Here is a 72,089-nt window from a genome sequence, read left to right on the forward strand (position 1 = left end):
TCTAGTCTCTTTGGCATTGGTATTAAAACCCATACTGACATCAGTGCAAGCTGAATTTAGATGAGTATCAGTGATCATTTTGGAACAAAGAGACAAAATGCACAACACCAAGTCACTGGGATGAGATGGTATTCACCCCAGCATCCCAGGGAAACGTGGAGACAAAGCAGCTGAGCTATTAGCTGTGGTGTAGAGCCTCTTTTGCAGAACTCCTTGATTTCTGCAGTTAGTTAGGAAGTAAATACATCTGTACCAAGCAGATCTGTCAAAAGAGTAAAGAGTAGAATTCTTGGAAAGGTTTAATTTTATGTATGGAGGAAGAGCTGCATGATTTTTGTAGTGGAAAGCTATGCCTTTGGTCTTCTTTGCATGTAGCTGCAGCAGACCTGGTCGATACCATCCACATGAATTTCTGTCTTGGCATAGTTTAGAACCGAACAGGAATAGAATATTTCCGTTGGAAGGGGCCTACAAGGATCATCTAGTCCAGCTGCCTGGCCACTTTAGGGCTGACCAAAAGTTAAAGCACTGTCCAAATGCCTCATAAACACTGACAGGCACGGGGCATCAGCCTCTTCTCTAGGAAGCCTGTTGCAGTGTTTGACCATGCTATCTGAAAAGGAATGCTTCCTAATGCCCAGTCTAAACCTCCCCTGGCACAGCTTTGAACTGTTCCCACATGTCCTATCACTGGGTGACAGGGAGAAGTGATCAGCAGCACCTCTCTTTGTTGAATTCCCCCAACAAAGGTCCCTTTAGGAAACTAGGCAGCCAAGGAAAAGAGGGAAGAGTAAATAGCTGTTTAGAAGATACGTAACAGAGGGTAAAATTAGTCATTTCTCCCAGGGGAGGGAGGTCCAGAATGCTTTGTGCTGAGACCTGTGCATTTCAACATAGGGATTTATGAATTCATTTATGAATAATGCTCTTTAAAAGTGGGTGAATATAGACTATTGAGAAACTTGTACTGATGATACTAAATTCTTCAGAGTAGTAAAGCTGAGAGCTGATCATGCAGAACTGCAGAAAGATATTGCATGGCTGAGGGACTGGGCAGTAAAATAGGAAAAAAGGAAATTCAGTCTAAAATGGTGCCTATTGGAAATCAGCAATCCTGACTTCATACATAAGAATGATGGACTGAGCTGGCCATTAGCACTCGCGAGTCTGCAGAGGTTCCTGACTACATGGAAAGCACCTCAGGCTCATCAAGTCCCTGAGCTGCTAATTGGTGGAGGCTGGAGGAGTATTCAGGGTAAGTAGCTTATATGCCTCCCCATTACACTCTGCTTTATATGTCTGCTTCTGGCTGCTGTTGAAGGCAGGATCCTAGCATTGCTAGACCGTCAGTCAGAGACAGGACTGCTGTATTCTTACTTTCTTATGCTTTCAGGATTCTCTCTCTTTATAGAGAGAGAATATAGTTTACTGTCTGAGCCACTGAGAAATTCTTCTCACTATGGGCAAAATGTTCACAGGAGCAGAAAAAAATAACTTCAAATGTACTGGCTAAATCCAAAACATTTAATGAGTTTTCTTTGTGTGTGTTTAGAGAAAAAGAGCAATGAGATGTATTGAACCTGTGATACTTAGAAAAGTACCACTGTTCCAAACATGTTAATGCATCCTTGGGTCAAGATACATGAAACTGAATTACGGGTTTATTATAATCTGGTTGTGGAAACAAAAAGATTTATCTTTAATTACTTTATTGGATTGTCCAACAAAATGCTTGCTTATATTTTTCTCTTCTATAATTCTAGAGTTATAGTCATGTAAAAATATATATTTGGACTTACTGGTTTTGGAGGAAACTTATTTTAAGGGAAATTACCATTTTGTATCACAGCGTCAATAAAAGGAAATGTTTTTAAACTGTTCTTATTTCTCATTTTGAAAGAACAGTTAAAATAGAAAAAAGAAATTTTAGAACCGTCATACTGCTTAAGACCCAGGAATTTCTGTATATGCAAATGAGAACATCCATATGCAAATGTCACCAGAAAATGCCTTGACAAAGTCTGCCAAAAATTTATGTGCATTTAAATCCTTGTACAGAGAGAATCATGCAGTCATAGAATTATGTAGGCTGCAAGGGACTTTCTGGAGACTGTCTGATCTACCCCACATCTGCTCAAAAAGGGCCATATTAAAAAGTAAGACTAGGTTGCTCATGGCCTTGTCCAGATGAGTTTTGAATATCTTGAAGGCTGGGGTTCCCATGAGCTTTTTGGGCACGGTTCCAGTGTCTGACCACTCTCATGGAGAAGTGTTCTTCAAATATGTCTATTTGCTGTAACTTGTGCCCATTGCCTCTTGTCCTTTTGCTGTGGACCCTTGAGAAAAAACTGGTTTTGTCTTCTTTGTTACCACCAGCTGTGGACAATGAGTACATGCCCTCTGAGCCTTCCCTTCCCAGCCTGAACAGCCCCAGCTCCCCTATCCTCCCCTCAACCATCCTGTGCTGTGACACCCTGACCATCATGGTGGCCCTCCATTGGGCTTGATCCAGTGTGTTAGGCTATTTCTTCTACCCCAAAATACAGCACTCCCCACCACCCCACCTACAAAGCCCCTGGGCATGAAAATCTCAGGATAAGCTGAAACAGGTGTTTGACATCAAATTTACTGAGTACCAATCTACAACAGCAAGCCCTGAGATGTTTGACATGTCTGCCTTGACATGTGCAACTTTTAGTGCTTATGTACCAGCTGGAAGATGGTCACAGATCATATTTATAAATAGAGTTTAAACATAAGAAGATGTGAATATTATGGAAAGAGTATCTGGTCACCTAAAGGTCATAGTCATAAAGTGTGCATGGATGTGGCATATTTTCAAACCAGTTTGGTGTCCACGAGACCACCTTTTCAGAACTGCCTGTGGTAATTAAGTGTTGCAGCAAGGAGTTGGCTTCTAAGCCCTTTCAAAAAACCAGTCCTCTTTCACACCCTGCGTTGGAAGACAGTCTGATTTTAGCCCCAAAATCTAAAAACTAATGAGGGCTTTCTTTGAACATTTTTTTCCCCAAATCGCTTTTATTGCGCTTTTCCTGTGTGATAAAATTGTTTGAAAAATCAGCCTTGGGCTTACTGAGGTGCTGCCTAATGCAGAGAGTATCCTACTGAAGCCATCCACTTCAGGTTGGGAATGTGTTTTTACTGTGGGAAGAACTGGTCTTCATCCTTCATATTTAATGAGACTAGGGACGTGTGCAGAAGAGACAGCCCTTTGTTTTTAAAATATTTGGACGTCTTGTCCCTTGATACAGCCATTTCCTTAGTCTTACCAGGATATTCCCTTCCAGAAGTAAATTATGGCATATTTTTGCAGAAATATTGAAGCAAGATTTCTTGTTTTAAAAGTCATTTAATTTGTCAACTTTATTGCAGAATGGGGAAATGGTGCTGAGTGCAGCTGTCACCCTCAGTGCTTGGCCTTGGCAGGTTTTCCAGCAAGAATGAATCTTACAGCTTGTCTACCCTCCAGCCCTTAGTTAGCTGGAACTGCTTTTTACCATTATAGCTGCTCAGCTGCAATTAAGAGGGCATCTGAGTATTTGGGAATTCCTTGGACCATTAGTCTGAGCAACTCTAATTACGCTAGGAAAGTGTTTTTTTTTTTTTTATTCTGTCCTTTTAATTACCTAGAAGCAGTTTATTTGGGAGGAAACTATCTGCATTGTTGTGAAATTTTCTATTCTATAAACCCAGTATTTCAGCAACACAGCTGTAGCTTTTACCTAGAACTGTGCAAACCCCATCAGTTTTGTTTCAGTGGACTGTTTGTGAGAATTTCCACCATTTCATGCAACTCTTAATGTTCCTCTGTTGTTAGTGTTTGTTTTTTTTTTCTTCATTTAAATTTGCCACAAAATACCCATATTTACATCAAAATACAGGCAGACAAACACACACCCACAAAGCCAAGGATTCCTGTGGCCCAGCTCTATGTACTTGAAACTTCTTGCTTTTGTTCATTTGCATCCAGCCTGTTGTTGGCCACAGACTCCACCTCTCCTTACCAATCCAAGGCTACACAAATTAAAAAGAAATTCCTGCTGTTCAGAAAAGACTATCTTGCTTTTGATTTTTATTACATGGTGTTTGTATTCTTCCAAGCTGTTTCTGTCCAAAGGCAAGACTTCTGCTTTCATTCTGATGACTGTAAAGAGTTTCTAAGCCTCCAAAAGACTGCTTAGAGGAGCCTTCCCATTGACATCAAATAGCTTTACATCCAGGGAGGCTCATTCTGAAAACATGGAAAACAACTCTGGGTTTTTCAAACTCTATATTGTAATATTGATGTTTACAACTTCTCCTTCCAAACTGTATTCCCTCAGTTGAATTTCATTACTAGATTATTCAGCTATTATCTATCTCTCTCTCTATATATATAGATATACTATCTATTAAAAAAAATCATGCTCTAGAATCACATGTGGGAGCATTTTGTCTCAATATACTTAACAGCTGTAAATATTGTTAATAAAATTTCTTGTAGATAATCATGAAGAGACCGTTTAGCATGCATTTGTCTTGAATACTGTTAAGTTCTGAGTCTTAAAATCACAGGTTTCTATTAGAAGTCATTAGCATCTTTGTAGAATGGCTTTTTCTGACGGTAGAATTTCCTGCAAGTCCTGAGTAATTTGTGCCCATTTTGGTGATAATGGAATTTGAAAAAGCAGTTCATTCTGTGCCTTTTCAGTGTACAGGTGTGAGCCAGAAGTCACCCGGACAAAGTGCTAAATAAGCAGTATTACGAAACAGAAGAAAGAAAACTTGGACAGCAAATGCAGCAGGCTCTGCTTATCGGCCGGACCGCAGCAGGGCAGTCTGCATCCGCAGCTGCTGCCCAGTCACTGAGTAACCACACCAGGAGAGCGCACCGGGGCTGCCAAAAGGAAGGGCCAGACATGCTTTCTTGCTGTACCCAGGGCAGCTTTTCTTAAGTCCTGTTCTTGGTCTGTTCTCCTCGATGAGTGCAACCGCCGTGGCAGTGCACAAGTGGAGGTGAGGGTTTCTAGCTTGAAACTGGAATGCGGTGATTTAAGAAGGATCTTTCTGGGTTGTTCTCAGGTGACTGCAGAGTCAACAGCTTTTTTGGTCAACAGAACAATCCTACAAAAGGATAGTTCTACTCTCCCAGCTCCAGAATGAATGTCTGAAATGGTTCTATAATTCACTGGGTTCCCCGTGTCTGGATAGTCAGCTATAGCTGACGACATGGTCTGTGCAGCAGCAAGAACAACGGGGAATACAAGAACTCTACCTTTACTATATGGACAGCTCTAGCACTTAGTAGTGATAGAAGATGTGAAAGGCAGGCAGAAGTTTATCTGTAGTAGTAAATTATCAGCAGTAGTAAATTTGCCCGTACAATCCTGACGTGGGTGTCACAGGAAACTCATGTCATGGACACATCACAGGTAGAAGACATGGGAGTTGGCTCTCCTTTCTACCTGATAGGCAAGTCAGAAGATAGACAGAAATCTGGCATATCACATCTCAGTGACAGGTCAGCTGGACTTGTTCCCCAAAATAAAAAGCCTGCATTGCTTAGTTTTTGAAGTGTGAAAAAAAAAAGTCCTGTGTCACGGTCATGTTGGCAAAGAATACCTGAAATGCACCTTCTTTCCTGGGTCAGGGAGCTCATGTCTACCTGGAAATCCATGAAACTGTACCATAACCAGAAGATGATCCAGATACATCCATGGTCCAAGCAGTGGCATCTCATGGGCTGTGTCAGTATGTGACCACTTTACACCCCTGACAGTACAATCACCCTAACCTGTGCGGTGCATGCTGCTGCTCAGTCCTTTAACCACTGCTCAAAGCACTGAGCATCAAACTTCAAATAAAGCCAGGTCTTAGAAAATAAATATGATTTTTTTCCAGATAATTATTATTGCTAAATCTAAATCTTTGCAAAGCTAGATGTGTAATCTAAAACAGGCATTTGGGGAGCCACATCATGTATTTCCATCATCTGTTTCAGGACAAAATGCGTTGCCCTCTGAGTGTGCCCATCTATCTCAGTTGACTACACAGGGATAAAACCCGCTGAGTTTAGACTAGACTTTTAGACAGCTTTGTGTGATGGATCTTGCCCTTAGTGTACTGGCTCTCAGTTTGAAGAAAATGGTGATACAGCAGGCAGGAGCTGGAAGACGTATCTACTGAGCTCATCCACAGCCCAACACATAAAAATAATTATCCTTACGACCTTTTCCTTTTTGAGAAGGATCACTCTTGCAGAGAGCTAACTCTCCCCAGTTGCTGAATGCTTTCAGCAGCAGTTGAAGTTTCTCTGCAGCTGGCGGGGAGTCCACAGCCCTTCCCAGGATTAGGACTTTGGTGATCTCATGCCGCATCTGACAGCTCAAAGCATTTCTTGTAATGAAGGGCCAGGCAAGTCTGGAATTGATGTATGAGCAGACGGAGTGTATAGGCACGCTTCCGAGAGCAAGGCCTGTTGTTATGGCTGTAAACTAGCTGATTAAATGTTAATCCTAACCATGTGGGATATGGCTCACCAGAGGTGTAATTATTTAATCTGTAAACATAATGGCTTTGGATATGTAAAGAACTGGGCATTTAGTTATAGACAGTTTATGCAAACTGCCGTGGCGAATTTACGCTGTGGATGTAGCCTGTGTAACCTCTAAGTCCCAGTACGATGGACTAGATGTTTTCGTCCCTACTAGATGACATATGTGTTCTTAAAATTGAGCAGAGTGAAACGGTAACACACCCCTAGGCAGCTAAATAACATGACCTCTAAATGCCGTATGCAAACTGGGGCCACAATACCAAAAGCCTATTCAGTTAACTACAACCAGTCAAAGAAGGGAAAACTTGTGGTGAAAAGGGGCCCCTTTTTTTTGCGTGAACAGATGAATTTTGCATTTTTCAGAAAGCTCTTTCAATTTCTGCTTACAAATGTAACTTCTTCTGGCCTTTCATAACTATGTTATAAAACTTATAACTTTATTCATTTTCAGAAAGAGCAGGAATCAGCTTATTTTGTGCCTTGTGTTGTAGCTTGCCCTCACACTTCTGGACTTAAAAATATATGGAAGCGGTCTGTCGACAGGAATGAGTTCTCTTCTGCTGTGGTATTTTGGGCAATCTTTTAAAAGTGCCGTCGCTTTCTCTCTCTCTCCCCCTTCTAGATTTAACTTAATTTTGCCTATCTTAGCCAACTTAATGGCACAAATGTTAACCTACAGGCAGTCTTTTTCTATCTGAGTCTGCATTTTTTTTCCTGCATAGGTAAAGGAAGTGCACCCAAAACCATCACAGTTTGAATCCCGAGTATAGAAGAAAAAGTGGATGGGGAAGAGGGCAGCAAACCTCAGAGGCACAAAAGGCTGCTGCAGAAAGCAAGGGAGCAGTCTCTCTTCCAACTGTGTGGGAGACATGACAAGAAGTAAGAGGCTTAGCTTGTAAGAAGATGGGAGGAAAACATTTCTAAACACAAAGTGAAAGACTGGGATGCATTGCCTGAGGATGATATTATTGGAGATCTGTAAGAAGAAATTAGATGGGCACCTGCTAATGAGACAGGTGTGGTTAGCTGGACATCAGAGACTGAGGTCCCTTCCAGCTCAGTTCTTTGGGTTCTGTGATGTAGAGCTTCTTCCTTGCCATAAAGTCATTACTAGGTGGATAGGGCCAAATGAGTGAAACCTGTTGATTGAAGTTTCCTTTGTGGTGCAGTGGCCTGTTAGAGAAGAGGCAATAGAAACTAGGATGACTGAGATATGCTGGGCAGCCTGTCGGTGTTGCGGTAGGATTCTGCTCAGTGTGTGCTCTCAGAGCTCCAGCTGCGGCTTCTCTTGGTCCCTACAGCACCCTCAGCCTGAGGGTTAGGCGATGAAGAATTACATGTTATTGTACAAGTAAGTCCCCATCTATCAAGCAGAGCATTTACTGGCGATCAGCAAGCAGGTCGCAAAAATATTTATTTTTTCTGAGGTGGCCTGCTTCTGCATTTTCTGCAGCTTAGATCTTATATTGCTCAATCAGCAGATCTGATAGGGGAAACCTGCACAATTAAGTTGATTAATTTGCCATGCCACCTGTCTTAAAGTATATAAAGTATACCTGTTCTGCCATGAATGATTACTACAGATGATGAATCAGCAAGGATGAGCCCATGTTTAACACTTTGGTTTGTGATTTTTGTTATAATCTTTGACATGACTGATTATGCTATGGCCTGGAGCAATTTATTGAATTAATGAATTACTTACTAATACATGAGTGTGATTAATTAAGATGCCTGTTTGGATCCTATTCTGTCTAATGAAGCTTGAGCACTGACAGGTGCAGCCTGTGGGCCTGATTCTGTCTTCCAGGAAATGGCGGAGAGATAATCCACACCAGCAAAGGCTGTAGGACTGTGCTGACTGAACTTCCATGGAGAAGGTAGTGGGCATCTCTTAATTCAGCAGCCTGGAAGGTGTACAGCCATGCAGTTCTTAGAAGTGAAAACATGCCTTCCCTTCCTACCATGTTCTCTGCCTTTTCCTCCTTCAGCTCTTTCTTTTTTATGTACTTACTGTGACTTATTGCCACCACCCACAATGGCAAGTTAAGAGTGGTAGGAGCTGGCTTGCCTCTGGAAAACTGGTATGAAATTAGGAGCCACTTTCCTGAACATCGGGTGCAGAAAAGAGAGACCATGTCGTGCATGGATGAGTTGTTATAAATGCTCCGCTCAGGTTTGCCCTTGAATGCGGGTATTTTCAAGATTGATACATTAACATTATGAGTATAAACAGCACCTGATCATCTGTTGGATGGTGGCTCTTTCTGAGGCAAATTTAAGTAGTGACTGGCAGAAACTGAGTATCCAAATATCAAGCCTTCACTTCACCTCTGACAGCAGGTAGGGGAGGAAAGGAAATCTCAGTTGTGTTAAATGTGGTGGTTTTGTCCATAACACTGCTTGCCCTGAGTGTGTAGCAGAAGACCTGGTAGCTGGACAGATAGAGGGGGTGGCAAGGAGGTATGTCCCAGGAGGGTCCCCACGGTGTTCCTCCTTCTCAGCCTGACCTGCGGAGCCCAGGCTTTGCCCCCGTGCGGGTGGCAGGTGGCTGTGAACGAGAAGCCTTCGCCTGGCTGAATTGCTCCCCACATTGTTCGGATGAGCTGTGGAGGACTAAACTGAGAAGGTTGGCAAACTGGGCTGTGTTGGTAGGAAAACTGTAGGCTTGATACCTTCCCTCTCAGAGGAATAATTTAGGCCCATCTTGCTCGAGGTGAATGGTATAAAGCTGTTTGAAGAAGGAACTGAGTGCCTGCGTGCTTTGCTTGCGTGGCTTCTGGTGGGAACTGAAGAGTGAGAAAGGGGGACAAAATGCTCCCTGGCCTAATTTTTATGCTAGTGTGGAGGATGCGTGTATGGAACACTGCTGTTTTGCTGAGGAGCCAAGTTCTGATAATGACTAGAAAGCCACAGAGCTTATTGCTCCGCAGGGCAAGATACCTTTTCCCACAAAATAGACTATTAGGACTTGTGTCACAATAAAATAACTGTCTTTCCTAGGCTGTCATTACAATAGCTTAACTTCAATTTTACTCTTTTTAGAGTCAGCAGGCTCACTCTAGTAGTGCTAACTAGCTGAAGGAGAGGGTGCCAGCAGGGCTGCTGGAGCCAGGCTGGTGGCAAAAAAGCAAGGCATGTGTGGGGCGTAGGAGTTGTTCCAGTGGGCAAGTGGGCTTTGATTTAAATTGAGAAAGCTTCTCTTCTACTAAACATCTTTTCTTAGGGTGCTTCTGGTGATCCATTTCCATGGCAGAGCTGTTTTAAGCCTTCCTGAGGCTCTGGCCTTGGTGCCTCAGTTGTAGCTCCTGTATGCGTAGTGCTTGTCCTGCTGTGCTGGCAGCACAGACTCACAAATACCTGTGTCATGCCTGAGCAGTGGCTCTGACGCGTTTTGGCATTACAGCTTAGACAAAGTGGTTGTGAAGGCCCTTTCGGCCAGGACCTAAGAGCTGAGCATTATTCTCAGCAAATTACACCAGCAGTTTCTGCTCAGAACACATTTGCTCCTACTTTGGCTGAATCTGAGTTCATCTGACCTTTGAAGGAGAAGCGCGGTGAAATGGGATTGGAAATCTTGGGGACAACATGTGGAGTAGCTCAGTGAGGTGCCCTCCAAATAGCCCCCTAGGGCAGCTGGGGTTCACTGAAAATAACGTAAGCCTGAGATGTCTGCGTGACTCATGGTGGCTGTTTGGGTTCCTGCCTGGATATCAGGACCAAAAAATTCAGACTGTGCAGCTGCTAATGAAATGATCTCTTGAGAGCAGCTTTGCATGTGAGGGATGCTTATTTTGTGTGCATAATTTGTAAGGCCATCATTAGCTTTTTTCTTGACCCCTATTCCCAGGACAGTGAAAGACAATTTCACTTGTGAACAGTAAATTTCAAGGTCTATGATTTGAAAAATCTTCTTGAAAGGCTAATGCAAATACTATGCACTGCCTCTGTCTTATTGTATTAGTGCCTTTGAGTATTCTCCTCTTGTACTGGTTCCCTGCAACAGGGGTATCCACAGAAGGACCCCTGTGAGTCTTTGAGTTTCCCTGACTGTGGGAAACAGTAGAAAAAGGTATTTGGAGAAGAAGAGTGGGAATAATTGTTTTTTTCTATTGGTGCAATGTATTGAACAACAGAATTTTTTCGCTCTTATCCCTGTGAAATAGTTATTCTGTAAATTTTTGAGCTGAACAAAAGATTCAGCTAGTTGGAGAAAGCAAACTCAAAGGGCATAATTTGGAGTAAAATGAACAGAAAATGATAACCAGAGGTATGCAGTGGAGTAGGATGGCAGACAGCTGCATGAAGCATGTGGCCATCTGTGTTTGTAGGGGCTTATGTGTCCCCTGAAATGGATATGTGGCTAAGTGTAATCAGTTAGTCTGTGTGGGCGACCAGATTTTGCCAAGCTCAAACACAGATGAAATCTGTGGGTTGGAGTTTGGGAAACAAAGTATATGGGAGAGAAAATGGAGAAGGAGAAAAGGAAATAATATCTGGGGACAAATAGTTTTCTAAACTTTATTTATACTTGAAAGACCTGTCCATGAAGCATGACTGCACCTGGGTTTTGAAGGCTGCATTGGCTAGAGGGAGACATTTGGGGGTTTTTGGTAGGAAGCTGTTGGACAAGGAGTATGGAGTTGGTCTAAGTGAAGACTGGGGTTTCTGGATCACGTTTCTGAAGAACATTTGTGGTAGGATCTAGGCTGCACTAGGACAGTTTCAAAATAGCCTGAGCACCAGAAATGCTGAGAAATGAATGCTTCAGAAACTAGGTGCTTCTAAAATGTGTGAAGTTCCGTCATGCTATTAGCTGCTCAGAGTACATGACATCCTTGTTGGGTCTGTTGCTCTCACCCAACATCTGCCTGAGACTCTAGTTACAGCTTCCCTGCCTGGGCTCTGGGGCTTCCAAGTCCATGGCAAAAAGCCTGAAACACTGACCTGGCTTATTGCTCCAGAGCTGGAGAGCCTGGAAAGCAACACATCTTCTCTACTGGTGCTGTCCACCTCTGGGGTTTGTCGAAAGCCCTTCAGTGGGAACCCTGATGTGGATTTGCCAAAAGGTCATCAGCCTAAGATACTGCAGCTATGAGACTTTGGCCCAGTGGAATGGCATTTACCTTTTAAAACCTCTCTAGAGCACAGTCCACGTAAGTGCCATGTTACCAGGTTCTGAAGGGCATTCAGTGCTAGATGCCATTGTGAAGCCTGAGTGCCACAGAAGAAGTGTATGAGACAAAACCTTTTGATTCCTTGGTCATAGAGAAATTCTGAAGTGCACAAATAAGGAGATACAAATAATGATTTCTGGTGCTGTCATTCTGCCGCATTTCTCATACATTAGGCACAGATTCAAAGCGTGCATAGTGCTGCAGTTTGCACTAGTACTTGTTGGCTTCTTGTCCCACTGAAATAGCTGATAAACTGCAGAAAAGCCACAGAAACATGTGCCTTGACCTACCTTAGCTAAGTCTAAAAAAATGGCAAGAGAGGGAGGGAGAGCTGAGACCTCTCCGACGGTGTCAGCTATGTTCCGCGCCCTCTGCTTTCCTGGGGCTTTCCTCAGCACAGTGCCTTTTCCCAAACTCTGAAGTGCTGCTATGCTTTAAAAGCCCGACAGAGCCAGAGGCATTCCCCACCCCCCCTTGCATTTACTGATTTTGCTTGACATGCTGATGTTGCTTTGCAGAAGGAAGTCCTCCATTGCAGCCTGCATCAGAAGCGGGAGTGAGAGCCAGTGTCAACCGCAGCAACTGGACCAAGCACTTGAGAATCAAATTCACTTTGCTTTCATGAGTGACCCTCCTGTGTGGGCAAATGGGATGTATTACTCCCGATGGTCGTGGGTTACATGGACCAGAGTAATGGCATGGAGAAACTGTGAAACAGCTTTCTGTATGATCAAATACTATTAAAGATCAGAAAACCCAATGGAAACCAGGACATTTGGGCTTACAGTCAGATTTCTCCTTTCAACCGCGCCTGTCCCCTGTGGTGTTCAGAAGCCTAGTAGATCTCTGAGCAGCATAACATTTCCTCCCCTCTCCTCCTTTTACTCTGGTTGTATGATGTGTAACGGGGTGGGTTGCAGGTGTATTTTCGTTCAAGCTCTGCTATTGCCCTGCCCCAGCAGGGAGGGTCAATCATGGATCTCCTCACTGCCTGAGAGGACACTTCCCTGCAGGCCAGGGTGGGACACCTGGCTGAGGTAGTGAACAATGTCCATTTGTCATCTGCACCGTGACATTTATTCACAGAGCTTAGGATACTTGACCGAGAGAAATCCAAGCCCATATCTGCCAACCCCATCAGTCTTGCACAGGGGTGTGAACCTCCGTGTCCTCTCAGAGATTCATGGGAACTCTGTTTTGTGAGAAAAGAGCATCTCATCACAGCGCCTGATTGTGCTGCATAATTACAATATCCTATGCTGCAGGGAAATCCCTTCGTCCTAAATCTCTGCAAAATGACTGAAGGAACTAAAAGGGCTGTATTGCAATCAGCTGGGGATCACTGCTGTCTGAGAGCTCTGTAGCATCTGCTCTGATTTTTTGTAGCACCCTTGATCTCTGCAGGTAAGCATGGAAAGGGAGTAACAGACCTGGAGGAGAGGAAACAACCTTGGCAGAAGAGGTAGCTTTCTACAATGACAGGTACAACCCAGACGTGAAGAGTTAGGAGGAGGAGGAGGAGGGAGCTGAGACCTCTCTCCCCTCCCTAGTCAGGCTGTGTTTCAGGGGTGGGATGTACCATCAGCCAAGGCATGGTACAAATCCGGCTACATTGCTGGAAAATATGCTGCAGAATAACACACAGCATCCTTGAGTGCTGATTGCCCATGCTGCTTAAATACCAGCACGTTCCCTGACTGGTTTGGCCTGCGCCAGTTAGTGCTCTCTGAGATGCTGCCCAGTCAGTTTGTGAGACAGCTGGTAGCAGTGGCCGTGTCCAAAAAGCAGCAGGGTTGTGATTGCACCCAGTTTGTCCTCTCTGCACTTTAAGCAGCCCTCCACTGCTATTCCAGCAGGCTTTGCACCCTCAGATGCACAGCTATACCCTCACACCATCCCCCAGGCATGCAGTGAGTACTTTTGGCTTCATGGCATAGGAGAGGCACTCTGATTTCACACCAGATTGCACACCCACAGGTTATACACCAGTCCCTCTGTGTTCCCAGTGCACTGCTCTGTCTTTAATTCTTCTCATCCCAGTAAATCTGAATCTCCTTTGTTTCCAGAGTCATGGTGGTCCAGTTCAGTTGTTTGCTCTCTTACAGATCTATATTTAAAGACTGGAACAAGTGGAGAAGATTTGAGATGATGGATGGGAGTCCTCTCATACTTAAGTCTTTTCATCCTAGAGAGCTTTCACTCCAACTTTACTGGAGAAAACCTGAACATTTACTTTTCCCGCTACCACTGCCAAGTAAGCAACAGTACCCCTTAGTGAATCTATAAACTGAGCAAAGAAAAGGAAACTTTAGCTATTTCACAATTCATTGCATCCTTGCAGTACTTCTCACTCTGTGTGTGTGTAATACTTTCAGTTTTTCAAATCTGACTCATGAATTCCCTTTTATGCTGAGATATACTTTGACTTGCAAGTATAATTTATTGAGAAGGGACAGGTGAGTGTTAGCAGGGGATATGTTTTGCTTAAAGTCCATAAACAGCAAGAACAGTTTTGCTCTTGAATTCCTGCTTGTTAAGAACTCACGGGACAGTTTCACACAGATAGTGTGGCAGTATCTACTTCTAGAGAACAGCTTGTTTTTGGAAGGTGTATCCATACAGACTGATAAATCAGTCCAAAATGCATCTACTGCTTCACTGATTAGTTGCAGCACCAGGACACCTTGAAGCATCTCCACCCAAAGTGTGCTGCCCAGGGTTGGGAGCTCAACTTGTTACCAGCTCCTCTTCCACTTCAAGTTATCAGCCTGACCTTTTTATCACCTTTATGAGCAGACATTTGGCTGCTCACTGCTGACTCAGAAACTGCTGTCTCAGCTGAGAATACCCTGCTTTGTGAGTCACGCACCGTCTCTACAGGCAAACTGCTTAAAGGGCATGGTTGAATGTTGGCTGTTTCTGTGCTCCTTGAGCATCGTGCTGCCAAGCAGACTGGAAAGTGTCAGCAAATGTTGCATCGTATATAATTATTTTCGGGGTATCCTTCTAAAGACATGCTATCTCCCTATATCAATTAGCATTACTCTGTGATTCCAGTTCACATAGGTGGTTGATGAAGAGGTGGGGAAGTCCTTCCCAGCTGATCTTGTAATTGGTACCACTGATGTGTCAGGAAGTAAGTCATCACAAATTTGTTCTATTTTGTTAGGTTAGGCTAGGTTTTTCAAAGCCCTCCAAGTGGCCATAGCTGCTTCCTTGAGTGACCGACTTCAGAGAAATGTGAAGATCCATAAATAGGCATCACACGTAAGTAAAGCCTGCCTATTTTGTGTGGTAACATCCAAGTTATGCCACTCGTTAGGAGTCAAAATGTAATAGTATTCAGTAATGGTAAAGGTCACATCTCAGTCAAGCTGTTAGTGGAAACATTTTCATCTAGAAATATATACCTGTATATAAAATATATATGTGTGTATACACACATACACATTAATATGTGTGTATATTTTTTTTTTCTTTTATGATAAACTGATGCCCTGGGTGCATAAATCCTAAACATTCATGGCAAGGGTGGATGTTACAGCTACCAAGCTGAAATCAGAAATATTTTCGAAAGTCTGATAAAGCAAACATCTTATAAACCAGTGATGCAATTTTCCAAAACTAAGTAGAGAAAACAGCAAAGGATATATCATCAAATGAACATGTCTACTTCTTGGACTTAGCTCCTGTAGAATAAGGTGTGGGTTTTTTCCATCTTGTAATTGCCCAGCACCTGATTTTTCAACACTACATGTCTAATTATAAAAATCTGTCTGCTGTAACCTTTGCGTACAAGCAAGGTGATCAGTCTGCTGCCAGTCAGTGGTCTTTGTTACAGAACTACATGTGACAGATTCGATGCTTAAATGCTATGTGTTTCTGCTGAGAAACGTTGGCTCTTACATCAGACTGTGATTTGCTAAATTAGATTTCACAGAGATCTGGTTATGAATCTGGCTATGAATTGCTTTCTGGTTTGGTAAAATTTTCAAGCCTGGGTTTGTTTTTTTTTTTTTTTTCCTGGAGAGGGATTTGTATTTTGGTTTTGTTTTTTTTTTTTGCAAATGTGTCCAAAATTATGATGGTTCATTCCTTGCATTTCAAACAGAAATTGGCAACATCTGTTAGCAACAGCAAGTGTTAACAGCACAGAAAAAGGCAAATATTTGTAAAGATGTATAAAGAATTACAGTTCTTTAAAAAATGTGAAGGATATGTAGGAAGTCTTACCACTGAAGGGGCGTGATGCTACTTTCCACATTGGTACCTGAAAAAGTCATCTGTCCCTTCTTCTAAGCTTATTTGGGATCCACCTGGTTCTTGCTTTTCCATCAAGTACCCTTGCTAAGCCTTGCCTTCATATGAAATACAGCAGAAGCAACTAGAAAGTAGCAGTATCTTGTTTAACTATACAGCCGAGGCCACTCAAATGGAGGTGCTTCCCTGCTGGTGAGGGGACCTAGCCCAAAGCCAGGTAAGGAGCAGAGCGCAGGTTCAGTAGGACTTGTCTGCTGGCTCTGGTGCTCTGTGAGTCAGCATGAGTCTGGAAGGACAGCAGGGAGAGGGGTGCTGCCACTGCAGTGCCTCACTGCCTTCCTCCCACCTCGCTCTGCACCTCCAAGAAGGGAGCAGGGCGGGGGGGGGAGGCTATGCCATATAGGTGGCTTGCTGTTTTCCTGATTATGAGCTTATTTTCAGTTTGCTGGAATTTCAACTTGGTTACAAATGACCTTAGCTGTGCAAAGTGCCTGTTCAGGGCATGCAGGTTTGGCCCCTGCTGTATGTCACCCTCTGGAGAACTGCCTCCTTCGGGTGTGGAGGGAGGCTAGGCATATCTGAGGTTAGACGGTATGAATATCCTTTAGAGATTTTTAAGCCCAGATAGTGCATTATGGTTATTACACCTGTGTCATGTGGTAGGGGCAGAGCAAAAGGACTTGGCCAATAATCCTGCACTGAACCCCTGACTCTTGTTTGGGACCTGGCCTGTCTTCTTTTAAAAAGAAATCCAGCATCTATTTAGAGACTGCAAGTGATGAAGAATACTCCATATCCCTGAGTAAGCTGTTTCAATGATTAATTATCTGCTCTGCTAAAAATTAACACCTCGTTTCTAATCTGAATCTGTCTAACCTCGGCTTCCCGGTGTTGGCGCTTTAATAGCTGGGAGAAAAAAACAGACATGACATCCATCTGTGTCTCGGTGCAGCCCCTTGAAAATTGTGATCAAGCCACCTTTTAACCTTCTCTTAAATGAATTACACATATAAAGATGCCTTTCATTGCAAGGAAAGCTTTTCATAAGGTTTTTTTCATAGCTCCAGTAATTTTTGAGGTTCTTTCCTGGGTTATTATCTCCAGCAAGGTGACTTGGATGTATGCAGTAGCTCTGCACACTATTCCTGGATCATTGGTGTTTTTAGAATCCCTCCCTGAAGTGGTAGGAACCAAGTGCCTGCAGGATTCCTTTGGGATTGAGGAGCCTGGCCCCTGAGCACGGGGCCTGGGACTCAGAGGAATGGCTTAGACCTGGGCAGTCCCATAGAGATGGAGGCAAACCGTTATTCTCTTTGCCATGTGGGAATGAGGGATGTTTCCCTTCCCCACCCAGAAAAGCTTTTCTATTTTTTTTTCTCATTTATAAATTCTGGAGAATTCATAAAATAATTTTTCCCATTTCAGAACAGAAAACATTTGCCACGGAGCTGGCTTTGATGGATTTATGCAGACGTTTTCTCCACTGTGTTCTTTGCTTATGGGTGGGAGAAACCTTCTCAAAGGTTTTCTGGACAGTGGAAAAGTATTGATAAGGTCCTTAATGTGCTCTTCAAAAATGTGTATGATGTGGTGAGACAGATAGATTTAAGAGTAATTGGGGAAAATGGGAACATCAATGCTTTTCACACTTAGGCTTATCAAGTAATTGAATGTCCTCAAGCAGACACCATAAACATAAAGATGCAAATTGCCTTTGTTTTGGTCTGACAGACATCTAGGTGGGGCAATAGCCTCCCTGAGGCTTGGTGACTATGACTTCAGCTGAAAAGAGCCAGATGATCATTTTATCTGATACATTTTGACTAAAGCACACTGGAATTTTGTAGGCAGTTGTTGCCCCATGTTACAGGGCCATGCAGGTCCAGATGCTGGCACTGTGCGTGGGTGTGCACTGTTCTTCACTTGGGCTTTGCCAGCAGTGGTCTGGAAGAAGGAAGATGCTATGCTGGCTTCAGCCATCACAAGCTTATCCTGCACTGTCATGGCCATGTCAGGTTACATTTTTAATGCTGTTTTGACCTGGGCTCAGTAGCTCCAAGGCAGGGGGGCATGGCTGCAGGCTCCCCATGGGTCTGCGGTGAGCACGCACGTCTCGTGCAGAAAATACACTCTGCTGAGGGGCACTGCTGTGCAATTTTGGAGCTGTGTCCTGGCTGAGATACACATAGTGGACAGGGTATGCACTGATACTAGCACTTCTTTGGCTCCTGGGAGTAGTAGATACATAGCTGCTATGTTACCCTCAGCTTCATGTCACTGATTATGCAAATTATACCTGAGTTGGCTCACATCTGGCAAGTAATTTGCACAGTTCAATGAACTTCAGGTGATAAACCTGTGTGCTTTAGTGCAGGTAGAAAGCTGTCAGCCTCAGTAAATGTCTTTATACAGTTGGGCTGCTCCCAGGTTCTGCTGCTTGGCATGCCCTGATCTTAATGGCTGCTGTGCTTCAAGTAAGCCAGCTAATGCTTTGTCCACCCCTTCCCCCTTTGCATCTTGACCCTTCTAGTTTGTAGGTCAGTGCCAACTGTCTGGATGGAAATAAGAAAGAGGTGCACCCACTTAGGCTGAGAAAACTAATTTCATGCTAGGGCTTTACACATATGCTATTTGGAAAGCAGTAGGATTTAAATCAGTGATTTGTAATTGTTAAGCTGGTGGACTTACTGGTGATGTTCTGATGTAAGAAGTGTTTAGCTCTGCTTGTAAATACTTGATTTTGAGTTGTGGTCTGTGTGGTTTTTGTTTTTTGCTGTTTTTTTTTTTTTCTTAAAAGCTGAGGTATCCAGCCTTCCATTAAGTGCTACTTAAAAGTGGATCATTAGCACAGCTCTATTCTGCAGTCCAGGAATAAGTAACTTGTAGGCAGAAGCAGCCACTACTGATTGACCTACTACTTGCTGTGCCGGTGAGTTCCGGAAGACTTTTAAAACAGCATTAGATACTGGCCTGATTTCTCTTGATTTGTGGAGCAGGCTGTGGGTGAAGCATTGATTTTATATAGCAGAGCCAACCACAGGCTGCATACTTTTGCTCTGAAACTCATTGTGACAGAGAGCATTAGATTTGACCTGCCATGATGAAGCCCTGAATTCTGTTCCCAGGCAGGTGTGAAAAGCCCTCTGGTAACACTTGCAAATTGAAAAATATCAAGAGCTGCCTGGGGAAGAAGCAAATACTAAAGTCGTGTTTCTCCTCACTGGCAATTTGGTACCCAGGCCAAATGGTTTTCATTCCCTTGTCAGTGTCTGATATCGTATCTGAGCCTTGTGGAGAGGTGACGCGCCTGTCAAATGCACAAATCATGAAAGGTATGTGGAGCCTGACAGCCCTGCAAGGCCTGCACGGTTAGAGGACCTGCAGCTGGTCACATCATTGCCAAATTCACCCTGGGGTGAGGGAGGAGGGACCCCTGGGGGCGTTTGGCCAGAGCCCTTCTGTAGTTTGTTAACATCATGTCTTTGTATCAGTGCACCTCACATGCCTGTTTTCTGCAAATCCCCTTGGATCTCTTTTATATGTGGTAAGTGGGAACCAAATGAACAGGCTGGTCTTTTTGTCAGAGTTTGGCTGAATTGATTTTTGTGTTGACTGCGAGCTGAGCCATGCATACACAGCACATTCTGTGTGCTGCGATGAAATGCCTTTATCTATGGCTGTTCAGATGCGTGTAGAGAGATGCTAAACTTAGTTTTGGACTGTTTATCTAGAAAATGCTGTTTGTGCCTGGAGGAGCAGGTTCCTAAATGGCACTGTGAAGTCCATGATGAATAAAAAAACAAGGATTTAGGGTAGCCCTCCTTATGGATATTTCCACAGATTGCCTCTTTGCCCCCACTTTCTATGGCATGTCGAGCTTCCCATTTTGCTCAGATCCACACGTGCACAGCACAGGGTCAAACACTTCAAAGATCAGAGGTCTGAGTATGTGCTAGAGGAGATTTATGGGGTTGAGACCCCACTGCAGAATATAAGTACCTGGGCTACTTAAGTTTGCTGCTGGACACCTCAGAGCTGGATGAAGGCACTGCAGTGTCACCTCAAGGGGACATGTGTTTACGCTAAAAAGGCTGACTGTGAAATGCAGGGGTGTTATGGGGATCAGGCATGGCTTGGGTCCTTCAAAGCACTTCCCCTACTTTGCAGCGTGTGGCAGGGCACTGCTGTCGGCTCGGGTGAGAGGCACCGCACTGCTGCCACAGGCAGCTCTCTGTTCACCCGATGCACACGCTTGCTAGCTCCACACGGCAGGTAGATCCCCACTGCAGGGCTTTGGGGCCATGCTTGCTGTTATCAGGTGTCTCCAGTGTCTCCTCTGGGCTCAGTGAGGTGTCTGCCATGACATATGGTGGTGTCTGGGTTTTGAGATGTTATTGCCACAGTCCCTCTGGCCTGAATGCCAGGAGGGTGTCTTGTTTAAAGGAGCCAGAATGCGGAGTGGTTGAAAAGGCTGTTCTTGTATGCATTTTTGCTCTCTGTTGCCTGCTAAGTTTGGACATCTTTTCTTTTGTTTTGGAGCTGAGCCTCATGGATGGCTCTAAAAATAAGTGGCAGGAAAAAACAAAAGGCACTTACTTTTCTTAATCTTTTCTGGTAAACAGGTAAAAGAAAGGAGGTGGTATTGACTAAAACTAGTAAGTTGTTGACTTGAGGGAAGTGAAGAGACTGCCAGTGATTGAGGAGGAATTGTTAGCCATGCCCATTCCAAACTCTTCATTCATTTCATACCCATTTCATCCTGGGGACCAACGTCTGCTGCCGACAGAGAACAAATTGGTGACAGGCCCGGTGCTGCCACCTCTTCCCTTCTGGTGCAATGCATCCGCAATAGTTCTCAACTGCTTTGGCAGTACTAGGACCAGACTTATTCCTCATTCTCTTCAATTGCTCCTAAAATTGCTCCTAAAATGCTTTCAGGCCTTCATCGGTCATCGTGAAGAAGGGCACAAACTCATGCCGTTGTGACTTGAAAGATAAGAAGAAAGGAAGGAAATACCTTTCCAAGCTGGCTGTAGTGGGAGCGGACAGTGGCAGCCAGCAACATAGAGCAGAGGAGGTGTATTTTGGTCAGCTAAGCCATGTTTCTGTGAATCACCTTCCCTTTTTCATTCAATCTCATTCTGCTCCAAGAAGCCATCAACAAACTCAATAACTCAACAAAAACAAACCATATATCTGCTCGAGAACAGACCGTTAAGTCTGTAGCATCCCGCTTGTGAGCTGTATAGCTATGGATTGGTTCCATGTAGTTAGGGATCCTGCCAAAGACTTTTCAGAAGTGACTAATGATTCTGTGTGCATCAGTTTTTGGCACCTGAACACCCACCCCCTGACAGTCTCATCCATTATACATACTGTTATAGAACAGGCAGCCTAGTCCTGCCTCATCAGGGCAGCGCTCTGGCTTCCAGGGGGAACAGATTAAGCCTTTAGGCTTCTTCCTCCTTGTGTTAGTCGAGAGCATGCCATAAATTGCGTCACCCCAATGTACAAACCCTCAACATTCATCTGGATATCTGTATAACCCTTATGGTAAATTCAGTGTTAGGATTGTGCAGAATTAGAACAGATTTCCTTTTTTTTTTTTTTCTTTTTTTTTTTTTTTTCTCCCAGCAGAACTGGCAAAATTTTATCTAAATGCCATTTTATTTTAAAAATATCCCTTCATCTGAGTTGTTTGATACATATTTCTCTAGGTTGTTTGCATAAATTTAGCTATTAAGAATAAAGCTGAGTGGGTTGGAGAAAACCACAACAATCTTCCTTGCTCCTCCCTCTGGTACAACTAAGCCAATGTTGTTTTGTACAGCCCTTTGCTGCATGTTTTTCTAAATACCAGCACTGCTGGAATGGTTGGGAAATCCACCACTGTGTTCAGCAGAGCCAGGAACTCACCTTGGGTGCTTTGAACCCACTTCTGCAGATGCAGATACTCTGCCATGCCTGAAATGAAGAAGAATCTGACTCATCTTTCTCTGTTTCAGCTTTCCTACCAAAGCCAGGTGTAGGGCTAGGAAGGTGATGACTTCAACAGACTGCTCTGCATGCCAGGAAGCCCGTGGCTATAGGTTGCCTGCTGGGCAGCCTGACGGCTGTAGCTGCTGCACTGGACAGGGCCATGGGTGTTTGAGGGAAGCTGCGACCTCCCAGCAGCATCCGTATCGACACTGACCACCATTGCTCTCCCGTGATCTGCCAGCCCCAGCTGTCAGGGCCCTCTGCCTGGTTTACAGCCATACCTTATCTCCTAGACTTTCCTTGGTAGGAGTAAACTTGCAGGGTATCCTTCTTCCCTGGGGTGGTGTAATGCAGTTTTGGCCATACTGGTGAGACGCTCTAAGCCCAGTCTGCCTGGTGTGAAACTGGAGCCTGGAATTCATGGTCTATTATGCAGCAAAGCTGGTCTTGTGCTGCAAGAACATTGTTACGTTAAGTAAAAGGTATCAGACATCTCAGAATGGACTTTGCTAGGTAGGTCTCTTACATAAATTTAATGAGGAATGGCTAGCATTTTTGCAAAGCCCGTTGATAATTATCAGCTGAGCTTGACATTTCTGCTAATGGATTAATACAATTTATTGTACTGTGGAGAGGACCTTCTGCGTAGAGAAGCCAATTTCACTTTCAGTTCCATGTGGAAGATAATATCCAGCATTATTTCTAGGGACATCTTAATTTGAAGTTAAAGATAATTTCAAATATAATTTAAATTCTTGCAAATCTTTGGTCTTCTGCCTGGCCAAAAATATAGTTATTTACTTAACTCTGCGATTAAGCTGAAAGCATCTCTTGTCTGTAGAAGAGTTGTTGCTCTTTAGGGAGATAAGATTTGAGTTCTGAGTATCATTAATTCTTTTTATAAACTCCCTTCAATGAAATACATTTGAAAAACACACACATCGCACTTCTTTTTCCTAATCACATATTGTGCATGCTGCGGTCTGCAGCTCATGTCTGGTCTTCCTTTGCAGGATTGTGGTGTTTTGCTGGTAGCTTAATTCTGATCCACCCTCCCTACCAGGAACAGAAGGAAACTCTTCTAAAAGGTTACCTTATTGCCAAAGATTGATATTTTTTTTTGTTACTCTTAATGATATTCAGAAAGACCCCAAGCCTGATGGCGACAAGGGAATTTTAAAGTTCAACTGAAGCAAGATAAATGTTTCAGTAGGAGGAATGTTTTGATTGGAAGTGAATGAAAACCTATCAGATAATTATGGAAAAAATGGCTCTCCTGTGCTCTTACTAAGCTACCATCTATTTATACCAGCTGGTGAAGTGCCTTTCCTGGGATCTCAAGGTAAAAGCAAAGCCCAAGGAGTCTCAGCAAAGCAGTAGTTATATGGTTATAATATTTGAAATGAAAGTATTGAAGTTTTTAAAACCTCCATCAACTTTTGGTACTCCAAGACATCTTTACTAACCAATTAACATTAAAAACATTTTTCTGTGTTTGGGTAGTTATTTTTGCATAAGTTTTCATTGCTGTCATGTTCAAGCACCGTGGCCGACTTTTTAAAGTGCAATTATTGCCTTGAAATTCCTGCTGGCCCACACTCTTATAAGCTTTGTAGCACAACATTTATGCATGAGGACAAATTTGATTTATGATATTTTAAAACAAAATAAGCAGTCCTTTTCTGTTTGCATACTGGATGTTATTGCCTGAGTACGTCTACTGAATGGGCAGATTTACTTGACATTCCGTGAAACAAGGCAACTGGAGAGAAAATGGAATTCTTCACTCTACAAATAAAAAATGCTTTTTCCTCTTGAAATTCCTACAAAGCAAAGACTTGAACCAAGCCTCTTGCCTTTTTTCCTGTGAGGATGCATCTTTTGACTCTGGCTGGGCAGTCCTGGCTCCCCTAGCAAAGTTCTGTGACAAAGCAGTCCTGTCTCTTTTTGAATGTAAGGTATATAATATGGTTGCACAATGTTGGCAGAAGAGTTGGCTCAGATGAATATGCCCATATCGTTCAAATTAATGTTCTCATCCAGATGTGTCTAGTTGGTCAGATCTCAAAACGCTTGCTGCTTGTCCAAGAGAATGTATCTTTTTTTGTAAGACTTTTTGTCACAGAACAATCCTAAACATCTAGCTTTCAGGAGTACAATTTCATATTTCTGAGAGTGACAGATTATAAGGAACTCAGATGTGAAGCCTAAATTCATTTTTTTTTTTTCTTTCAGTAAAGAGGATTAGCTAGAGGAATCAATGACAAAAGGGAATGATGGATTCACCACCTGTTGATGTCTTCATAGCCAGTCTGAGTGCCTTTCGGAATGGCGATCAAAGATGGGTTGGTCGGGTCTGTGCAGGGACAACTGAGTGATTGTTGCAGCACTCTCCAGACTATCAAGCTGCAACAAGGTCTTTCACTACCTCATACCAGCACTCTCTTCATACAGTCCCTCTGCTGCCTTCTCCTTGTCTTGCCTCATCCAGGGCATGTGTCCTCTCTCTGCTTCTCCCTCGGCTGCTCTCTCCTCATTGGGTCTCAAACACTGAACAGCACCAGCCACAGCTGCACCTTATCTACATCGGCCAACCCACCACCCCTGAAGCCAACCCACAGCTGTATATTATCAATGATAATTAACCCAGCTGCATTCCGCTACAGGTGACCTTCTGTGGCTTGTGTTCTGAATGGGCTGAGCACAGCTGCTCCAAGTGCCTCTTCTGGCCCTGAGATCCAGCAGCTAAGGACAAGGCTGCCTAGGGAGGTGTAACTTGTCTCGTGTCTGGAGTGTCACTTTGCTGGCATAGTGCCCCCGATGCCTGGCAGTGCACTGAGGGCGAGATGCCACCAAAGTCTCTTGGTGCACAGGGGGAGAGTGCCCAGTCGTTGGGGACAGCACTGGAGGCTCTCAGGCCAGGGAAGTGAGATGAGCCAAAGGATTTTGTGCAACAGTGACTGGGCTGCTTCTGCCCCATGTACGGGTGTTCACTCCCTGCCTGAGTTGTGTCACCTGTCTTCATTGCCCTTCTTCCTAACTCCACTTCATGCTGTCCCTCTCAGCACCTTTTTGTCTTCTCAGTGTTTTCTAGTTCTCTTTTCAATCATCCCACTCTCCCAACTGGTATACCTTTCCCATCCCTCAGTACCACACTCCGCTCGTGTGCCCCACCACTTCGCCTCTCACATTTCTGTCTTTCCTACCTAGACTGTAAACTCCGTGGGGTCCTGCTACTTTTTGGGTATTAGGTAGTGCTGTCTTCTAGGTTAGTGCTGTAGGGTTACACAGAAATATGCATTATCTGACCCATTTGTTCCAGCGTGGGCCATGAGGAGTTAAGTGCTTGAAATAGAGGTAGGTAGATCCCATTTATCCACATTAATGCTTGGCTACATGCTCATTAATCCTTGGTGCTGTAGGTCCCACTGGAGAAAGTGTGATTAATAAGGACAACAACAATAATAATTTGCAAAGATTTTTATTTTAGGGGAAAAAGCAGAGAGTCTGAAACTGATAAAAGTTACTGCTCAGATCATAGGGCTGAAAGTTACACTCCAATTAAAGTTGTGATGGAAATTTTTTTAATTCTGTACTGTTCTGTATTTGCCTTTGAACAAAGGTTTGTTTCTGAGCTCGTGGTTTTACCTGAAGCCGGCACCATGAGAGGGCTGTTCTTCTAACGGCCATGCATGGGCCTATTCATCTAGCGATGGAGAGGGGGAGAGTTTCCAATATAGTGTTGCAACCTGCAGAATTTCCTTGCTGCAGAAGTAGGAGAGACCAAGTACTATGCTGCTGCAGGCTGGGGTCCAGCAGTCCTTTTCTCTGTAGTAGCCTGACCATGCTTTCTCCATCCGGTGGACAGAGAAAGCAAAACAGTGCCACTGGTGCTCAGCAATCTGGTCTCACCCCTGCCTGTCCTGGGATCAAGGGATCCTCAAGCGTTTTCTGAAGTACATTGGTGTTCCCTTACTGTAGACCAGCAAGAGAAGCAGCGAGGGTCGCTCTGGTGTGCAGGGCTTCTGAGTATGTGTGTGAACCCTTTTGCTAAGGGAGAGAGATAAAATCAGACATGCCAGCAACAATGGCTGTGTTTCCTTTTCCTGCTAATGTCCCTGAACAATTGCAATATGTAAATGTTACCTGCTCCTTCAGGGTTTTTATTTTTTCACCTTAATATGTTTCAACCTGAGGATTAGAGCTGGAAAATTTCTATTGTTTCTGAGCTGTGCTGCTCTGAAGCAATAGTCAGGGCGTGCACCTCCGCTGCACCAGCCCCTTCCTACCCACCTCCCTTTGGTGCCTGCTGGCTGTAAAGCTGTGTGTTATCTCCCGCTGTGGGGGTGAGGGACCTGCTCTAGTTAGTTTGGAAAAATAATCGACTTGGGCTGACGATTTGTACTGTGATGATCATGTTCGCTGATTGACTTTCCCTGGCAGGAAATGAACATAGCAGAAATTATGTAGAAGTAGTATTTTTTTAGTGTTTCAAAATGTAGGCTAAAGAGAGAAAGAAAAAGGATTGCAACAAGAGAAAAAAAAGAAAAAAAGGAATGAAAATTACTACCTTTGAAATATATCTATTTTCTCTTGTAATGTTTGCAATGTGCTTTGGAAGCTGGGAGATTAATTTCCTTTTTCCAATGCTGTTTGCCAGAGTGACACAAGTTGTGCCTGTCTTTTCTCCCGTGTTTCAGTGGCACAGGAGACAGTGTAGCCCAGTTTTTTAGCATTCATTGTGCATACAGCATCTTTGATAGTATTAAGAGTGATGTGTGCAACTCTGGAATACTATTTAACTGTGGCAGGAAGGAGAACACATATTCTGGGAGAACTTAACCGCTGCTTTGTTTAGTGGTTTTTTTTTTTTTTTCCTTATCTCAGTGTAATGTTAAATGCATCTTTATAAATGACAAAATTTTAGAAGTGGATTTGGTTCAGAATCACAGCCAAATGCGGTTCTGACCCTGCAGATGTTTAAACACGGGTACCCTGTGTGTGTATAGTGCATATGACACTAACAAACATTTTGATTTTAAGAATATTTTCAGACCATGCTCCTGAAGTCAGTGAAACTTTCTGTGCACATGCGATTGAAAATTGGGTAAATTGGTTTAGATCCTCAGAAGATTTTTGATGCATCCTATTTTTAAGCTTAAATGAAAGCAGGCTATATAAACTGTACAGGAAACAGGTACACAGCAGCTAACTATAATCACCTATATTCAGACAGAGACTTGTGTCTCTAGGGTCTCTCTATAGTCATTGGAGACAGAGATATTACTCCACAGATTATTCAAAGCACTTAGTTTAGGTACTTTGGGAGACTAGTCTCCCAATCTAGCTGCAAAAAATCAAGTAGAGAGAACAGTCCTCCTTGCTTAAATTCCTGGATGCAAGTCATCCAGAAAATGGTTGCTGCCACGTAAATAGATGACGGGACTTCTAAAAGCACTGGGGGCTCCAGCAAGGACTTCCCAAGCCCCCAGCCAGCTAATTAACCTCCCATCTCCAGCCTGCAACACAAGCGCGCTGGGCTCTGCAGGGCTTTTGTGAGCTGCACTTGTTAATATTGGCATCACACCTTCAGACCCTGGGAGGAAAGGTGGAAGAGAGGAGGAAATATTTTTACAGCAGACAGCCACTTGTTTTCTCCCCTGTTACAGGAGGCGATGAGTGTGCAGGGCAGCAGGAGGGATGCATGTAAGCTCAGCTGGCGCTCACCTCCCTGTGAGCAGGCATGACCTTGACTCTGAGACATGGTGTCTGTCCCATGTGAGGCTTTCCCCTAAAAAGAGTAGGAAAACAGCAAATGCAACTTGAGTACACGACCTTACACCGGCAAGCCGGACAAATCCCTGTGAGTACGTGCCCCACGCCACTGCTGGGCACAGGCTGTGTCCTCGGGGAGCTCTTTAGCACCCTGCACATGAGAGGTGCCCAGGGAAGAGGTGACTTTGCTCTGCAGCTGCATCCCTCATCTACACAGGGCAACTCTAATGAGTTTGGTGTCTCTGCTACAGATTCTAGTGTGAATTTGTCCATAGCAGAAAAAGATGGTTGCAGCGGTTGAGCTGCCATGGCACTGGGAACTGAAACATGTCGTGTGGGGCACATACTAAAATTTATCTCTTAGTGATGCAGACCTGCAAATTCAGTCTCTTACACTTGGAAGTCCTCTGAGCAGAACAGGCAGGACTCTGTACCCAGCAGTGATCCTTGCTGCAGAGCAGAAGGTGAGTTGTATTTTTTTGCTGTTTTCAGCCTCACAAACTTTCATTTTTGTCAGCTGACTGTGAAAGGTGTTGGTTGTCTCTGAAGCAGCATGGGCAGACTCATGCTGAAAGACTTAGCTCTCCTATCAAAGGATGAGTGGGAGGACTGGCGCAGAGTTGAGCTGACTCGTATTGAGCATAAGTTTTCCCTTGGCAAGTCTTTGGCACATTTCTGATTACTTACCTCTTCTCTATGCCAAGTCCTTGCAAGACATGTACTGACTGTCCGGTGCCAAACAATCTTTTTAAATATTAATCACTAAGAAAGCACATAAATTCTGTGGCTTAAAAACTGTGTATGTGTCATTTGATCTAAACAAAAAAACTTCAGGCCACGCTTGGATTCAATTTTTTGTCTTCTGTGGTTTAGAGGTTTTTTTCTCCCTATAAACCACTTACCCGTGCAGACCAAATCACAGCTGCCCTTGCTTGTGTGTAAACAGATGCAATTCTGTCATTAACCTTGTGCTAAAGCCAGCTTAATTCCAGGCTTGGTGCTAGTGTGGGTGGCAAGAATGAGTGGAGATGGAAAAGCCTGCTGGGTCAGGGCTTTCGTGGGTCACAAAGTGACTGCACCACAGTTAACTTCTTGCTCTGGGCCTACCCTTGAAGAAGCTGACCCCAGATGACAAAGGTGCATAAGGCTCTTTCTTTGCGGTGGTATTTAAACAGAAGCAGGGAGGACAGGAATGCCTATAGTCTTCATTTTGGTGTTGCTTTTCTTAGGGCTGAGGTTTGATGAGGTACCTGAGCCTGAGAAAAGGTTTTCAAGTGGCAAAAGATACAGAACTTCTTTTGTGCTTTCCTTTTTCAACCAAGCAGCCTTCCTGCTTCACTTGCCCTGGCCCTGACTCTCATCTGGCCTGTTGGTGAATTGGTTTGGCTTCCTATACTGGCTTATAAAAAGAAGGAGAAAAAAAAGAAAAAGAAAAAGAAAAAGGACATTTTCTGCTGGTTACTATGGTCGAGTTGCACCATACGTTCATCAAGTCTTCAGGTCTGTAGGAACAGCTCAAATTGTATCTCAGCTTTGAGTGGGGGGAAGGTTGAAGTGGGTAAGCTGATCTTTCCTTCACTGGAAAGGAATGCATTTACTAGATACAGCTGGTAAATAGAAGACACCAATATTTTTACTTTCTCCTCTTTTAATTCAGATCAGTTTACTTTGGCTCTCTAGTGCTCCTTGATGATGACATCTGAAGGTGGGAGATCCACCTGACCAGAAGCACATACAGCCGTACCAAAGCGGGAGTGCAAACCTGTAACTGGCCCAATTTAGAAAGTGGCTGAGCTGCTGCGCCCTGTCATGAGCCATTAAAAACAGGGCCAGTTATTCTGGTGCTTTCTTAGAGCTGGGTGGCAGGCACTAAGGCTTGAAAGTTTCAGGGCAACAATGTGCTACCCGCACAGATAGTGAGCAGAGTGATGTAGATTAGCGGTTCTCATGTTGCTTTTCATGTCTTCCTATTCTTCCTATTTCAAAGACATTATTCAAAAGTATTTCAAAAAGTTCTGCATGCTCTTTGATGCCCTCAGATCCACCTCCTCTAGGGACACCACAGAAATCTCTAGCCTATTCCCTTTATTTCTGCTCTCTGAGATTCTTTTGCCCATACATAATAAAGTTTATTGGCTTCTCTGTGTGGGCAATGCCTCTTGTAAAGTGTGAAGCCATTTCAGCCTAGTTTTGCAAGGCAAGTGTAAGTTATGTCACCAAAAAAGAGAATATGGATCCCCCTGCCTGTGTCATCTGACAGCATCTGAAGTGTGCCAGAAATTCTCAGAATTTCCCTTTTAGTTGGGGAAGTCATCTTGATTAAAACTTGCCTTTCTCCTTTTGGCCTAAAAACCCTTTTGCTCTGGGAATGTCGCTTCAGTTCACACTGGTGATGTAGAAGAAGCTACTGCTTTCAGGGAAAACACCTTGTTATCACCTTTGAAAATCTGCACATTTTGAAATTAATTTTTGTTTGGCTTCAGAACAAAATCCAGGATTTTCAATATGACACACTTAAAAAAAGATTGGGTGTGGCAAAGTTTCTAAAATTTTAATTTCAAAGCCCAGAAATGTGTGTTTTCTATTTTGTACTTTCACTTGTATTTTGTTTTGATAATTTTCATTATTTTGTGACCTGCCAATAGTGCTAGTGAAGTAACATGTTATTTTTTTGTAATGTAATAGCAGGAATATTCTAATCTTTATACTTTTTGCCTAAGGATAATTTATCACAATGTTAGCTAAATGGGACTGAAAATATGTAATAAACTTCTTAACAACAATTTGTAATTCACCATTTAATTTTAAAATATTGCATGGGAACACAAATAAAAATGAACATATTACATGCAATACCTATTTTAAAACAATGGCATTTTTTAACAGAAAATACTGCAATCTGAATTTTTGGTGAAGCTTACCTCTGCAGAAGCTGGCCTCTATTTAAAAGCTGCAGTTTAAAGACGTAGGAAAGCCCTATGATAACTTACACCTTTGTTGGTTTTTTTTGTTCTAGACACTTTTCAGTTTTGCTTCAAGATCACTGGTGTAGCCAAAGAAAAGGGCAGATAAGTGGAGATTATGCATGTCTGTTTTGAGCAAAGATTTGACTGGCTCTTTCCAGCCAACCTCTGCACAATAGGTGACTGTACATTTTTTTACTGAGCTCTGTACCATTACTAAAGCTTCTATAATAGCAAGGTGATTCTTTTAAAATGTGCTTACTGTGATGGAATGAAAATCCTGAAATAATTCACTGTGGAAATGCATTTGTCTTATTTGTTGCCAAGTAATGTGTCCTGACTTCTGTGTCTGTTAAGTGAGGTTAGCTCGCATTCAGGTTGTAGAGTGAACCTCAGGCTGCCGAGGGTGGTGGAGTCAACTAATACCGTGGTTCATCTGTGTGATGTAGTGGTTCACTTTTAAGTGGAAGCCCAGGAGCATATCACGTCATACCATGTCTGGGTCTGCAGACCTATGCTTTTCTTTGGGACTGACGCAGTGCATCAACAGGATAATAATTAAAAAAACCTTCAGAGAGCCTTGCTGAGACTAAGGAACACGACTTTCTTGCTAAAATGAGCCATGTTTGAGGGTATGAAGTGGGGAGGGGAGAAAGAAGTGGAATTAGTCACAGTAATGTCAGCTTTGGGTTAAATCCAAGTGAAATCCAGTGAGGCATTTCTGTAGCTTTGTGTTCTCCAAGGGCTGTACATTGCTTCTTTGGAAAAATTAAGTACTCCAATCCTCTGACATCTCCAAGACCCCCAATTAAGTTTAAAGGATCCAACATCTACACATCTCCACTGCCCAGCTGAAATCATTTCCCTCTCTGACATCCTTCCAGCTGCTTGACCCTGCACCACCTGAGCAGGGGCTGGCTGTAGATGGAGTCACTTGCCTGGGAGGAGCGGTGGCATTTCAAGGCCCTGGCAGAAGGAGAGGAGCTGGAAGTCTTGGAAAAAATTGTCAGTCTCTGCCTCCATGCCATGTCCTGGGTCTGGCCATGGCTTTCAGAAGGCTGAAGGTGCCCTGGCTGGTGCTCATGGGTGCACAGCCTCAGCCAGAGCCCTTGATGGGGTGCCAAAGCCTCAAACCGCCCAAGGCTGCAGGGAGAGCCTGCTGTTCTGGCTCTGAAAGTTGGGAACCCCCTGGGCCCAGAAAGCTTCTCACTTCACCTGGAGACACGATGTCAGGGAAGAGATAAAAACACTCCCCCCACCCCCCACCCCCTCCAAGTAGGCTAAGTGCTGATCTCTTTCATGTCTCTTGTATCTTGTCACATTTCAGATGCTGTCACTACACTCAGCTGTGATATTTTCAGTGGTAATACCTAAGGAGAAATGAGAACAGTTTTGGTAAAAATAAATATCCAATACTCAGCCTCCTTTGCATTGCAATGCGATGGGATTTGGAAAGAGTAAAAAGATGTGTGAAAGAAAGAGCTTGTTTATGCAGGAAGCTGCTGTGAAGCAGGACAAACCAGGCTTCACAGCCCTGTGCTGCCATGCCCGAGCTGTTTCCAATGTTGGAGTTAGTCATTTGGAAACCACCTGCAGTGTAAAAAAACATCCTTTCTACTGGGGCTTTGTCTGCAAACCTCTCGCCCGTATTGTTATGAGACAGTTAGACAGCACTGGTCCCTAGCCCCTTCGTGTGGTAGTCCAGACTTTCTTACCCTTTTAGCCGGTATCTATGTCAGTCAATTAAAAATTATTTGGGCTTTGCTGTACTACGTGGCTGGAGTGCATGTATGCCCATAGTTCGTAAGTAATTTGTAGCTTGTGATGCCTCACAGACTGAGGATGCTGCTGTATATCCACAAAATGGGAATATAGTCCCTGATAAACAAGGGAGACAGAGCTAGGGCTCAGACAGATAGAAGTTTGTTTGCATCTGTTGCTGCACCCACATTCCTCAGAAGTGGCCTCCTGTTGACGAGAGTCAGCCATAAACCTGGTGGCCACCGCTGGGCATGCCGGCTGCTCTCAGGAGCAGGCTCCTAAGGAGAAGCAGGAGCTTCCTTCAGCCTCTGGAAAGCTCCACAGTTCTTCCACCTGCTCTTCCTGGTTCTTCAGAGCCTTGTGAAAATGACAAATGCTGACTATCTAAATAGACACTTGATAGAAAATACTCTCCTCTTCATAGACCACTCTTCCATTTGCACTCTGCTTTTCAATAGACTTCCCATTGCTGTTGTGGTATTGACACGTAAGCAGAACCTCATGTGATAAGCAATATGCATGCTCTTACCCTTGTGAACTAACTTAACCCTTTTGGACATGGAGACACATGCCACCTTTGCTACGGGGGAAGACTATTTGCTTGCCAGTTACCCTAAAGCACCCAAAATGCTCTAAAATCAGACTGTAGCCTACCTGGAAGCAGTTGGTGTTAGCTCACCCCCGTGAGGTGAGGCTCTGTGATCGACTCGCTGCGGCGAGCGGATGGTGAGCCCAGCCGTGCCAGCTGCTCTGGTGGCTGCGTGTCAGCATTCTCCCAAATCACTGTCTTTCAGACACCGGTTATTGGGTTACCACTTTCAGAGATACCAGCCAGGAGACTGTTACACCAGAGAGCTCATAACACATTGGCGGGACCAAGGACATCATCTTTGGAAAGGTGGAGCAGCTGAATAGATTATATGTTTCTTTTCTATAAAATTGCTTTTCTTCTGCAGGTGGTTGAGTGTCTGTCTGTCAGGGTGCAAACCAGAGAAGCTCTGGCCGTTGACTAAGCCCTGGGAACCTAGTAGAAAACCGAGCAAAGTATTGCGTTGCACTCCAGAAACAAAGCAGAAGCGGCACCAGTATCCCCGCTCCTACTGCAGCAGTTTCTGCAGGAAGCTAAATAATATTTACCAGATTTGTACATGTGTCTCTACGGAATTCTGAAAACACTTTTAAAAATACCTGTCCCTGTTTCAATTATCTCTGTTCAGCAAGTAGCACTATTGCTACTCAGTGGGGCCCGAAACATTAATGGCATTTCCCAGCAGGGGCTCGGATGGATGAGGCAAAGTAGAAAGAATTGGTTTAGCCATGGTAAAAAGCATTGAAACGAGAAATCTCAAAGTTATGCTAAGTTTTGTAATTTTATTAGTTAATTTAACAGTTCATTTAACAACTGTTAATCAGTCTTTTAAAAATAATACTTATCTATAATTAGAAATACTTAATATTATATTGGTATTCTTATTTAAACCTCATGGTTATCTTTCAGTTGTGAAAATGGTAAATTTAACCCTTAATGTTGAACTAAGATCCTCAGCATTTTTAATACAGTTTTATAATATGGCTATTAGATGTGCTGTGTAATTAATATTCTTAAATAAACATGACCTTGGATTTATCTGTGAACCTGAAGATCTTTCAGATATGTGTATTTGAGACAAATTACCCGTGCTATATTTTTTGAACTTGAATGAGCTTTCTAATAGACTTTCCTAAGTTTCAAATAATGTTAATCATCTAAAACTTTGAAAGAGAAGATAATTATCTGCTTTCTCAACAGGAAGTTATCTTATTGTATCCTACCCTACCCTACCCTACCCTACCCTACCCAATTTCCTGGTGTCAGGATGTAATAACAGTGTTTTCCAGATGAAATTGAATGAACTTTGCTAATATTGAACTAACACTTGTTATTGGAATTACAGTAGGTTTTTCCCCCTTTTACTCTCTATGTGCTTGTCACTTGGTGTTTATTTAGGGAAAGGAAAAATGACGACTGCAGAATTGCACCTTGCATTAAAAGCCTAATTTTCTGAGGTCTGAGAGGGTCAAAGGTCTTGGAGCTCCTACTTGCGTGTCAAACCAAACTGAAAGAAACATTCATTTCCCATATAAGTCAGTCCTTGTCCTTGTGCAACAAACTTCTGCTATGCCTAGGAGTTTTCCAACCTAATGGGAGCAACCAAGTCTTCAAGAACCTGATTGTGCAAAATGTGGGTTGTCCTAGCTTGTAGGGAAGGGGATGAGTTGTAGATGTTCGGTGTTTAACTTGGTGAATTCTTACTGCCTTTAACACACCTGCCCATGTTGTTGGCTTTTTTATGCCCCAGTATTTTAACAATTTCTATCTCAATATTTCACAAATTCATTATTAATAAGTCAGGTACAGTGTCTTCACTGAATTCTCTGGAATTGCTGTGGAAAATGAAACATACTGCTTTACTGCTGCCGCACAGCGCTGCAGGCCTGGAGCCATCCGATCCTATGGCGCTGTTCGCCTCCTCGGAAAGGGATGACAAAGCAGAGGTGGGAGTACAGACTCTTGCAGCTCTATCCAAAGCAAGGCAGGGTGAAGGAAAGGAGCATCTGGCAGCGCTAACCTGAGATGTGCAGAGCAATTGCTTGCTGGCTATTTCATTCTCATCTAAAGAATAAACCAGTCCTGAAATTACTTAGGCTTCGCACTGAATTGTTAATGAGCTTGTTGACATGAAGTTAAAAAGATTTGAAAAGGCGACATATGGACTAAGATATGATAAGGACAGGGTGCCTCTCACTCACAGAAATACCAGGAGATGGTTACAACACTCAGCAATGATATGGAATTTCTTGAAAGCATCCCTTGTGTTTTTACCACCTGCTTCTTTGCAAGGAGGGGTCAGGATAATAACCCCAAGGGAGATTGCTCCTTCCATCTTGCTTTTCACGATATCAACTCGCAAAGGGAAGGTGGCTGGAAACAGACCAGCTCCTGGAAGTCCTGAAGTTGTCTTGGCTCCTAGCTATCTAGAAGTCTGCTGTGTGTTATCTCCATGGAAGTAAAAACACCCCATTTTTTTTTAGAATCATCTGATTCACTTCGAGCACTAGATATGCTTTCAGAGAAAAATTAGTAAAGCAAAGGGCTAAGTTCTTGATTATTTACTGGCAATAAAGTTACAGTACAGAAATACGAAAAAATAAATAAATGCAAACTTCAAATATACTTCACAGCTACAGATTGCTCCATCTGTCACACAGGATTTCTTTATGGAAGCTGAAGAGACATTCCTGCACCTCAGGTGGGGCTTCTCTGTGTCCCTTCCCCTTGACACTGCAGGCAAAGTTGTTGTCTCTGCTGCTGAGTACAGGTGAGGGGGCAAATAATTTCCAGAAACTTCTAACCCTCATCCACCCTCTATTTTTGTGTCTTCTGATCTACCTTTTAGCTTAATGTGGTTTGCATTTAAGATATATAGAGAATCTTTTCAGTGCTTATTTTTCATACTTCAAAGTGCAATGTGGCTATGCACCTATAATGCAACATTTATTATGAGGCTTCTCATAAAGGATTTTTTTGTAAAAAAAATAAATCAGTTTGCCCTTTTTTTGCTGACTTTATGAATACTAGGTATAACACAGATGCAATGGTATAACACAGGGCATGGAATAATTACTTCTCTCCAGTGATGTTAAATTTAGGGGATGTATTATATTCAAATCGAAAGTGGTCCAATCGTATATATACGTGCCTTGATGCCATTAGGAGCTTGCAGGTAAGCCTTATGCTTTATGACAATGCTGTATCCTAGTACCTATACGGTGTTATCCTAGCATTACTGACATTTATGGACCAAAAAGTATCTTTAAAATTTCAATCTGAATCTATTAGGAAGCAAAAACATTGTTCTGAACTTAAACCAGAAACCCTGATCACCAGTAGAGCTTTTATCTGTTTTTCTTGCCTGTCTACATGGCTTCCTGCAGTGCTGTATCTCTACTATAGCTCTAGTTCTGGATACAGAAATTTACCGATGATGCCACTGTAACTTTGCTAATTAATATATATTCACACCATCTTCAAGAGCTGCTAGTAAATTTTGACTCTTCCAGCACATAAATCTGCCACATGCTATGTAGTTACTTTCTAAAATGGGACAGACATCTCGCTTACAACTCACTTACAATCACCCTTCCAGGCTAGTTAAGGTAAGAAGTTTCAAGATATGATTCATCATGATATATATGAGATTATGCTTTCAAATTCATCCTTGGCTCTGTCTCTTAACATTTTCACTAAATGCTGAGCTGACAGCTGGTGTCAATGCACAAGCCTTACTGTTATGAGACTTTGCAAGATCTCTGCAATAGTAGTAGTATTTTCCTTAACAAATAACTTATTTAAAAAAAAATAGTGTCGTATGAAGGAAGGTGCTGGAAAAACAGTATGCTCCTGAGAGGTCAAAAAATGAATGTTCATAGAAACAGTCTCTGATGTGCCATGCAGACCATTCTGTACAAATCAGCTGTTACTTATCTGTCAGGAATAATCCTACATGTTGGCTAAAGAAACCATGATTTGGGAAAAGGTAGAGAGACAGGTTATCTGATTAGGTAGGTATGGATATAATTCTTTGCTACAGAAAGTACTAAACAAGTTTTAGTATATATGTGCTCTCAGAACTTTGACCCTGCTGTTAAAAAAGAGAAAAATATTGGAAGTTAAAACCCAATAAATCTGGAGACATAATACCTCTTAGAATTAGTAAGTGATTACATCTTGGTGAGAGACAAATATACAGAAAAATCAATTTTAATTCATTTGGATCACTCGACAGTGTTCAATACAATGGACTGCAAAACCGTGCTGGGTTCCTGGTGGCTCTCATAGGGGTAGATATTTCTGTGCTTTTGTTACTCCATTACTCCCTTAAAACTTTGCAAAAATAACCTGGAGCAAATGTGGGGTTTTACCTGAATTTTTTATTTGGCATTCCTATGTATTTGATGGCTGTTAGAGAAGGCAAAATTCTCTGTATTCTGGGTGGCAGGTGTAGTTCTTAACTTTCGTGACCTTGGGATAGTTCTGTAAGACACTCTGCAATGGGTAGAAGTTCATTAAACCATTAGGGATGTTGTTAGGTCCTGGAAGGGACATGGAAAGGACAGACGATTTCTGGTCTTTCTGTTGATGTGATTTGGAGCCCTCCTTTCTCTGTGGGACTGTTTGCTATTTCCAGACACAGTCAGAAGTAGTTGCAAGTGTCGCTGTTGATACGTGGACTCACTTCTTTTCTCTCTCTTTTTTTTTTTTCTGTGCTGTCTTTTCTATATTTAGCCATATATCATTAATCTTTCAAAAAATTGGACAACACCATCATTAGTGCTGAAGAACGCTTAGAAGATTTGACTAAGCAGGATGTGGGTGGTGAATACTGCTCAAATTGGTTCAGAACAGATTTGGCATCTGCATTTCCTCATGGATTAGTTGGGATGAATAACTTTGGCTTGTGAGGTTGTTTAGGAATTCTTCATTTTAAAAAGCACACTGGGTGTTTAGGTCATATGACAACATTTTATTTCCCTCATGAGATTACTGAGCTTTTGCTATAAACACTGTGAAATGAAAGACCTGTGAAAACTGTTAATGTATTGAGCTCAATAAATCCTTATGAAAAAGACCTATGCATCATGTAATTTTTACTTAAAGACTGACAGATCTGTCCTTGGTATCAATCGTCATAATTCTACTGACACCAATATGCTATTCTGTGTAATGTGAAGATCTGCCCTTCAGAATAAAACTGGCATGGTGTGTTTGCTGCTTTTCCTAAGCATAGTTTTTCTGTTGTGAACACTGAAATTTCTGTATGAATTTTTAGTTAAATATTAATCTGTAGCAAAGCCTGTGAAACCCCTAGAATTTTAGTTACTGATGCTGCTAGTGACACTTAGTCATAGGCCAAGACCCACCCCACTAGGTGTTGCACAAACTTGTAAGAAGGAGCTTGCAATTGGAAAAAGGAGTTTATAATCCAAGGCTAAGAAGGGAGACAACAGGTGTCGATAGCCTGTTGAGGACCCTAGGGAAACAGGGAGGCGAAGCTGCTCAGTGTGATGCAGTGATCTCAGCACACCAAGAGCTGAACTGTTGACATAATTTGTAGACATGAGGCAAGAGAGTGTTTCAAGGAGGCATATGAGGGATGTCTTTTGTTGGCTTTTTTTTCTAGCAGCAGTAGAAAGAAAGCATAGAAGGTGCTTACTTGAAAATCTAAGTGGAAAACAAAACTGTTATCTTGGACTGGGTGGTAATAAGATACGACTACTGATGCAGAGATAGTAGGGAAGGAGTAAGCTGCAAAGGGCTTTGAATTTCCATTGTATTTGAGAAAGCTGCTGTTTAGCAAGACCTAGAAATAGCAGCTAGCTGAACTCAAGGGCTTAGTGTGCAAATACATTTATGAATCATATTTCTTTAAATGCAGCTAGCTCTGTTCAGTGATAAGTCAGGTAGGAACTTTTTGCATTGATTCTGCTCAGAGACACCTACCTTCTAGATAACTTTAAGACATAATTCAATGTAGTGATTTGATGCCAAACATGATTAGAGTATTAGTGCTTGTAAAGGAGGCCTCTCTCCTTTTTTTCACAATTTAACAGATGAAATAAGGGACATTTCAGCTCAGGTTTGAAGACTGGGATTCAGCATTTGAAATGTCAGTGGTATATAGCTCTTACTGTAGAAGGTTCTTGCTGTGCTCTGACAGAGCTCAGATCTTACTCTTAAGGCGTAAAGCAAAGTCTGCTCCCCTGAGGTTTTTCATGTTCTAAATGTAGGCTGATTGAACTCTCGCAAATGCTTTCCATATTTTGGTGTATGTCAAGTTGTTCTGGAAATGCTCTGAGTACAAACTTATCACAAACAAAACAGCAATGAGAATTTTAAAAATAAATGACTGAATCAGTGCTTTATGAGGTCCATTTACATTGGACAAATACTGACACATCTTATGCCAAAGCACTCTCTTTTGGACTATTAGCAAAATAAAAGGTTCCTATGTTTCAATATCTATGGTGTAGTTAAATACATCAGCCTGAAATATGCTGGAGTTAGATATAGCCATAACATTTTCATATGGGATCCATCAGTCAGAAAGTGCATGGGCCTCAGGAAATGAAATAACAAGCTTAGTTATGGTGGGAGCTTAGAGGGAGAATATGGTTAATGTAATTAGAAAGAGTTTCAATCAAGGAACAAGTTCATCTTACAAGTGTTCTTCCACAGAGAAAGCACTTTTCATGAATGACTTTTGCTGCCCTGGCTTCTTGATCTTCATGCAAAATTAACTAAGACTCATCAAAATTTCATGGCCTATAAACTAAGCCACTTCAGTTTAGTGTCACCCAGATGAAATACTGAAGTGTGACCATGGCACTTGGTAATAAGCTATCATTTTAAAAGAAAGGGTGGGGAAACCTGAGGTGCTGAGGAAATAAAAAGCAATTAAAAACTGTATATAAAAGAGGGATCACAAGAAGGAATTAAGCTTCTAAGGAATGACAGAGGAACTCAAGGAAATATTTGAAAGAAGAAATTCCATTTTAACCTTTTAAAATATTAAAAAATTAATATACCTGAAATTTCATCAAAAACCAATTTTGTCAACAAATCTATATTCATGGGCCTTCATGTCTGTCTTCAGGGTGCTCTTTAAATGTGCAAAGCATTGATCTGGTGGCCTAAGAGATGATGTGCAATCAAGTTGCAACCACAGGGAGAACACTGAAATTTCCAGATAATTTTTTCCTTCTGGATTACACTTTGGATTACACATAATTTTTAACCTAGGATGACACCCAGGAAATGCTTCAAGAAATTATACTCTGAAAAGCCTGTTTATAGCTGACACAAATCTATTTAGTAGGCATGTTTATCAGATTTACTTATGTTCCTGCACAACTGAAAGGTGTTGGTAGATGTAATATGGCTGATAAGCTCCAGACACCTACTTGTTGCTCTTGTAGCATGCATGGATGATAGCTGGTAAAATATAAATGACTGACTGATTTAATATCAGCTTTTTTTTTTTTATGTGAATATTTACGACTGTATCATCATCTACGTGATTGTCTTCAGCAATGGTCCCAAACATTAAATATTGCTGTTGCTCCACCTCTGTCATCTGGCAACCTGCAGATGAATTCTGTTGAAAACCCACTGAAAAGCAAGTTATAAATCCCTAGCTGATGCTGTTGTCATGTGGCATTTACAGTAGTTATGGATGTAAATCATTCATAATCCAATATCAAACTGAAAAGAGCAAATGAGTTTGTCTCTGTGGTTAAATAGAATAAGCTATTGATTACCATAACAAATTAACAACTTGAAACCTGATATATATCCTCAGAGTGCTGAGAGCTGTGAACTGGAACAGTCATGTATTACATATTAGCCTCATGAGATTTAAAAGCAATTGCACTACAAGAATAGCTAGTTATTAGAAGAGTTCTGTAAAAATTATTTTAATGGCATTTACCGCAGGGCTAGAACAATTACCAACCTGCAATCAAACTAATAGCTTTTCATTAATTCAGATAGTTGAGCAAGACCTTTTCTTCACAGATTTGTTGTGAGAAATGATACTGGGTGTATTTTCAGTGGCAGGCAGATGGGTGATGATGTGAACTATTGCAGGATGGTGGAGGGAGTGTCCTGGTTTTGGCTACAAAGCAATTGGCATTTCCAGAGGCTTCTACATTGAGATGGTTAGACATTTGCTTTTGATGGGACTGAATTTGCTCTATGGAGTGGAAACTCACAGGGAAATGAACCTAGAAAATCTGTGTGTATGCTGGGGGAAGAGGTTAGGTTAAATCCTTACTGATATACCCTTTAAGGATGATTCTATCTGCTTTGGATTTTCTCTCCTTTCCTCTCCTCATTGTGATGAGTGAGATTTCAGCAGCTATTATAACAAGATGACAATGTGAAAGTGCACTAGTTTGAATCGTTATCCATCCCCAGCCAGCAAGCTGCTTTCAGTACAGTACTTACAATAGTGCTAAACCAACAGAAGCCTGGAAACTATAAGGGAATGGGGTGAATATTCATTCACATCTTTAAGGAGCTTCTCTTTGATTGTACTCATACTTACTCCCTGCCTTGTTTGTGCAAATGTTTTTGTAAAGTGGTTTGTTGGCAACAGTATTAGTAGAAATAGAAAATCATAGCAAATATTGCAAATGATGATAGATTTCCCTTTTCAGTTCCGCAGCAGAGTTTGCAAGGAAAACCATGAATTACATTTATAGACACAGAACAAAACCATATTGTTTGATTATCCTGTAAACCAAAATGCTTTTAGTTGATGATGTTCAAAACCTGCAAGATGTATTTTGCTGATCAGCTAGAAATAAAAATCCTCCACAGAGGTTATTGTGACTACCTTACACTGCAGATAGTGTGATATACTGCTGGACAATTGGAAAACAGAAAATAGCAGGTATGTTGGTGAGTAACTGTTTAGCTGCCTTGTGAGTGATACAAACAATCCTTTTTTGCTTAACTGGGTGTTGAAAGAAACAGCTAGTAGACCTATGAAGATAGGGAACAACCCAGAAAGCAAAGGAGAGGCTTTTTTTTTTTTATTTTACAAAAATGTAGAATTTTTTTTAATAGTTGAAATGAAAGCCATTTTGCCCCTCCTTTCACCTTGCAGAGGTGAACTTTCACCAGGAAAAGGGAGGTGGTTCTAGGAATTTGAAGGCAAAAATTGACGGTAGTATTTAATCCATGAGGAACAAAGTAAGGTGCTGCTGCCATTGGCAGAACTGAGTTTTGTGGTGAGCTCTGTGGGCAAGCAGGACATGATGGGGCTGGGAAAGCATGGAGATCCTCGGCTGGGTGGAATTTATCTCTCACTTTCCCCTTGACAAATCTCCTGAACTCCTCATCTGGCCTATCTTGCTTGGATGGAATATCTACTGCTAGAGTAAACTGTTGTCATATTGAAGTTGACAATGTGTGTTGATAATATTTCATATTATATGAGTGTAAAAATTACATAAAAACTCACTTGGAACCCTTGAACCTATTGAAGACCACTGTAACAATGTGCAGAGATCTAGGAACACCTGGGAAAGCTGCTGCTGTGGTTTTAAGAAACTTAAATACCCTAAAGTGTTATTTATTTGGTGACATATGACAAATTGTTCTATGAGGGCTAGATGATTGCAAGTTAAAAATAAATTAAAGCTTCTCTCTGGGTGTCCTGCTCAATTTGATATACAACACTCTAAATAGGAGTCTTGGCTGCCTTGAATGAGCAGCATTTAGAGAACCAATTAAAATTATAAAACTCTGGCAAAGTTTCCCATCAGCATTATTGCTTCTTCACTTTGTTACTTCGTATTTTGTATCATTCCTTGTGCTTTATCTGTTGTAGATCAGTTTCGCATGTTAATTAAAGAGGTTTAGTTCTCGATGTGTGGAAGTTATAAGTGTATCTCCTGGAGGGCTGTTGTGCTAAAGACTTTGCTCCATCTTTCTCTTATCGGCTGGGCCACACACCAGGGGTACAAGTGGTGCATAGGAAACGGCTTCTGCCCCACTAGCTTGCATCCATAGATGGTCCTGTCCCACTTCAGACTGCAGGAACTTTTTCAGCTGACTTCAGCTGAATTTGCTTCTACCCCTACATGGGTAGCATCATATGTAGTCCCAATGCATAGAGATTACTAATATTTTGTCTCACTTACCCGTGGCTAATCCTCAATCAAATAAGTTGCCGAAAGTGGATGAAATGTTCTCTTCCATTGTTGGTTACAATAGGAAATAGGAGTTTGAACAGATCAGTTCAGTGGAAGTGCTGCTTTTAGACTCGGAATCGATTTGAAATGAGAATTTAAGTGAGAGAGATTTTGGCACAGTAACGTTCACATTGATACCAATCTCATAAACTACAAGGTGAAAAAGTGTTCTTTTTTTTTTTCTTTTTTTTTTTTTTCTTTTGTAAGGAGATCACCTTGCTTTACTTTCGCAGTATAACCTGGGTCTACTGCAGTGTGGATGAGGCTTTGGCTGTAACATTAATATCCACACAACATAACGATCCAGCTGTGCATGGTGAGTCCCTCATTAGGTGCTGCAGCCTTTGTAGATTATGCTGCTGGTTGGTGGAGTTGCCTTCCCAGTGGGAATCAAAGCACCCACTCATTTCCACTTCTGGTGAGGAAATTAATATCCTATTTATGTAGCTGTATATTGCTTTTAATTGGTTTAGTATTAAACTATCAACTACCTGAATGAAATGTTGTAGGGAAGTGAATTTCTAGAAGGCGCTTTGTCTCTGGACAATTACAGTGTTTATTTCTGTGTTATTGAATCACAGGAGGGAATATCCTGTAGAAAACTGCATTTTCAGAGAAATTAATGACCCTTTAATAAAACGATGAACACTTTTCTTAAATAAAATGGCTACCAAAAATGGTATCACCAACTTGGGTGGTAACTCATTTGCCCAATAAAATAAGTGGGTGAATATTTATGAATTGCACACCAGGAGCAATCAGGGAGAACTGGCAGCATAAAGCATATAAATAATACTTTTTAACTTTATCACCCCCTTCATGAACTTCTTAGAACAGAGGCTTTTTGGAACAGAAAGCCCCTGGAGGTGGAGGTCTCTCCTCATATGCAGTTCAGAGATGTCAGCCAACTCTCTTCCACTGGACTTTAGGCTGGAGGGCCAAATGGAAACGGTGCTGACAGCTGCTATGGAGCTGGGCTGGGGCAGTGGCCTCTGCTGTCCTCACCTAATGACACTGTTGATATGGACATGCCACATCTGTGCGCTTGGTGAGGTCTGCAGCTGACAGTCTGGATGGGGCACGAAGGAGCTGCAGTACTGTGAGTGACGATGAAAAATCCAGTGCTGTCCCAGGATTTTTCCTCTCTACCTCTTTTCTTTCTACCCTCTGCTCAGGAGGGGAATAACTCCTTTTCCTCAAATATGGGTAGAATAATAAAAGGATAAAGCAACTTCCATGGCACCTTGTCAATGACTCCATCAAGATCTTATGAGGCAGACAAATGCCCTGTATAAGTGGTGTGTTGCTGGATCAAACTGCTCCACAAATAACTCTGGTGTGCTATAATAAATGATATTAGGAATTCAGTTGATGATATTCTGGTCAAAGACAGTGTAATACTTGTCCCTCAGCATGATATCAGGATACAGTTCTGCTGAACAAGGTGTAAAGCTGCTGCTCAGACCATCTGTAGGTATTAGAGATAGCATGGCTCGTTTTGTAAAATGCAGCGTATCTCATAATCCTTGCCACATTTCAACATACGTATGTGCGTCCTGGGAAACTAAGTCCATCCACAGTGTTTTCAGTTCTGAGGAAGCAGAAATACATGAATATATTTAGAAGGAACCTTCGCATAATCTGCTGAAATGACTGGGACTTACAGGTCTATGTATCTCATCTCAGTACCCCTAGTAGTGATCCCAGTAATGTACGTTTGGCTAAATCATGTTTCCAGAAAAGCATCCAGTCTTGATTTAAAGACCTCTAGAAACAGATAATCTGGAACATCCCCCCCACTTATACCACTGGTTAATAGCTTCACTATTAAAATCACGTGTCTAATTCCTTATCAGTCTCAGCTTCCAACCATTTTTTCTTGACATGCTTTTCTCTGGTAGATTAAACAGTCCCCTCCCACCTGGAAAAGCTTTCCCCAGAGGACCTTAGATACTGTAATCCAGTGATGTCTGAGTCTTTTTCCTGGCAAGCTTTTAAAAGGCTTTGTGGTGCAGTGTTATTTCCAGACCTGGAATAATTTTTGCAGTTCTTTTCTGAGGCTTCTACATTTTCAAAATCCATTTTAAAGACTTTGCAGGCTTGGTATGATATGTAGTGGGGAGAGTTTCATACATAAACACATACTACACAAGTGATATATTTTGCACAGATTTAATCTTAAGTACTACATGGAATAAAATGTATGTGCAGCTTTTCACACGTTAGATCATATTTTAAAATAAAATCTCTACCCATGCATCTGAAACAAATGTTACACCTGTATGACTTCAAAAGGTGCACTTCAGCAGAACAATATTAATGGAGATTTTGCTTTCATAACCAACTGACAAAATATGGAGAAGTTCTCATGGTCTGACCAAAAAACCACTTATTTTTCTTTTTGGCAGCATGTATTATAGGAAGCTCTTTCAGGTTGACCGTGAAATTTTCTGAAGTAAACAGTTTTGTTTAAAAAATGCTAATGCAATTTTACACTTCTAAAGTCTTTCTCTGTTTTCTACTGCAGCTAATTGCAGGGCTGGACTGAGTAATTTGTAAATGGACGTGCACAACAGTTGGTAAGATTTTGTGCAGTAAACAAAGGGAGTCTGTGCCACTGAATGCACAGTCTGGTGTGCAAGGCTGCTTTGAAGCCACAGCTCCCCCAAAGGAGGGTGTAGACAGGTTCTTGGGGCATGACAAGGGGGGACACCTCCCAGTGCCCTGTCCAGGGACGGCAACAGAAGCTGTCTTCCATTTGAGTCTGAAGACAATGAAAGCTAGCAAGGGGGGAGGGAGAGACTGGGGACAGGAAAAGAGTGAAGAACAGGGAAGGGAAAAAACAAACTGAGAAGCTCAGCAAAAGGAAAAGGTAAAAGCCCCAACATCCAGAGACTGGAAAGCTGCAGCTTGAGCTGGGGCAGGTGCTGAGGAAGAGAGGAGGCAGAGACCCACCAAAGTGGGAAGGGGGACTTCAGTCCCAGGTGGCTTCAGTGAGGCTTTGCGTGTGCACAGGGCTTTAGGGAGGCTCAGGAGGGACAAAGCCTGGGAAAAGGGATGGAGGATGGCTTCCACCAGGTGGGAGGATGGCAACTGGAGGGAAAGGTGGGCAGGAGACAAAGGCAAAGAACTGAAAGGGGGGTTGAAATTTAATGGGAGCCTGGTAAGACTAGACTGATGCTCAGGTAGACTGACATGTGGAGAGGTGGTCAGAGCCTGGCTGGAGAAAAGAAATCACAGATCTCTGTGAATTCAGTGTGGCAAATGCATGGCTGGTACGAACCCCTAGCTGCCAGTACATGCTCCATGGATCAGTGCCACCGGCTTCGACTGTGACAGTTGCGTGTGTCAGGCCTGTGGGTGTCATGTCACACCAGCAAGGGATGAAGAGGCCCCCACTGGGGAGAACGCAATCCAGCTCAAGTGACTTGCCTGATACTGTGTGAAAACTCTGCAATGGAAGTGGACGCTGACAAATCCAGTTCCTCAGGCCAGGCTTGCATGCATTCAACTGTGTTGGGGTCAGTGAGGTCCACAGTGAGGAGAAAGCTATGTTTAGGTTTCAGGATCACTGAAGACCTGGTAGATTGTACTCAAAGCAGTGAAGTTCCATCTCTATGCTTGGGGTGCTTCTTGAGCGCTGCCTGGGTGGTGATTGCCTCTGCTACAGCATTTTATGTCATCTTCTTGCTCGTGCTCCCCTTCTCCCATTGATTTGATAGATTCAATTGTTATTGTCTTACTTCCTAGGCAGGGTGCAGGTTGCATAGCAAAAGACTTCTTCTTCAACTGCACTTTGCCCTGGGCATGATAGGCTGACATGGACTCCTGGTGGGACGAGGGGGTAGAGTGGTTTAGAGAATTGCTGTCAAGAAAGAAACCACTGATTGCATTATTCCCCTTCAAACCACGCTCCACACACCCCAGCCAGCTGCTGTTGCCTAACTGGGTCCAGATGGTTTCAGCTCAGCTTGAGGTTTTTTCCTAGCATGCATTTATAATGCCACCAGCCCATGTAGCTGCCAACTGTTGTGATTGGGCAACGTTACTGTCATTGCTTACTTCTGTTTGGCATGTGTGGTGCTGATGTTTTGTCTCAAGTTAAATTGGATGTTTCTTAGGGTTTTTCCCTGTGCACTTGTGATGGGTCATTGAAATGGCGCTCTATTTCTGCCTACAGCCTGTTTGTCCATAAAGCATAGCCATGGTGGGACACACAGGACTGGGAGCGAGTTAGTACTGGATTTGCTGCGCTGCCCTCTCCCTGGAGAGCAGGGACTCCTGTTTCAAGCTGGAGCAGGCAGGACATGACTGGGAGAGGAGGAACTACCTGCAAGGTGAGGGAAACAAGGAACTGTTTCATTTTAGTTTTGGCAAAGGCATATGCTTTGCATTTTGAATCTAACCATCTCCCTCCTGTTGCTTTCTTTCACTAAGGGGGTCTTGCTGACACCCACAATTATGTGGGTGAGCTGAAGGTCTTGCACACACTGTCTTAAATTGGATCAGGACAGACACACACACACACACCCCCCACACACACACCCTTCATTTCCATTCTGGCTATGGGGGAGCAATGAGAAGTCAGATTTCTTCTATAACAACACAGGTGTGAAGATGTGACTTGCTCCTTAAGAGCAACCAATGGAGGAATGTGTGGGAACATGGAAAAGGCTTTGAACTACATCACCCTGTTTATCTGGCTCTGAGCCTTCCTGCTGCAGTGATCTCAAACCAAGGAACATATTTTCTTGATTACAGCCTTGTTAATTCTTTATTTGGCATTTATTAAAACTCTAAACTGTGCTTAGAAAATACCCAGTGATTAATGATGGCTCATTAGGGACAAAGGAAGCTTGTGGGATGGCTCAGTTACTGCTGGCAGAAGTAGCAGAGGTTTACCTTTTCACCAGTGTCGAGGTGCAAGTAGCAAGACTATTTTGGACCATTTGGGGGTTATCTCAGGTAAAGAATTTTAGGGCGAGGGTGTGAGGCCTATGGCTACCCCCACAGCTGCTTGCACTTTCTATACAGACCATGCAACTGTAACATCAAGGGTTGCCTAAGCAGTCCAGATCACTTTAGCAAGTCACTGCAGGTACTTCTGTGGCTTAATCCTGCTTTGTACTGCACAGGTAGAGAGCTTACGCCATGCAATCAGTATTGTAATACTTCTGTTCTTCAAGCTGTGGCCCTTTAGAGTGCACAGATGGGAGAGATCCCTGCCGGATAGTACTCACAAGGCGCTCTACCACAGGAATGTGCTTTTTCTTTTCAGAGAATTAAGTGGGCTGCTGATTTTGTTTGTGTTACCCTGCTGAGTGCTGGCAGGACAGCTATTGTATCACCCCTAATTCCCTTCACCCCTTCCCTTCCCTGAAGAAGGGCACAGACGTGCTTGTTTTGAGTGCAGATGTGTGTGGAAGCATTGCCAGGGAAAACAGTTTTCAAAGTTATCCATGAAAATTAAAAGTGAGACTAGATAGCTATACTGGGATACCTTGGTTGCACTAAAATGGGTGAGGAAACCCTTAGCATCTGGGAAATGTGGAATATTAGACTTAATTTCCAAATAAAGTTGTGCTAGATGTACATGTATTTGTTGCATGTGTTTGGGAAGCACATAATAAATATTGCATTCTGTTAAAATAATTGATATTTTCTCTACAGGACACTGACCTGTAATATTTTCCCCTCTCGTAGACAATATTGCATGGAAGAGTAGGAATTCCTTTGAGCATCACTTAGGAAGAAAAGTTCTATAAAAGATAATACAAAGAAAAGGAAAAAAACTCGCTCTGCCTCAGTCTTCTCATAGGCAGCCAATAAACCAGCCTTCAAAGAGACTTCTGAGACTGGCTGACAAGAGGTCGCCTTTGGGCATAGTAGCTGAACAAAGCTGGCTCCTCACTGCAGCAGATTTCTGTTAGAAATCCTTACTTTGCTTTCTGCGCAGTCAAGAGAGGGAAGTGGAAACCCAGTGGGTTGATCCTTGGGAGTGCTGAGCTACGCAGGGTTTGGGAAACTGGAAGCTGGGGACAAGCTCACTGCCCGGTGCATTTGGCATGTCTCTCAGAGTCACACCCTGCAATTGCTGCCGAGCACCGTTCCCATTCCCAGGGTGGCTGTGGGTCCATATAGGATAGTCTGCCACTGGCACAGCGTGTCTACCATCCCCAGTCCCAACAGCTTCTGTGGATGGAAGGGGATGGGGTATGCTAGCTCAGTGATATCTGGAGATTTGTGCATTGTGTGACCTTTCATTTGTGTCCTCTGCTTTTTTAATATTGAGACATCAAAGGGGCAGGTCAGGGCTCTTCCCTTGATCACTGAGGTCTATTAATGACAGATACTTGGCAGGTTCATAGACTGGTTGTGATGACTGCGATCCAGCTGTATGAGGAGAAAGTCCCTAAATCTCACCCTGAGATGAGACAGATAAAGCAGTTCTTTAAGGCAGAGATACACATGACAGGATTTCTTTTCATCAAAGTCTAAGTCCTCATCTCACTCATGCTGACTTCTAACATGCTTTCTTACTAGTCTGCAGTTGTTGCAGCACTGTGTTTTGCCTAGCCAAGTGAAGATAGGCATGGCTTCATTGATACTACATAGTGCAACTTTGACGTTCGTGTTCTTCAGACCTTCCATCCCCACTTAACAAACGGCATATTGATTGAGGGCTAGGAATTAATCTTGATCAATAATAAGAACGAAAATTTTCTTGCTGTGGTCCCAGTTCCGACTAACAGAGCTGAGGCCTAAGCCTACATTTGCCATTTGTGTAAGGAAATGGTGTTAGCTTTTTGATTTTGTGAGACTTGTATGTTTGCTATGACTTGTGTTAGATGTTTAGGGTTCTTGGGGCATTTGCTTGTCTGCAGGAGCATCTGTGATTCTGTGTGGCAGAGCTGAGAGAGGATGCTTGCTGGGAAAACTCCCAGTATGTGTTGTCTTACAGACGTTGCATTTGCTTGCTCATGCCTTGCTGTTTCCAGTAGCTTAAGGTAGAGTCAGGGTCCTTGGCAAGGATCAGAAAGTAGCAGGTGGGCTGCTTTCGGCCAGCTCAGGTGGGAGCCACATAAATACAAAAGGAACATCTTTAAGAGACACCGTTTCCCGGCTCCTGATTCCTACAGGTGTCCAAATTCAGCAGGACTGATGGATCCTGGCTTACTCTGAGCCTTATTCCATCAGTGAGTCAGCAGTAGCATCTTCCCTCTGAGGAAGAGCCCTTCCTAAGCCTCCACCGTATATTCACCATGACTGTGCCACACCAAAGCGCTGTAAACCACTGGACTACTGGGTTGAAGCAGGCAGAGAGAGCCACCACGTACTCCACTTTCTGCGAAGGCTGCTCTGACTGGTGTGCTCTGAGGCAAGACATGACTGCCTATGATTGACTATACTGCTTCAGATGAGGTAGACGTCAATCCGTCAAGACATTTGTGTGTCAACATTGACAGACAAATCCTGAGAGCATTTTACTACCAGATCCTCCTGGGTCTGGAGCTGGACCCTGGGGAGTGGGGACTGGGTGGACTTGGGTCTGATCTTAGGTGCTCACCTTGTTGTGAGCATGTGATCCCATGATGATCACAGTCCCTGGAGGAACCATTCTCCACAGGGCATCATGGCTGTGGGAGCTTTTCAGGTTGTGAGGGTGGCAGTAGTTGTCCTGGAAGTGCTCCAGTACCAGTCACTTTGCTCAGCTGAGGATTTAGCCCTGCATTTGTATAGCCGGCAACTTCTGTAGAGTATTATGAGGTTGGAACTGCCTTTAAATTTTCTTCAGTAGTTGGGCTAGAGTTACGATTGTAATTTGGACCTGATTCTGAAAATAATCTCAGATCTTTGTGATCGGGCACATGATTTAATTCAGTTTAATTTAATTTTGACACTGGCAAGACTCTTGTTTAAAGTGCACGTTTCCAAGTGTATAAATCTATAGGAATGACACTGGCTCAGAACCTTTACCAGGCAGGCTGTCATAACTAATGACTATTAGCTAAATTAATGTAACAATGTGAACTTTTAGTGCTTAGGAAAGAATCTGCTCCTCAAATATAAACCACAAAGACCTGCAAATGGTTATTTAATTAAACTATTTTTTTTCTTTTCAGATGCTTTCTCTAAAATTTCTTTCTTTCCTTGGGTAAGGTGTTCTTACAGGAGAATGTGAATTTAAAATACTAAAATCAAGGGAAGGCCAAGTTATGGTATAACAAGTACATTAAAGCTTACTTGGATACTGTGTTCTAAGTGAATCTCTATTTCTAGTGTAAAACAAATAGGAAGTTTAATTCATTTGAAAATCTTTCATGGTAAATAGCGAACAGGAAAGTATTCACTGGGAGCTGATGTATGTTACTAGCATGTGGGAAACGTGTTCTTGTGATCACTTTGAGTTACCTGGAAGTTTTATGGTTTGCTATGTTATGTTAGAGCATCTTAACTTGCATTTCAATTTTTGAAATCTGTGCATTTTGCTTCATGGCGGTCTTCAAATGTGCTTTGTTAAATGCTTAAGAGAGGCCCAGAAAATGCAGGAAAGCAGGGAGATATCTGGAGCTCATGTAATTTATTGCAGGTACCTTCAGTCACTGGAGCACATGAACTTCTGGTGTCTGCCACTTAAATCACCTGATGTACAGAATAAAGAGCTCTCTTACTTCCATGCCATGTTCTTGTTTGAAGAGCTACCATAGTACTATTTGATAAGTAATGAAAAAATTCTTTTGCCAGAGAAATCAAAGCAGATAGATCTACTGTAGACTTAGCGGTCTGCGTTATTAACAGGCAATTAGTAGCAAGTATTTAACATATTTAATAACGGCTACTATGGACACCCTTTTCCATTCAATCAAAAATGTAACAAAACCGGTTATTTACATAAAGATTAGAAGACCAGCTTTGGGTAAGAAACAGAAATTCGTAACCAGAAATGAATATGTAGTGTGTCCACCGTAGGCTTTACAAATGTGCGGAGTTCATTGTGTTAATTGGTAATTAGCTCAGGGTAAAGTCTACAGATAGTCTAAACATTGATTGCCAACTCTTCCTTTCCCTGGAACAGAATCACTGTGCAATGCCGAGCTGAATTCAAATAAAACAGCACTACAGAATATCATTTCTGCAGCAGGCTGGAGACATTTTTGTGGTGTGGCGTGGTACTGGAATAGGGCAGTAGTCATCAACCACTGGTTAGATGCCTGCAGCACGTTTTGTGTTCTAGAAATCAGACAGATCTGTAGGGAGTACACAAAAATCAGAGAAGATAGGGTTACCATAAAACTGTGATTTCACAATAATTATAAATGGCCATGGCCAGAATAGACCCTCCACATCTGTTAAAGGATTGATTTTCAGAAAGAAAAAGAAACAAACTGCCTACACAGCCCACGCACTCTGAACATTAGCGGTCCAAGCTGGGGTGTGAGAAACTGTGAAGAGGGAACAACACGTTCTAGGAAGCCACAAATGTGCACAGATGCATGTGGTAAGAAACCACAAATGCCAGAGGATGCATAAAGGAGTGCTCCAGGAGGTTATACATTATCCTGTGACTTGTTCAGGAACAGTGGGTATCTGGCATTTCCCTTGTAAATGGACTTGGAACTATTTGTGGCGCAGCTCAATAAAAAGTAGGCTGATAAAAATTATAGCTTATTCCTTTGTTTTACGTGAAGATGATTGCATCCTTCACTGCATTCACGTTGAATCGTATACAAGCCATGCAATTCAGTCACAAAAGGTGATACTCGTCTCCATTTTATATGTCCAAAAAGCAGAAGTCTACATCTGAACTGGTTGTCTGGCCTCCTTTAAGACTGTGGAGACAACAAAGAGTCTGGAGATGCTTCTAGAGAATGATTCATCTGCTCTATTTCAGACATCTATCTGAGGAGGAGATGAATTATGCCCCGGGAGCGCCTCTTTCTCCTTGACTATAAAGAGTTAGACAACTAGCTCAGATGAAGACGTCTGTGCTATAATTGTCTAAGATCAAACAAAACAAATCCCATGTGAGGTGACACAAATTAACACTGTGTGCACCCTCGCCGTGGCACACTTCCAAATACCTCTGGCTCTGCAGCTCTAGCACACGTGCTTGCATAGTCAGCTGGGACTCCCCTTCCCCTAGCACCGGTGGCAAGGTTTCCTCACTGTTCACTGTAGGTATGTAATGCAAAATCCCATGAGCACCGATGACCATAAGATTGCTGTCTTAAGGAGGTGCAGCCCACTCCTGAGGTGTTCCCAGGACCCTTTCCAACCTGCAGTGAAAGAGGAAGGGGCTTCCTGCACCTCTTCAGGTGATGGTTAAACCATTGTGGGTACTGCATAGTGCTTTTGGTTTGCCACGATGTTCAGAGCTGTCTGCTGGCCCAGGTTGTCCCATCTTCAGTAGCTGCCACCAACCTGAAACAGCATCTATAAAGTGTTTTGACTGAGCAGGCTTTTGGAAAGGTCTGTGGGCAACAGCAAATAAAATAACAAGCAAAACGGAACTCAGCTGCCTGACTTTTCAAAATAACTTGCTAAGACATCTAAAATATTGTCTCTTGCACAGCCCTGCGCCTCTGAGAGATCCAAAAAGGAGTTAATTTTCATACTCAGTGTGTACTTTTGCTGCTTGAGATATTTCTTTCTGCTTCTCATTAATGCTCTTTTCAGTCCCACAGGGAGAGTGCTAGGTAAAGTGACCAAGAAAAGCTTTCTTGATGCTCTTCCCAACTTCATGAAATATTAATGTTTATTGTATTTGAGCCTTTTGTTTATTTAATATTTGCCCAGGGACAGTATAAGCTGTCCATATTGCTCTCCATCAGAATTACCAATGCAGGTAAAAGGGAACACTGTAACTTAGTATCTTTCTTATTAATATTTTTAATACAACAACAAGACAAACACAAATAGTCCAGTCATGTTATATATCAGTCTCATTTATATGTGCATTGGAGATGAAAGGGGTGGATGTTGTTCAATACAGGTTTTCTTCCTGTGGCTACTGGGATCCATGGACATTTTTAAAGACAAATGCCTGACTATGTGGTCCTTCCTCCATGTGGAAAAGCAAGTGGAAGAATACTCCATGGTCTCCTGACTTCTTAGGCATTTTCACCATGTGTGCTATCAGAGACAGTGTGATGTTCTGGGAATGAACTTGGCATTGGGTTCTATGAAAGCCTGCAGCAGAAACACCAGGGTTTCACCTCCAGCTCTGTTTTCTATTTCTTGATGAGGATGAAAGACGTCAACAGAATCAGCCTCCTGCAAATGTTGCTGGCCTCCTGGAAGAGTTGACATCTGCACTTTTCCTTGCCTACATGGACATTAACAATGGGTGTCCCGCAAGTACGTGTTCAATTGGTCTATTCAGGCCAGGAAAAAGCCTGATCCCTTCTCTCCTGGGTGGGGAGCATTTTATAAAATACAAGGCCAAAGACAGGGTGGTGTCACGGATACTTATTCCTCCATCAAATATCTCTTGTAGGTGAGGATGGCAGCAGATATGGGTGAGAGTAATGGCTGGCAACTAAGTAGCTTCATTTTTCAGAAATCTTGGGCTTTCTGCAGATTACTACAACTCTTTGGAGTCATTGGAAGTAATGCTGTTTGGTACATTCAGTACTGAAAAGCCAGTTCAACTGATCCTGAAGCCAGCGTTACGGTGAGGTGCCTACCCTAAGATGATATACTGTCTTCTACCACCTTCTTTCATTCCAGTGTTATGCACAACCTGATGTACTGCACTTGAAAAAACATTTGTCGTGAAAGAAAGTTTTGGAATTAATTTTGAATGAATGCAATGGCTGGGATTTCCAGCCCTGTTCAGTTCTTACCCCCAGCCATGCTTCTAGGGAAGAGCTCTTTTTCTATATGCAAAACTTTAAAATCTTCCATGCTTTGGATGTTGTAATACTGGTGTTATTATTAGTAATAGCAACAACAATAATAAAGTAATACTGTCTGAGCTAAGTATGTCACCAAGATTGAGGCTTTTTATGATTTTTATGATGTAGATTTGTACATAGTCATCAGCTGTTTTCCCCAAATAGATGCTGAGATTGAGTATGAGGGCCAGTAAACTTGCACAGTTTCTCCAGCTGCCTTGGCAAAAATATTACCTGTGGGAGCCAATGAAACATTTATTACACGTTACTCCTACTGTGCCCACAATGACGTTTCCCCAAATGTGGCCGTGCAGAGATTAAAGATATATTTATTAGTTTAGTTTGTCACAGTATTATAATAAATTATATTATCTTGTGCTACATGAAACATGATAGGGTCTGGTGAGTGTTTAATTCTTGAAAAGGTGCTGCATAGTGTATACTTGCATTTTCATTGATGGCTGAGGCTGGGGCTGGGGCTATCTTTCTTGTCTGTTCCTCTCTAGCATACTGTGGATGGCCTGGCACCTGCAGGCTTAGCTTTTTCAACAAAGCCTGAATACCCTGCAATAGTAATTTTTTAAAATTCCTGCTATAAAGGTGCGCTAAAACATTTACAAGGTGCTAGACTGTATGTTTTTTTAAGAATGATTCATATTCTTAAGCAATCAAAGGAAGGAAAAAGTAAATGCTAGGGTTGTGTGAAGTCAGTGGGAAGGAATATGCACTGTATGGAGGGCTGTAATTAGGAGAGAGGGGAAAGAAAGCTAAAATCTTCCCAAGAGCCTCAGAATTAAGATACTATGAAGGGGGCAGCATTTTCAACAGTCTAGCAGTAGCAGTTGGCTGGAAAAAGTGAAAAAAGCATCAATGGGGGGAAAAATCAAATGATTTGTTCAGTAGTATTCTTTGCTGCCTACGCAGTCAAAAAATAGCTGGCCAACCACAGAGCTGGTCAGAAAAGTAAAAAAAAAAATATTAAATGCATAAATTATACAGTAAAAGAAGCAAATGCATTCCACCCAATGTGCCAGTCAGATGATACTGTCTGTTTTGAAAAAGAAACAGTAGGTGATAATAAGGAAATTGCAGCAAAGTGAAACAAATTCCTTGCACTTACCTTCATCACAGAGGACAAGGGGGAAATACCTGCTCTAGAGCTTCATTTTGTGTAGGTAATAAAAATGTGAAACAATTTGAAAATGCAGTTAATCACTAGGGCCAGATGGTATTCATACAGGGGTTTTGAAAGAATTTAAGAGTGGTTCACCTATCAGCAAAAGTATGTGAACTATCATTAAAACCAGCTACCGTAAAGAAGGACTGGAATTTTGCCAAAGTTATAGTTCCCTTATTAAAAAGAAAAAAGCCAACTCTACCTCATTAGTAGTTAAATTACTAAGGAAAATAATTAGGAATACGTATGGTGCTTAAATGATCACCATAGGCAAAAATCTGTCTTCTTCTAAATTACTGATGACATGGTAGGGGAACTGATGAAATGGTAGGTAAGGGTGAGATGGCACACGTGAACTTTGGAGTAGCTATGGATAAAATGCTGTGCTGGCAGGTGAGAGGCCAAGTCTGTTGCGGTGTAGAAACTAATTACGGCAAAGTAAATAGGCAGAGCAGGAACAAATCTTCAGCTCTGCAACTGGTGGGCATCAGACCGAGTCAGCTCCAAGCTGACTTAATAGCCTGCCACCACTGAAAACTGGAAGTTAAACAATTAGCTCGTCCGCTGTGTTTCTATCAGCGTGGAGGTGCCTATGTGCCTTCAGAGATTTGAAATGAATTTTACTCTCCATCTGAAAATTTACTTCTGAAAAGTAAAAAGTATGTGTCTCTGAACACATATTTGGAATTTGGGTTGCAGTTTAGGTTTTTGATTGGAAATATTTGCGCAGCCTCAGGTCTCCTGCACAGCAGGGGATGTTTCTCCTCCTCTCCCCTTGCTTTAGCCTCCCTGCAAAGCTTTTGATGCAGAGTGCATGGAGAAAATCAGGGGCTCCCTCTCTTGAATGCTGCCTCTCAGTAAGCTGCACTCTCTCAGATGGATCTCCAGTGCCCTAGGAGCTCACCTGCAACAGATAGACCTGTGCCTCCCCTCCCTGTTGGAGTAGATCCTGAGATCCAGCCTGTTTTGACTGAGGCTTTGGCTCTACTTGCTAGATACAAGTTGCTTTTTCCTGTAGGCTGAGCAGGCTTGGTACCTGACTGCATTTCTGTAGTGAACCTGCAGAGAGTAAAACTCATCAGCAACAGAGAAGCAGCCTCATTATGTACCAGCCAGAAATATCCACTGAATTCCTTCCTCAGGGCTATTGTGACAATTTTAATTTTTTTTCTGAAGTTTTAGCCCCCTTTCCCCCAGTTTTTCAGCCCTTCAGCTGTGCCATAAGGGTTAGAAAAAAATGAGTTGCCTCTTGTGTCACCTGCTCTGTTTCGTTCCCCCAGCATCATTGCTTTGGTGGGACATGGGAGACGCTGTGCCAGTACCGTGTTCAGGAATGACTCCTTGGATACTTTCCATTTTTTTGGAGACCTGTTTCCTCACCAGTAAAATGGGGGAGCAGAAGTGGCAAAACATCTCACTTCCATTTGAAGTTCCTCAGTAGTGCTCTGTGTTTAGATTCATGGTCCGTGCCCAGGGGGATGGGGGGGACAGTAGATGGCAGTGAGGTAGAGGGCCCCAGCAGAGTCTGGATGGGCTGTCTCAGCATGGTCTGTGGTGCGTGTCCCACAGATGGCTTGGTCCTCTAGCCCAGCTTGCCCTGTGCCTCTGGTCTTACATACATTATCTCACTGTCCATACATGCCCAGGAGGGAGCACACGGGCCTGGAGTATGGAGGGAGGGCAGTCAGAGGCAGGGAGAGGTTCTGTGATGACTGGGGGCTGTCCTCCACCAGTGTCCCTGGGCTCCCACTGACCTCTGCTGCTGCATCCCTCTCACTGGGCAGCCACAGCAGTGGAAGACTGCATGCAGCACAACTTTTTGCACCCATCTCCAGTGAGACACCTGGGGACAGAGCTCCTTTTGCTTGATCCATGCTACAGCTCTGGAGGCTGTTGCTTACTTGGCTTGCCATCACTTTTTCAAGGCTGGGGGCTCAGAGCGGCATAGCCCTGTGCACAGCGCAGACCAGGGTGATACTCCGCGCTGCACAGACCTTGTGGAGCAAGTGAAACAACACACGAGCTTTCTCAACTTGTTTTGATTACAGCCTGCCTTTTAGGGGTGCAGAACAGTAATCAGCCCAGGATTCTTTGGCTGGTTTTTGTATATGTTTCATTACCAAGCTATGAAAACTATTGCCTACAAAATGTGATTATTGTTGTTTGACGGTTCTGAAAATTTTGCTGTCGCAGGGATAGGCCTCTGTATGCATTTGAGCCTAGCCATTCGTCCACGTCCTGATTATGCATTCTAATTATAAGTAATTCCGGGTGCAGGCATAAACTGGTTTTCTGCCATAGATGTTCCAACAAGAATCAGATGTATTGTTGCCATGTTTTAGCAGTTAAATTGTAGAGCTGGAAAGCAAAGAGTTGTGAGCTTCTTAGCCCTGGCATGTCCCTTGAGTCCCTCTCACCTGGCTGTAGCTGTGCAAAAGCGAGGGGTCCAACCCAAGCTTGTCACTGAGGCTCCCTCCACAGCCCAGGAGGAGAGGCAGGTGCCCTCTGCACTATGGGTCAAGGGAGTCTGGATACATGGCTTGGGATACACACTGAGCTTTTAGGTAGGCAGCCCTGGTGGGATTAATGTCACCCTTGCACCCATGGGTCTGGAGCAATGCTGTCATGCCCGACTTGTGCATGACGGCTGCTTACCTGTTTGTGTGCTGTGGTGGCATTTCCTGATGTATCTCAGCTGAGATCTGCTCCCCAGGCGGTGGACTTAGAGTCTCATCGACACTAATGGCCTCTCAGGTAGCCCCTGAAGACACCCCCCCACCCCTCCCAGCACTCGCCACTATGTCCTGTGGATATTTTCCTGAACATGAAAGAGATATTTCCAAAGAGAGGAAAAGTTTTTAAACTATCCTCACTTTGCTGATGCATTTCATTAATGTAAAAATGGCATGCCAGAATATTTATTCTGGGCAAGAAATGTGGAAAAACGTTTCCCAGTTTTGTCAGTGGCAGCCTGTAGTAGAGTTGCCTGCACTCCCGTGTTCTGCATTGCTGGTGACTGGTGCACAGCACTGCAGTCCCAAAAGGATCTGTTTTCTTCCTCAGCTCGAATGAAAACCATTTTAAAGTTCATTTTCATGTACTTTCAAAATATACTTGTGCCTCAGTACAGCTGGCATCTTGCATCAACAGTAAGGTGTCCCTTTTGTTTCATTTTGGATTTTGGAGAGCTTAGTTTTGCTTTCTTACTGCTTTGTCACAAGTCATTGTAGCAAACCTGCCGCTACCTACCAAAATCATGGATGGCACAATCACAGGAACTGCTTTTGTTGTGTTTGTTTACCAACCCCCCAAAATCCCTGTTAATCTCAACAAGACCCCAGCTTCTGTGGTACTTACGAGTTTTTCTACCAGCGTGCCCTACAAAAGGCTCTTAGACGTATAAATTATGCAGAGTGCTATGATCATGTAGCTGAAATAAAAGGCAACAATTTCTGAAAACAAGCTACCAAAAACTGCACTGTGCCAGTTTCACAATAGTATAGTGAGACTTAGCGGTAATTAATTAATATTTCATACATGGCTTTCCAAACCTTGATGAAACGTTTCATACTGAAGTGATGGACACAAGCTCATTGCACAGCACTCTCCCACCATCCACAAATATCCCAGGCTCACCGCAGCAGGAACTCCTCCATTAAAGTTTAGTTTTCCAGAGTCTGTGGTAGTTTTTCTTTCTGTCTTGATAAGATCGGTAAATGTTTTGCTGCAGGGGAGAGGGCAATCCAGCTGTATGGAGGTTATGCACTGAATCCAGATGGGAAGGGAGAAATATAAAGTATATCTAATGCATTATGTACACAGAAAATAATCAAGTACATAGTCATTGTGGGCAAAGATACAGTTTCAGCTCTTACTGGGCAGACGTTAAGCACTGAACACCTGCCTATTGCATCTATAAATAAAATCTCTGCGGTTCTTCCTTACAGCCTGAGCAGCCTGAGCATGTGTTTTCTAGAGCGACTGGGGAAAAGAGCAGAGAGTCACCCTGTGGTGGTAACTGTTTAATTTACATCGGTAACGACAGCCCTGGTGCAGGCTGTCCTCCTTGCCAGCTCCCAGCGTGGCGGTGAGGGAATTCAGCTGCTAAAGCTGGAGGGAGGAGAATCCTCCTTCATTTTGTGTGATCCCTCGCTGCGCCAAGGTGAGGGTGCTGGGGCTAGCTGCAGCCCGCTGCTCCGTGATGTGTGCTTCTGCTCCCTGGCACAGTTAATCCCAGCCGGGAAGACATGCTTGCTGGGTCTCTGGCCCAAGGAGTCCCTCATAGCCATGTGGTCAGCATCTCTAGGGGTCCACCCTGACAGGTGAGGGGAGCCTGAAGTACGTTTTTATTTTGTATAAATAGCTCTTTGCTCTTATACTTTACAGCTCTGTGTCTCCAAATCCAGCATGAAGCTTCTCCTTCCCCCTACCCTGACAGTGCGCAGTGCTGGAGAACTGCTGGGGCTAGCAAGGAGGAGACTTTACCCTCCTTGTCTTTCTTTTCATCAGACAACTCTGGGAGGGCACCAAAGCAATCTCAATTTTTAAATTAGTCTATACCTATACCGAAGTCTATGTTGTCTCTAGTGTTTCTTTCTACAGTCTGTCTGGGAAATACAAGCTCCAGTTTCCAGCCCCTAACACAGTGCCTAAGCACAGGAGCTTACAGAAGGCAGGAATACCCTGGCATGCCCGTGTACAGATTGACAAATTCAGCTGTGACTCTGAGGTCACATTATCAGTCCTGTTCTCATACCAGAACGGCTGGAGGGAGTCACTGAAATTGTTTGTGACTATCAAAAAGAAATACATTTGGCATTTCTAATTCTCCATCATTTGTTACTTGTTCTTCCTCTCGTTCAAATTGAATGCCATCCAACCAGGCAACAAAATCAGCCTCATCCGACTCAGATGGCCAGTTACGGTCCACCAGAATTACCAATAACTAGAGGAAATGAGCAAATCAAGAGAAGCTCTGAATATTGCTGTTGACTTTTTGGACAGCAAGTTATCAATAACACAATATTTTATTATAATTGAGATTCATGAGTGTATAATTACTAGACAAAAAGAGAACTGGAACTTGTGAAGAATGTGAAGTTTTAAATGATATATTTTGCCATGGGTATTAGAAGTGTTTTTCTTCCCATACATCTAACTTGGAAAATGTGTGAATTGAATTTTCCCCTTAGAAACAAGAAGCACGACAGAACTGATTCCAAAGTCTGACATTCACACTGTACATTTTTCCTAAACCACTACCTCAATAAATATATACCAATTTTAAAAAATGCAAGCCACGTCATATAAAATTGAGTAAATCATTGGTGCTACGTGAACATACAGGTTTATTCAGACTGTGTTGCTCCGTCTTTGAGTGTTACATATATAAATAAGTGCATGATAAACCCCTGCCATTTTAGAAGAAGAATTAGATACCTAATTAATTCAAATATTATTTTTTGTTTTCTTTGCAGGGAAAAATCTGCCTTCAGTGGTATAGATCTTACATCTTCATTCATTCTTTTTTCACATCTGTTTTCTGAGGGATGTTTAATAGCCCATAAAAAAACTTCACATTTTTTTCTATGAGAAACAGTGGTTTCAACAAAATAGAAATTTGCCACAGGAAAAGACTTTGATGAAATTGTGCCTATGAAAAATGAAGAACAATGGCTGTTTCTCCTTGTGGCTGAGTCAGTGTGATACATCACAGGATGCTCCTAGACCTCTGCTGTGCGGAGAGGCCACGGGAAATACAGTCTGGCTGGGGAACAGTGCCCATCTGGGAGAGCAGGATGAGGGGAGACAACTCCCAAAAGGCTTTTTGGCAACTGGAGTGGACACAGAGATTAATGTTGACTCAGATCAAAACAAAAAGTTTCATTTCAGGCCAGTGAATCAAAGAGAAAACCTTTGCTTTTGGAATGCCTATAATGCTTTATTTTAATCCAGAAGTTCCAAAATGCCTGAATCATGGTTGTGCAAAACTTCTGTTCCTTCCATTCACACAGTCTACTTTTCTGTGTCAGTTTTGTAGGAAACAAATCCAGGGTGATCAGCATCTCCTGCAGCGTGGAAATACCTTGTCTTTGTCCTAGTTCCTCTGTTGTTAAATGAGTTTAATGAAAGCACTTCAAGCACTTTCATTTCTTAAAATGGAAAGAATGACAAATATGAAAAGTTAACAGCTCATATAATTTTCTTCCTCAAGTCAGAGGATGTTCTGTTACTCTGAGATGCACAAAATTCACATTCCCAAGGCTGATAATGCAAATTTGCTACTGCCTTGTGTCATAGATGAGCTATGGAGCAGTTAAAACTTTACAAGTGAATTGGAAACAGTCTTTTCTCCCTCATTTACCTGCTGATGTCTTAAAGCACAGGTTTCTAGAACCTGCACATGAAGTTTTATACAATCCACACAAAATAACTGATTGTCCTCTCAGGCAATCCACATATAAAAGATTGAGGACTCAACTGATTTTCTTGGACTTTTCTGTTTGAGTGGATGGGGAGATCTTTGATATGCTGGATCTAAAGGACAAGAAGCAGTCTGACGGATGCTATCCGCACAGCTAAGCTGGGCAATTACACTCCATAGCAAGTGAGTAGCCATGTGCTAGAGATACTGTGTGCCATAGAGGTAAGGCACATTTGCCAACAGCTGACCCCGTTTTAGCTCCAGCAAGAATATTTTAGTCTCCTTTATCCAGCTAAGGTGGGCATGATCAAGGTAGTAAGCAGTTTTCAAACTATCAGTTTAAAAATATCGATGGGAGACTTTGGTACCACTTTCACACATACTGCTTTCACGTGTGCATAAGGCCAGAAGGACTGTCACCCTCTTGCACAGTAAAAGATGCTATTTCATCCAGTGTGCCTTGCATTGCACTGAGAAAAAACCCAAGAAAGATTCCTTGTGTCAGAAGAAAGACCAATTAATAGGACGCCAAATATATTATGGGAGATACAGATTCATCAGCTGACTTAATATAAGGTACTACGTCTTCCTACAGACTTTGTAGGAAGTCTGAAGAACTTCCTTTCATATCCTTCAGCTACTGTGGCAACAACCACTAAAATCTTTATTTCAGCATTTCAAGTGATGACACCATGCCCCTTCCTAGATTGTTTCTAAGAGTAGGCTGGCGTCCAAAGAAACGTCTAGCTCCACGGATCCTGGTCTGTGGAGCTGCCTTAGTTCATTAGGCATCTCAGACCGGTGAAGGGATTTACAAGTTATGCCTATACCACTAACATGGCAAGGAATCAAGCTCTGGCCTCAGGATTAAGGGGCACAAGCTGCCTTACATCCACGCTATCTAAGGCAAATTCCCTCCAGCGCAGACTGGCTGCATTCGCATTGCACAGCATCTCACCTTCAGGTGAGCTTGCAGCCTTAAACTATTGGTGTTATTCCGTGTGCTTCATGTCAACATGTCTGAGAACTGTACTCTGTAAGGTTTGTGCTATAGGTCAGCTGAGATGTAGTTTCGTGGCGCAGTGTGGCTGTATGCGTCCAATGACATGCATGAAAGCATATGGTGATGGTGGCGGTCCCTGTAGGTGCAAAGCCTGCTGACAGCGTGTCAAGCCAATGCTGACAGTCCCTTTGGGACCAGTTCTTGGCACAGGTATGCCCAGCACCTTTCCCAGGCACAGCGGTAGGAGCTAGCTGGAAAGAACAAGACAAACTAGGAAGGGTTCAATGCTTAAGCTCTGATCCTCATTTGTGCCGGGTAAAGGTGGGCGGTGTGAGGCATCACTGGTGTTTGAGACACTCCCAACCACTCACTGTGATTTCTCCACCCAGAGAATTATTTTTGTCAGTGCTGGAGGGCCAACACCAGAGTGGGAATGGCATGTGAGCAAATACCAGCCTCGACACCCTGTGCACAGCTGGGGAAGCCAGCACTTTAGAGCCTCTGTGTTAAGGGATAGTTTTGAAATACTTTTTGTGATAACAACATAAGCTTTATGGGTTTTGCTTCTTACCCTGAATACAAGGGTTGAGTTTGTTTTTCTTTCTAGGGGGTGGGGTGGGTTGAAGACCGAGGTGTACCCACAGCCTGCCCAAGCCCTGTATTGAACAGAAGCTTATGTAGACTCCCTTGAAATCCTCATTGCATTTGTTGTGGAAAATTAGATTATTTTCATATCAGTGAGTTTCAGCTGCATATTTCTGTTTAGTTCATTAATTTGCCTTGAAGCTGGATGAAATCAGGAATATATTTCTTACTTCGATTGAGCAGTTAGGGTTGATACTTTCTTGCTTTCATGCTACTCCTTTTAAAAGTCTTTCAGCTGTGTTTTTGAAAATAAAGTGAGTGAATTTATCATATTTAGACATCAGCAAGCACCACATGGCAGAGACAGCTACTCTGGAATCCTAACGGGCTCTCAAGAATTATCCTCTGTGATTATCTCCACGTCTGAAGGACCATATGTCACAGGCTCTGCAAATGGCATCTGGTTATATCACACAAAGAGGTTTCTTCTATCTATTTTGCAAGCAGCTCAACCCAAACTGGTGAACAAATCTCCGAATATATTGAAAGGAGCTGGATTCCTTTGAAATGTGTTATTGAAACTGATGTATTCTGTGAGCTGGATGCCTGCTTCCCCTAAAGACAATCTAACTCTTATTATTTCATGTTCTGTCAGAAAGGAGTATGAGTAGCTAAGCCAGTATACCAGAAAAATAATTATGAATGACCTTTTTCTCTTCTAGCTACAAATGTTATCCAGAAAGGGTACAACCCTTTCAGCTCCAAGATAGACCAGAGTACCTCTAATCTATCAGGGCAGAAATCTTGTAATGGGGAATGAATGCCATCTCAGCAAACAGTACCATAATTACTCAAACAATTACTATATTGATCTGAAATTTCATAGGTCAAGTGGATGACCTGTCTTTGGATGATAGTGGGTGGTGACGGTTTTTTGCAGGCTCCTTCTTGACTCGGTCCAGATGACTCCACGGACCTTCCTGAGATCACTTACAGCACAGGGGGCTGCATGGGCATTCCCCACCAGGTCTGTGCTCTGATCTACGTGTATCATGAGGTGAAAACTCTTGTAAGTTAACTATATCTAATCATGAAACTCAAATGATATAAAAATCCCCTCAAACCCTCATTAGGAAATACATTATATCATATCCTCACCGATGAAAGCAGCACATGCAGCGCTTCCTCATTTCTTATCTGTACAGCTTTTCTGTAGTCTCCCAGTCACTGCGGCAGCATTATGCCAGTAAGACCCAAGATTTTGGCCCGCACAGAAACACGTTCACTGTTTTCCAGATGAAACTGATCAGAAGAGTGGGTCTGACTCATCTCTCATGCTCAGGTACATTAATAGGAACTCAGTGCAGAATCAGTGCAGGGATGCCAGTATTCTACATACGCGTTTAGAGATGGAGAGGATGCAATGTTATAAATCTGTCTAAACCAAACAGTGGTTCCAGAAAAGATGCCAGAGGGGCACTGGAAAGAAAACTGTCACTGTGTTAAGTTTGTAGCATGGCTTCTTTCTTCAGTTGCCCTCTGAAATTGCAGTTGGAGTCTACATTCATCAGTCCTATCTTACCACACTTTGTCTTTTTTGTTGTCCAGGTGATAATGGAGACCTGGAGACTTCCTGTAGGAAACATTAGGTGCCCTGATGGCATGGAAGGGTTCTGCCACGTCCTCTCTGACCCTAATGGTTTGGCTGCTGTGCATGAGACCACTTCTGATATCGGGTCACCATGCAATCTGTGTTGTCACTGCTGGGAAAGTAGCAACATGGCCAGAAGGAGCTGTGGGAAGACCCATCCATGGGTTTGAGGAGCACATTTCAGCTCCAGCTCCCAAGCTGTGTCCTGCCTAAGTCATGCTGCAGCTGTACTCATCCCTACCAACCTCCCTTGCTGATCCCACCCTTGCCTCCCTGACTTGGCCCCAGAGGTGCCCTGTCTCCACGGCCACCCCTAGCCTGCCTCTGCTAGTCACCTCTGGGTGTGGGGGACAGGGCCTCTGAGGGAGGTCCCTGCCACAGGCTGCCCCACTGCCCCACCACTGACTGCTCCAGCCTCACCCTGCTCTGGCAATAGGCATTTAGGGGTAGTGGAAGCCAGACAAAATCAGGCTGAAACACGGTGGATGAAAACCAAAATGAACTGGGTAAATCCAAAGGCAACAGCTATGGGGTTTTAAAAGAAACTTATGGTCCTTGCGGAGAGATTTAGAAATGAGGAAGGTTATTGTAGCATTTAAAACGATGTATTCATGGAGATGTATGCATTTCCATAGCTCTTTCCTACTAGCAATGTATACATAGATATATACATACTCCAGGGTGGAGATGCTTATTTTGCTCATTATTGTGAACACCTCACCGGTCTTTTATCTGTCAGTGTATCTAGCAGAATGCCGTACTTAACAGTAATTATTATTTTAATTAGTATTAATCTGTATGATGCCTCTTACATTTAACAGTAGGCTTCTGTGGCTCACTGGTACTGACATGTGATCTACAGTTGCGTAAATAGACTGTGTAATATATGGCCTGTCATCTCTAATATATTTTGATGCATTTTTCTGTGTTTTGCTATTTTGGGGATTATATCTGGTTTTACAGACAAATGGCCTAATTCTCAGTGCTTTGTCATTTATTTGTGTTTCATGCCATTTTTTTTGCACAGATCTAAATTAAAGAAAGGAAAAAATACACTTCAGGACCTCAGTGTCTCACAGTAAAAGGCTGAATCCAGTCCTCATAACTCTCATTTCAATCAGTCACAAAGGGAAAGGTTCAGACCATTCGTTTAAAAATATTTGTCTTTTTCTCCCTCCTGGTAATTTCCTAGTGATTTCTTACTGTCATGAGGAAATTTCCAATATATATATATATATATATATATATATATATTTGCTCCAGTGCACACAGTCTCTTTTGTAAAGAGGTTGAAATCTATCAGTGTTCACTGATAACTGGTCAAGCCCAGCATGCGTCCACTCTCTGAAGGGAACTTGGGAACTTCTGGCCTCGCACTATGATCATCTTATAGTATAAGGAGCTTAGAGAGTCCATTCAGAAGTTATCTCAGAGGGGCCAGAAAACAAGATTAAACAGCTTTCAAGCTTCAGAAAATGCTTCATGTGGTGGGCCCAGGCTCAGCCTGTGGGCCATGTATGTAACAAATAATGTGGATAATTTTTAAACTGAAATATTCAATAGATCTATGTGGAATATGGGCAGTATTGTATGTTAATAAGAGTTTTTACTTCAGGGTTGAAAACAGTTCTAGTCACACCCGGGAATTATTTTTTTGCTCCTCCCCTACTAGCAATTGATTATGGGTCTTGAGATTAGCTGTGTGTATGTGTGTGGGTGCATTTGCAAGCATATATAGTCTTTATATATGTGCATATGCATTTGTGCAAGAATTGTGATGCCATGATGGGCAGTGAGAAAGGGTGGCCTTTAGGTTTAATTTGCCCCTGAGAATCACGTGGTAGCTTTGTTTTATACTCTTCATATGCAAAATCACACATTCCCTTTCACCACTATGTTGGCCACTTCCAGTGTGAGTGTGCTGGCCTCCTGCCACCAGGCTTCCTCCGTCCTCAATATCCCTCAGCTGGGATCTGGTCTGCCCTCTCCCACCTCTGGGGGCTGGATCACAGTTACTTGAGTCTTGGCTGGGATAAAGGATGGGATGTGTGGAAGTATGACAGCCACTGGTTATTATTTTCTGACAGGTACTTGCGTTGTTGTCACTGGATGCCAGTTAAAAACCCCAGGATGCCTTAAAGTAACTGTCTTTCATTTTCTAAGCTGCTTCTTGATAGAGCTGATAAAACCAAAGTCAGCAATTAAAATTCATGTTCATATCACAACATGACAAGGAGAGGTGAACACTGTACTAAAGACTGCAACCCATGAGTCCTTCTAGTCTTTATGGAGAGGAGAATTTAGCCCCAAAAGTATCAACTGTGAAAACCAGCTGGCATATGGCTGGGAATTCTGATGCATTCGATACATCTATAATGTACAGATAACATGGCTGATAATACATCAATACATTTCACACACACACACACACACATGTTCTCACCATTTCTTCCAAGCACACACATAGTCCCCATTCTGGCATATGTACTCAGAAGATGAATTTTTGCTAACTTTGGAAAATGCATACATGTTGTTGAAGTAAGTCTTGCCAAATCAGACAGTGTTGTTTCCGGAAAAATGAAATTTCCAGTTCAAACATAGAATTGAAGGCCTCTCAAATGTTGCATTGCCCGTCTCCCCAAGTCTGCATTCATCCAATAATCAGTCAACAAGTTCAGCTAGATGAAGGCTGAAAGTAATGCCAGCTGACGGGGTCACGGCGCCAGGTAACAGACCCTTAAAGTACAGCCTTTAAGGATGCGATCCAGAGTGTGGCTGCCTTGGGACCAAACTGTACCAGCAGCAGAGCTTCTGCTGGCATTTGAAGCAACAACAGGAGATTATCAACAGTGTGACCTGTAGGATCATTGATGATCACCCTGTCAAGGGTCAAGACATGATACTGCACATTGAACAATAAATCCAGACCATGTGAGCAGCAAACACCCTTCTGTGTCACTCCACGTATCACCAGTCTGTTGCCATCAGCCTACTTTGATGCTTACAGCTTTGTTGGGAAGGAAAAATCCTCTGAGGTGTTGGGTGGGCTGAGCCAATTTAAGGTCAGTCTTTTCTGTTTTCAGCTCAAATCACCTCTTCCAAGGGCCTCCCTCTGTGCTTCATATTTTTTTCTTTCAGAGAGGTGTATCAGAGTGTCCCTAAGGCAGGATAGGAAGTGATACATGCCTGGATGATGTGAAATTTGTCCTAGTTCACAACAGACCAATATTTTGATTAAACCCCAAAAGACAGTTAAAATATATATAAAATATAAGGAGCATCAGAGTTATGACTAAATCTGAAGACTTCATATTTAGGAAAATAGGAGACCAAAAATGGTTTGCTTTTGCATTAAGTGATTAATCCAATAACACCAGAAAGGCTGATTTAGTCTTAACTGTGTTTTCTTTGTTTTAAGCTTATTATGCATTGTCTCTGGAGAAGGCTGATGAAAACTTTCAGCTAATATTCTGTAACATCAATAAAGCCGTTCAGGAACAATTGTTTCAGAGTAAGTTCCCCATTTGCTAGAAAGCTTTCCATTTAAATAAGGATAGAAAAATTACTTTTTCAGAAGATCATGGGAAAAGCAAGCCAGTGAAACAGCCAGTCAAGACTTCACAATATGGCATGATGGGGCAATTCAGATGCCTAATTAAAAAAAAATCAGAAAAAATTATAATTCAAATATTAGTCATGGATGTTTCCATTTGTACTAAGCAGACCTGGTTTTAATGGCTCAATAGGAAATGCCTATGCTTTTTTTAACCTACTAACTGCCTGGCATTTAGCATGAATAAATTCAGGCTATGCATCTTGGCCTGTGAAGATGACATCACTTTAAGAGGTTTATTTGTGAGTCAAGCCTCTTGTTCAGTTACACTCCCAAGCTCCCTGGTAAAATCACGACTACCGTCAAGTTACGGCATTAGTCACTGAAAATCTCTCGCTTGGTTATGATGGGTTGCTCTGTTTTTTTCCAAAGCACTTTTAATCTTTAGATTTCTATACTGTTTTTTTCCAAACCTTTCTCTCTAAGAACTTCTCACTAAATGACTTCTGCATGAAACAGACATCTCTGCAGTACGTGCCTTTACTTTTCTGCCAAAGTAAATCTAGATTAACTCCACAGAATTTGGTTAAATTGTTATGTCTTTAGGAAAGAATGGTTACTCAAAACCCAGGTAGTGACTACAGTATATGGTATATTGCTGTTTGATTCACTTTAAGCTGGTGTAGGAATATACGCATCGGTGTGTGATGCTTATGATATGTTTTGAATGTTGCAGCTGAAATGGAACGACTTATAATTGACACACCTGGGCTAGTGGTGCTAGTTTGCTTACTTGCTATTTTTATTAACCAAGCTTTCCGTGTTTTTTCTCTTCCTAAGGAGAAGATTGATGCTTCCTTGGGAGAAGAAAAAAAAAAGAAAAAGAACCTAGCCCAGTCTTTATGCATTGAATTATGCATGGAGCCACCGTAATTGCACGTATCAGTCAATGCCTGCAGAAAAATGCAAGGCTAGGCAAGTAATGGCTGTAGGTAAACACACATTTAGTCATACGATGGTTACGGTAACAGAGTGTGTGTTTTGTATGCACAGTGGGATGGATGTTGTTATGACAGCTTTCACAGCTGAGTTCACTGCAGTACTGCGTAGCACTGGAATATTGCTTTTCTTCTGGGATTGGCCAAAAGGGAAACCTGCTCTTCTATTTTGTCCTAATACTTTAAAGACATAGCTTGTCTCAGAGAATCATAGACAACCAGAATCTTGAGAAGCCACCCTTAGTCTGTCCCTTCCCAGATATATTTACACGATCCTTGATAAATTTTTACCCAGTTCTTCTATATCTCCAGCATGAGAGGGTCCACAGCCTCCTGAATTATCATTGGTGACATATGAGCTTTACTGTTACAACAGTTTTCCCACTGTTATCCAGTCCAAGTCTGGCTTGCTGTAACTGGAGCCTGTGTGAATTTCCCTAGGCACTAAGACCATGAAGAACAAGTGAATTCATCCTCTTCACAACAAGGCAAAGTGCTTGGCAGAAATGGTGGGAAGCTCTGAAGTTAACAGAATAACACTCCCAACTTCAGAAGAAAAATGTAAGCACTGTTAGCTAAGATGCTGCTTTTTCAGGAGATGGTGGTCCTTTTCAAGTGTCTTTAATTTTTCAGGATTTTAAATTGTCACTCTTGAAATGTAGCAGGTAAAATTGCATGGATAGACCTTCTTCCTGCAAAGTATGTGACTACACAACTCAAAGCCTCAGAGGCTTCCCAGATGCTGGCTTACATCCACTTTAAAAAATATTTCATATATATTTCAAATATTTATGTCAAGGAACAGACAGTATTGTTCCTTGACTCTAATAGTTTCTAGGGATTTCACTTTAGCAATTCCTTTTGTGGACACCAAGGTTAGAAGCCTGATGTGAGATGTTCCTGGCTATGTTTACACTACTAATTGAGATAGGAGATAGAGGGCTGTCATGCACCAACGTCTCTCTGTTGAGGAGTGCTACAAGTGTTTAGTGCCTCCAATTTTTGAATTGAAAGCCTTTTGGAATGTGCTCATTACCTAAGAGGTAAGGAGTGCCTCAGTGCTGCTCCCTTGGTGCTGAGCATGCCGGCCATGCTGCTTACAGATGGCACTGTCCGCAGGTTAGGGGCTGGGTTCAGGGCCGTGTGGTGTGAGAGCGGATACACTGGGGTTTGTCTGATCTCAGAGTGGGCTGTGGGAGTCTGACAGGAGTGGAAAAGGGCAGTACCAGGGTGGGAAAGTGGGCTCAGGCAATATTGCTGTGGGGTGAGAGAGGGGAGATGTGCTTTCACGGGCTGCCCAACAGCAACCTGGCAGAGCAGGATCAAAATCCCTGTTAGTACATAGCTCTAAGACTGCAATAAGGGACTGCTGAGTGCTTATATAGGATGGGTAAAGGTGTACCAAGAATGGAACAGATGCAAGTCGGGGGGCAAGAACCAAGAAAGGCAAAATGTAAGACATCTATCCACAAAACCCCATCACTCATGAAACGGGATACACGGTTGTTCGTGAAGCCTGTTCTCAAGGAG

The sequence above is a fragment of the Falco punctatus genome (genome assembly GCF_963210335.1).
Source record: "Falco punctatus genome assembly, chromosome: 2".
Classification (NCBI taxonomy): domain Eukaryota; kingdom Metazoa; phylum Chordata; class Aves; order Falconiformes; family Falconidae; genus Falco; species Falco punctatus.